Genomic DNA, 72,089 nt, shown 5'->3' on the forward strand with positions numbered 1-72,089 from the left:
CCAAAGCTCATGATTACTCAAACTGCAGAAAAATGGTGGTTTGGTGTGGCATTCAGAAATTCTTCTAGTGATTAATAACTGTTTTTCATCATGAAGGGCTTCTTTCATGGTTCCCTCTTATTGGAAGCTGACTATGAAGAAGATGAATAATTTTAATATTTTCACAAATTTTGTAACAAGAGATTCTTTCAGACTTGACACCCTATGATCATATAGAGGGGGAGGAGGTCCCACTCACTCACAGACATAGAGGAGGGGAATAGAGTGAAAGTGGGATGGAGGGAGGAACAGGATGATAGAAGGGATGGGATAACAATTGATATGTAATATGAATTAATAAAAATTTTTTAAAAGCGACTCAATTTTTTCAGATGGAGTCATTGAAAACTTGAGCAAAAACCTGATATTATGTGACTTTATTCATATTAAACTTTGATGTTTTCATAACAAGTATCAATATGATAGACTTTGGTGAATTGGACCTTTTTTTTTTTTTTTTTTTTTTTTTTTTATTCTTTTTTTTTTTTATTTTTTTTATTTTTTTATTTTTTATTAATTTATTCTTGTTACATCTCAATGTTTATCCCATCCCTTGTATCCTCCCATTCCTCCCCCCCCCCATTTTCCCATTATTCCCCTCCCCTATGACTGTTCCTGAGGGGGATTATGTCCCCCTATATATTCTCATAGGGTATCAAGTCTCTTCTTGGCTACTTGCTGTCCTTCCTCTACATTTTGTTTGTGTTTATTTTTTCCCTTTATTAAAAATAGGCCATTTTCTCAAACAATGTATCCTGATTACAGTTTCCTCTCCCTCTGCTCCTCTCAGTTCATACCATCTCTCATCCCACACAGATCTATTTTCTTTCTGTCAGTCAGTAGAATAGGACATATTTCTTGGAGATAACAGCCAAATATAACAAAATAAAATATAAGATAAAGGAAAATCTGTCACAATTGAATTTCGACCAGGCAAACAAGCAGAAGGAAAAGAGTCCAAGATAAGTTACAAGAATCAGAGACACTCCCATGAGTTCCATAAAAGTGCTAAACTGAAAGTTATATTCTTTTACATTTTTTATTTTTAATATATACTTTATTAATTTATTCATATGACATCTATATGGTTATCCCATCCTTTGTATCCTCCCATTCCTCCCTCCTTTCTGCTTTCCCCTACTCCTCTCCCATATGACTGACTGAGGGGGACCTCCTTCCCCTGTATATGCTCAAAGGGTGTCAAGCCTCTTCTCGGTAGCCTGCTATCCTTTCTCTGAGTGCCACCAGGTCTTCCCATCCATTCATTCAATTTACATCTCAATTTTATACTATCCCTTGTATCCTACCTCCCTTCACTTTCGCCTTATTCCCCTCCCCTATGACTATGACTGAGGAGGACCTCCTCCCCCTATATATGATTATAGGGTATTAAGTCTCTTCCTGGTATCCTGCTATCCTTCCCCTGAGTGCTACCAGGTGTCCGCAGCAAGGGGATGTGGTCATATATGGGGCACCAGAGTTCGTGTGAAAGTCAGTCCCCACTCTTCACTCAACTGTGGAGAATGTGCTGTCTATTGGTGAGATTTAGGTAGGGGTTCAAAATTTACTACATGTATTGTCCGTGGCTGGTGCCATAGTTTATGCAGGATCCCTGTGCCCAGATCCGCCCATCATAATGTTTTTCTTGTAGGTCTAGGACCCTCTTGATCCTTCTTTTTCCCCATTCTCCCATGCTTCTCTCATCTAGAGTCCCAATAGTATGTCCTCCCCTCTGTCCCACTTTCCTCATGAGTGAAGACTTTATTGGGACATGCCCCTTGGGCTAGTGTCCAGATATAAATGAGTATATACCTTTTGAGTCTTTCTGTTTCTGGGTTAACTCACTTATTATGATCATTTCTAGTTCAATCACACATTGGCACAGGAGACAACTTCCTGAACAGAACACCAACAACCCACTTAAAGTCAACAATTCATAGATGGGACCTCATGAGGCTGAGAAGCTTCTGTAAGGCAGGAAACACTGTCAAGAGAACAAAACAACAGCCTTCAGACTGGGAAAAGATCTTCACCAACCCTACATCTGACAATGGTCTAATATCCGAAATGATATAAAGAACTCAAGAAATTAAACACCACCAACCCAAATAACCCAATTGAGAAATGTGGCTCAGAACTAAACAAAGAACTCTCAACAGAAGAGTATCAAAAGGCTGAGAAACACTTAAAGAAATGCTCAACGTCCTTAGTCATCAGAGAAATGCAAATCAAAACAACTCTGAGATTCCATCTTACACCCATCAGAATGGCTAAGATAAAAAAAATCAAGTGACACCACATGCCTGCATGGATGTGAGAAAGAAGAACACTCCATTGCTGATGGGAATGCAAACTAGTACAGCCACTTTGGAAATCTATCTGGCACTCTCTCAGAAAACTGGGAATAAGGCTTCCTCAAGACTCAGCTATTCCACTTCTTGGAATATACCCAGAAGATACTCCAGCACACAGCAAGTACATATGCTCAACTTTGTTATAGTGGCCTTATTCATAATAGCCAGAACATGGAAACAGCCTAAGTGTCCCTCAGTAGAAGAATGGATAAAGAAACTGTGGTACATTTACATTATGGAATATTACTCAGCTATTAAAAACAAGGATTTCCCGAAATTTGTGAAAGTTATATTATATACACAGAGGACCTGGCACAAACTCATGTGGGCCCTGGGCTTGCTTCTTCAGTGTCTTTGAGTTCACCTGAGCCTTGCTCAGTTAATTCAAATTTACAGTGATATGTTCTCCTGGCATCACCTGTGCCTTCTGGCTCTTATGGTTTTTTCCTCCTTTTCTTCTGTGGCGTTCCTTGTACTTTAAAGGAAAGGATTTGAGGGAGACATGCAATATAGAGCAGTGTGGGACATTTTCCTTTATAATATATATTTTTCCTCTTCTATATTTGGTTGGTTCATGCTCCAGGTGAAAATAAGCAAAACTATCAATGTTATGATATTGGAAAGATTGAATGTTATATTGAACAACTATAGAATAAAAGTGTGATGAGAAATGCTTTGGATGTCCATTTACTGCAACCCACAATAACTGCAATATTTTCTAAATAGAAGAACAGCCAAGCATAATGTAAATAAATATTGAAGATTATAGACCTTACTTAAATACATTTTTACTAAGCCAAAGCATACTCTAAATATAGTTGAGGCTTACCAGTTGAGCTATGCAACAATGCATTAAAGAAGTAAATGATTCCTTTTACATTTAGTTAGCAAGTAGTATATCATTCCATAAATAAATCATATATACAAATTGATAGTACAATAATTTTCTGTTGAATTATTTCTGTTGAATTATTTCTAAGGTCTGAATGAATTGTACTGGATTTAACCAGACAATTTACAAAGGAAAGACAGGTGAAGTTACCATAGTCAAGTCACTTGGCTTTGATGTGTGGTATTCAGCTTGATTTACAAGCTACAGGCACTGTTAGTGAAAGCTGGAGCTGTGGCTTAGAGCACAATGGCTACTCAATTTTAAGACTATCAAATACTGAGTACTGCAAAAGCAAGAATAATGGCTGATATGGATTTTTGTATCAATAATTGTTTTCTCTCAATACAGTACTTCAATTTGAGCAAGGTTCCAAGCTATGAAACCATTCATTAAGAAGAAAATCTTCTCCTTTGAGGATACAAACTGAATTGCCATAAGAAATGCAAATCTGTGATGTTGTCCTCTCCACGTTTCCCAAAGGTTAACTATAGTAATTTACCAAAGGCACTGTCTGTTAGATAATTAGAATACTTAGATCTTAGAGGAGCAACTAATTACAAGGTAGTTTACCCTAACATCAGTGGACCCAATATACATTTACAGTGCTTATGTTTTAGAAGATATAAGTTCTTTTGACAGTGTCTCCTGCCTTTCAGAAGCTTCTCAGCCTCATGAGTTCCCATTTATTAATTGTTGACCTTAAGGCCTGGGCTGTTGGTGTACTGTTCAGGAAGTTGTCTCCTGTGCCAATATGTTCCAGGCTCTTCCCCACTTTTTCTTCTAACTGATATAGTGTCTCTGGTTTTATATTGAGGTCTTTATTCCATTTGGACTTGAGATTTGTGCATGATGACAAGTATGGGTCCAATTGCATTTTTCTACATGTACCATTTGTTGAAGATGCTATCCTTTTTCCATTGAATAGATTTGGCTTCTTTGTCAAAAATCAGGTGACTATATGTGTGTGGATTCATATATGGGTCTTCAATTTGATTCCATTGATCAACCAGCCTATTGCTGTGCCAGTACCATGCTGTTTTAATTACTATTGCTCTATAGTACAGATTGAGATCAGGTATGGAGATTCCTCCTGAGGATCTTTTATTGTATAAGATTGTGTTAGCTATTCTGGGTTTTTTGTTTTTCCATATAAAGTTTAGAATTGACCTTTCAATGTCTTTAAAAAATTGTGTAGGTATTTTGATAGGGATTGCATTGAATCTGTAAATTGCTTTTGGTAAAATGGCCATTTTTACTATGTTGATTCTCCTGATCCACGAACAAGGGAGATCCCTCCATCTTCTCAAGTCACCTTCAATCTCTTTCTTTAGGGACTTAAAGTTTTTTTCAAACAAGTCTTTCACTTGCTTGGATAGAGTTACTCCAGGGATTTTAAGTTGCTTGTGGCTAATGTGAAGTGTGTAAATTTTGTAATTTCTTCCTCTGTATGATTGTCATTTGTATATAGAAAGGCTACTGATTTTTTTGAGTTAATTTTGTAACCAGCCAGTTTGCTGATGTGCTTATCAACTGAAAGAGTTCTCTGGTGGAATTTTGGGGCTCACTTATGTACACTATCATATCATCTGCAAAGAGGGATAGTTTGACTTCTTCCTTTCCCATTTGGATCCACTTGATCTCCTACAACTTCCTGAACAGAAAACAAACAGCCCAGGCCTTAAGGTCAAGAATTAATAAATGAGACCTCATGAGGCTGAGAAGCTTCTTTAAGGCAGGAGACACTGTCAAAAGAACGAAGTGACAGCCTACAGACTGGGAAATAATCCTCACCAACCCTGCATCTGGCAAAGGTCTAATATTCAAACTTTATAAAGAACTCAAGAAATTAAACGCCACCAAACCAAATAACCCATTTAAGAAATGGGGCTCAGAATTAAACAGAGAATTCTCAACAGAGGAATATCAAATGGCTAAGACACATTTAAAGAAATGCTCAACGTCTTTAGTCATCAGAGAAATGCAAATCAAAACAACTGTGAGATTCCATCTTACACCCATCAGAATGGCTAAGATCAAACATTCAAGTGACAACACATGCTGACGAGGATGTGGAGAGAGAAGAACACTCCTTCATTGCTGGTGGGAATGCAAACTAGTCCAGCCACTTTGGAAATCTCTCTGGTGCTATCTCAGAAAACTGAGAATAGGGCTTCCTCAAGACCCAGCTATTCCACTCCTTGGAATATACCCAGATGATGCTCCAGCACACAACAAGAAAATTTGTTCAACCATGTTCATAACAGCCTTATTCATAATCGACAGAACATGGAAACAGCCTAATTGTCCCTCAGTAGAAGAATGGACAAAGAAACTGTGGTACATATACACTATGGAATACTACTCAGCTATTAAAAACAAGGAATTCCCGAAATTTGTGGACAAATGGATTCAACTAGAAACAATCATAATGAGTGAGCTAACCGAGAAGCAGAGAAACTCAAATGGTATATACTCACTTATAACTGGACACTAGCCCAAGGGGCAGGTCTCATGAAAGTCTGCACCTACCAGGAAAGTGGGATAGAGGTGAGAACATCCTATTGAGAATCTAGGTGAGAAAAATATAGGGGATAGGGAAGTAGGTGGATCCAGAGGGTCCTAGAAACCTACAAGAGGAACATTATGATGGGTGGATCTGAGCCCTGGGGTTCTGCTTGATCTAAGGCACCAACCAAGGACAATACCTGCACTTGTCATCAAACCTCTACCCAGATCTAGCCAAGGGACAGAACATTCTCTACAGTTAAGTGGAGACTGGGGACTGACTTCCACAGGATCTCTGGTGCCCCATATTTGGCCATGTCCCTTTGTTGGGGAGGCCCAATGGCACTCGGAGGAAGGATAGCGGACTACCAAGAAGAGACTTGATACCCTAGCACCATAATCTGGGGGAGGAGGTCCCCCTCAATCACAGTCATAGGGAAGGGGGGTTGGGGTGAAAGTGGGAGGGAGGGAGGAATGGGAGGATGCATGGGATGGGATAGAAAATGAGATGTAATATGAATTATTTTTCTTTTTCAATAAAAATGTGTTTTAAAAAAAGATATAAGTGAATTGCTGATTCTATCCCCAACATCTGTGATGAGTCTGGTGATTTTCATGGACCAAAGTGCCTTTTTTTGTTGAACCATCATTGTAAAGTATGGGATGTACACATAGTCACACACAGAATTCCAGCAGTGGTATCATGATTTAGATAACAAGTTTAAGACTCAGCAACTACTTGCTACTAGTCAATAGAAGCAATTCAAACACAAGAAAAGTACATAGATAATACAGCAGAAATTATTGTCATGCAAAAGAAAGCAAAAATAGTAAATCTTCATGAAGCCTTCCATAGAGATGGATATAAATCACATAAAGTTAATTTATTTCCATGATGTCATGTTTAGGGTTTGCCTAGCTTGTTATGTATGTTTCTTTCAGAAAATAAATACTCTTTTTTTTTCATCCATTAAACTGTCATTGCAAAGTATTAAGTGTATCATTGAATAGTTGAAATTATTAAATTTAGAGTTAATATTGGCAGGAATTTTCTTTCTCATGAAAATCTGTGGAGTTTTTTTTTTTTTTTACATAAACTTGAACTAAGTCATTTCCCTAACTTCCTAAATTCACATCCTTGCCTTTACACATATGACTGTGCTAGGTCCCTATCTATATTTCTGCTGAAGTGAATTAACAACACTGATGTTTGGTTGTATCTATACTATTCTGTCTATACTATACTATAAAATTACTCTAGCCTGGATTAACAAAAACATCTCATTAAGTAGAAATATGGGCCCAGAAAGATAGTTTGAAAAATATTTTAGATATTTCAATTGGTATTGAAAATTCTAGGCAGAATTCTCAATTCCTAGACTCAATAATAATATCAGATGAACAAAATGTGTTCTGAAGATACCTACCGATGGTTGCATCTTAGTAGATACAAATGTCAGAAAATGTGGACCTTACAATAACTACCATAGAGCATATCCAATTTAGTAGTTGACCATTTGTGATCATCCTGTTCCTTTGAAAATATAAATGCTCTGTACTGGGTCCAATAATACAGTGGTCATGGTGCTGCAATTAGAAACCATGCACACATAGGACAACACAATGTGTTGCTAGTCTCAGTAATGTGCTCTAACTGACTCAGTTGAAGAATGTAAAATATTGTAGCTGCAAAACCTGATTATATTTGAGGAAACTATAGAACTATCCCCCCGTAGGTAATTTGAAGCCATCAAATCTTTTCCTTTAAACGGAGTGGACTAGTGAGCAATTTTGGCAAAAACATAATAAGAACACTTGAGAAATTGAGGCAGAAAAATGGCTAGTTTGGACTATGTAGCATATTTCCTGTCTCTAAAGATTAAAAAAAATCGCTAGTTTGGTGGGCAAAGTACCCTTTTTTTTTAAACTGTGAGTTGTATTTTGGATGTGGGTTTGAACCCTCGACTTATGCATTCTGATTATGAATTTGAACACTCTGCTTAAGTGCATACTTTCCTATCTTGTTACTAATAGCTCATTATGTGTCTAATTTACTGACTTTCTAACACTAGAGTCTGAGTAAAAGTCCTTCAGCCAATACAAATTCATCATGTCCACCAAGAAATGTAGCATTGAACAGGTGCCCATTAAAGTCAACAAAATTCACACTGTTTTAAACTTCCCACCTGATAGAACCTTGTAGTGGCTATTTTAAGTGTTGTTTAAGTAGCTGTTATTATGGAAACAACTCATACTGGGTTTGACAATACCAGCTTTCAAATTTGAAATTCTCAGTGGACCAACTGCCATTACCTGATAGGAAGACCAGTTCTTCAACTAAAAAGTAAGAATAACTGCCCCCTCACCAGCACACGTAAACACTGAAAACTTTTGCTTCCTTTAACTTGTGGTTCTACAAAATTATGCATCCATTTCATAAAATCTAAAGCCATCCTTTTGGGTCACAATAAAAATCCTGTGGAAGCTGAAACCATTGCGGTTACTTGGATATATTGTGGCTGAAAGCTATGGAAATATCTTCTGTGTGCCTAGTAACTTTCAATAAAGTCCTACGTAATGAGAAAGTAAGGTCATATTAATAATGCATAGACTTCACTGGGGTATAACTTATTTCTTCCATGTATAGACTGAAGTGTGCTGATTGCTATGACAATGTTCCAATTGAAAGGCAAATAGGAGATGAATAAAGTTGGTGCTTGAGTTAAAAGCCAAATAAATCGAGAGTGGTTGATGAACGTTAGAGTTGTGCCTTCATGCTGGCCAGCTGGCACTAACATGTGTGAAGCTCTTTGTCAGATGCCTGGTACTACAAAGGAAAATGCTCATGAATTGAAGCCAGCATGCTGATGGCCATGACAAGCATGCTTCTCACAAGAAGAGTAAATATGACTCATCTTTCAAAAAGAAGAGTCTCTTTTACTTAAAATGAAAAACAATAAAATCTAATAAAAAGAATAAGGGTTAATGAATTGCAGCAAAGGATAAAGTGACCTAATTTATGGCTCCAACTGAAGCAGAAGGAAAATAAATCTTATCAGGTAAAGGACTTTTTGGTGGCATCCTTCTACTTGCAATTTTAAAGTGTCATTGACTAAAACACTGAACCTAATTTGAAAAAGATCAGATAAAGGGAAAGGAACAAATTAAGAACAATAGTTATTTCACCTTCATTGTTACTTATGCAAAATAATTCCTGTATAGCACATTGTCTTCAACTGCTTCTGCCTCAGAATGTTCTGTTTACAGATCTCTGAAAAGGAATGCAAAAAGTCATGGTAGTAAGTTCTTTCAATTTGAGACATATTTCTTTCTTTTTTGTATTGAAAACTTTGTTTTTAATTTTACAAAATTTAGTTTTACCAAGATCTTTGAGTTAGTTTTCAGTACAATTAAGTTATGAAAATTATGAATGTACTTAACTTCCCAGTTAAAGAACATTGGATTTTAATAAACTCTAATGGGGAATATGATATGTGTTAAATGCTGGGGTATCTAGATGAAAATAAGAAGCAGTTAACATGTGAGATAGAAGTCCTTAGTGGTAGAGTTTGTTCTATTTCTATAGTCTATTTTATTTTCATAGCATTTTTCTGGAATACTTCAAATGTTAGATATCAACTGTTCATTGCACCAGGCAGAGGGAAGAATGGGTGGTTTGCTTATTAACTGTAGCTCTCTGGTTTTTTGGTTTATTTGTTTGTTTGGTTTTTGGTTTTGTTTTGTTTTTTTATTTATATTACATACTGATTGTTAGCCCTCACTCCTATCTTCCAGGTCTCACCCTTGCTCCCTCTTCCACCTCATTGCCCTCCCTTAGTCCTCTGACAGGCATTGGGTGGGTGTGAGGGAGGCCTCCTCCTCTACCATCTGATCACACCCTATCAGCAATCATCCTCTTTGGTCCCTCAAGGCTGCTCAGCCAAGGAAAAGTGATTAAGTCACAGGTACCAGATGGTCTCCTTGTCGAGCTCCTGACTACTCTGGGTCCTTTCATCCCCACACTCTTCAATAAGATTCTCAATGCTCCATGAACCCATGGTCTTGCTAGGAGTCCCAGCATCTGTCCAGATCCTCCACTGGTTGGAGTCTCTCAGAGACAATCTATGTTAGGCTCATATCCACTTATAAATGAGTATGTACTACGCATATCTTTCTGGGTCTATGTTACCTCACTCAGGATGATCATTTCTAGTTTCATCCATTTGCCTGCAAATTGCATTATTTCGTTCTTTTCTATAACTGAGTAATATTTCAGTGTGTAAATGCACTAGAGCCTGAGCTATTGGTATTCTGCTCAGGAAGTTGTCTCCTATGTCAATGAGTTTAAAGCTCTTCCTCACTTTTTCCATCTAACAAATTTAGTGTGTCTGGTATTATGTTGAGGTATTTAATCCACTTGGACTTTAGTTGTGTGCAGGGTGATATACATGGGTATATTATACTTTTAATATTTTTTCAGTCACTAAGTAAAACATTTTCACTGAAAACTTTATCATCTTTGGGCCTGTCTGTGAAGAGGTGAAATTACATATTGAAAGTTAGGATCCACCCAAAAAATGACCAATAGTTGTGAGAACAATCTCATTGTTTAATTACCTAAAATCCACGGACAGATGGTGCCATAATTTTATTAGAACTATTCTTTTGGAAACCTATATATGAAAGCTCTCAGACTTTTTTTTCTTCAAAAATCAATTTAGTGAGGGCTTGAGAAGTATGCCAGTTGGTAGAGCTCCTCTCAAGTGTAGATACTTCACACTGGGGTTGAGGGGGAGCATACATGCTTCCAGCTGTTGTAGCACAAACAAAATTTTGTTATCCATTTTCACCTACTGAATATATAAAGGTGGAAGACTTAGTAATTTCCAACATATACCAATGTATCAACATGGATCACACTCTAAAGAAAATTAGAAGGATACAATGTTTTCAAAAGCTCCATTTTGGAGGATAATTCTCTCTTCCCGGAAGCAAAGGTGAGTACTGGGTTTACTCTTCCTATATTAAAAATCTGTTCTACTCTAGTTTCAGCAATTTGATCACTGCCCCTTGGTGGAAGGGTCCTGTGGGAACACAGAGTAAGGGTATGCAGGCTACCAGATGAAGTTGTGGTCAGATGGGGAGGGGAGCAGGACCCCACCTGTCAGAGGTCTAAGGGAGTGGAATAGGGCAGAAAAGGGAGGGAGGGAGGGAACAGGAAGAAAAGAGCAAAGGGATTACAATCATTGTGTAATATGAATAAATTATAATAGTAATTTTAAAAAGACAAAAAACATCTCTGTTTTCTTTTTTCCCTAGATCTCAGAATATTCACATTCCTGAGGTACTGCCTGCTTTTCTTCATGATATAAACACAGTTCATAGGTGATAGAATTACTCCTTTGCCTAGATGCTGAATCTTTCTTCTGCGTTTACATAGGTTAAGAATGGTAACTGAAAATCTTATCTTGGTTTCACAAATATAAAGTTCAAATTGATCTTATCATCTTCATCGTGTGTTCTTAGCATGATTATGCTTCAATCTCAGTCCCTCGTTCCCAGGTAGTGAGTTTCTAACGGCATACAGCGAAAATCTCCCTTTGTAATTTCCCTTCCTTATTCTCGTTCTTCTAATCTTTCTCCAGAGTTTTTTCCTTCTGTTTTCTAAATATCTTTCCCTGCTGCTTGTTATGTCTTGATTATAACGAGCCTTAGAGTTCACATGGTTTTTTTTTTTTTTTACTACCTCTAATTACTCTCAACATTTTTATCACCACTGTGACTTTATAACTTGGGGATTTAGTTGCATTCCTGTATTGGCCTAGTTTGTTCTTCCAATAATACAACCCTATGGATTTGATTAAATTATGTGGAAAAGAGAGAGACAAGAATAAAAGCAAACCCTTTCATCTTTTCCTTCCTGTCTTGGTACCTCTCCTTCTGCTTAAACAGCCAATGTTCATTTATAGCTCAGTATGTCATAGAAAGAACTGGTAACATTTCTAGTCTCCTAATTCCTAAGAATAGGGATTTTAGATGTGGGTGATGTAACATATCCAAATAGAAATCTCTCTCTGTAAACAGTTCTTCTGAATGACTAAAGTCTCAAGGAAGTTTCAAATATTTGTGTAGGATAGAAGAGGCAATCACAGACACAACAGGCACTCACCTTGTTTAACTACACCACTGGCCCCTGTTCCCTTTACAGTTTTCCTGTCCAATTTCATTGCATCATTTGCATCTGTTAATGTGCATCCACCTGGTTTCTTCTGTGTAAACCCTGAGCATCATGGGCCTTCAAGCATTTCACAAGTCTTTCCTTTGAGAGCTTGTGTCACATCAGTGTTCCATAAGTAATTGTTACTGCCTATGGCTTTCATAGCCTTTCTTTTCCTTCATGTCACTATTTGTATTACTAATTAGTTTCTCAAAAGTTTTAAGTTCATCATGTGTCCCTGATGTTCTTGGTTAAAGCTATTTTGTTGTAGAAACACAATCAACTTATTTTCTGGATATTATCTTCTATATTTATGGTAATAGAACTGCAATTTTCATTTTTCTCTTTTTGCATCTTTTTATTATATTTCTTTTTTTTATATGTACACTTGTATTATTACCCATAAATAAAAAAAACTATATACAACAAGGAGAACCACAAAACAATTAGGAATTATATAAATGTTTCATTGATAGTGTTTTGGCTATTTGTATTTGGCAACTTTGAAGAAAGCATCTTTCCTATCTTGGTGAATCTAAAATTCTGAATGAAAATAAATATCTATCATATTTCATCTCTACTAATTTAAAACATCTATCTAGACCTGACAACATTTTAACTCCTAAACAACTAACGCATCTTAGTAAGACTAAACTATCTGGTCTTCAACCATATCAGTGTCCTAAGAAGGATTAAAACTTAATTACCTGAGTAAACTGTAAGTGCAGGTTAGCAGCTTCCAAAATAAAAAATTAACAAAGACAGTTTGATGCCTGAACAGTCACCCAAAGTTCTCTATAATGGTGAACCATCATCTTCACTCTTCTGGCCCAGTATGTCTGACAGACATAATTGTGAGGCAGGAACTACTGAAGACTTGATTAACTTGTCTCTGCAGAGTTTGTTCGAGGACTCTTCCTGCATCCAGAATGCCCATATTTACAAAGAATTTTGTCTGTGGCAGAAACGAGGACATTTTTCCCAGAGGCTGGTTTACCACATTTGAAGCCATCTCCATAAGGAGGTTCTTTCATGCTCATCATCTTCTTTGAGGGAGACTGGATGTTGCCAGGAGTTAACCTGTCTTGTTGTCTAAGAATCTTTCAAATATTAGCAAAATCTATAAATGCTGTATTCTGTAAGTCTCACAGGCTTTTGAAGACCTTATATAAATTACCTTATATATCTATAAAATCATATCTATCTCTTAAACCTGGGATGTATATTCTTGAACTACATTTTCTTCATCAATTTTCATTTCAAATTATGATATATTTTAGTCATGTTTTTAAACCAGAGGTTTTTTGTTTTGTTTTTGTTTTTGTTTGTTTGTTTGTTTGTTTGTTTTTAGATACTGTTTCTCTGTGTAGCCGTGGCTGTCCTGGACTCACTTTGTAGAGCAGGATGGCCTCGAACTCACAGACATCCTCATGCCTCTGCTTCCTCCAGTGCTGGAATTACAGGCATGTGCCCCCATGCCTGGCAGAGTTGATTACTTTTTGTTTCAGAATAACAGAATCTATTAATATTTTCCACTATGTTCAAACAGAAAAGCATAAATTTTGTCATTTTCTATTCTGATCATATGGACAATTATTTCACATGAAAATAATAGGGCTACAGAAAGCTGAATGATACAAAAATAGAGTTGTTTTTTAAATAGTCAATCCTATGGAAATAACTATCCTCTGCTATTTCCTGTATCTAGAGAGAATTTCACAACACTTTTATATCTGAGCTGTCATCTGAGAAGTGGGTATAACAGATATTATGACCTTCTCAGGGGTTTTATGAAAATAAAATATAAAAATGTATTAATGCTTGAACAGGTTTGACACATAGAGCTATTTAATAAAAAATGTTATCCCTATAAATGAACTGGGGTGGACTTTTGAAAGAACTGAGTTAGTTAAAACTTAAGTAAACCATAAAGATGACAAAGAAGGCTACAAGGGCAGGGTTTTCACTCATATATAAATACTCTCAAGACTCTTTAGAAGAAAAAAGGACAATTCCAGTAGAGGGTGCAATTGTAGAAGGTAGAAAACTAATTTAAAGAGATGGAGTATCATGAATTTGTACACATAGGATCTCTTGACACTTACACCCTACAACACTGGCTATCCATTGCCAACAGAGCTTATTTAGTGCGGAACTGAAAGTAATAAAGTTAAAGTATGTTCTCTGTACTGGTATTATAAAGAACCTTGGTACATTCCTAAGTGTTAAAAGAGGAGAATAAAAATGAAAATGTAAGACTTGAATATTGGTGCTGCCTATGTCTTTAAGCAAGCAGCCACACTATTCACCCTGAATTATGAGTCCCTTTATTCTGAGTTGTGACTTTGTGCTAAAGGGCACACTGGTATGTTTCCTCCTTAACTGTGAAATTCTTCACTTTTATTGTTTCTCACTCACACTTTAAAGCCTTGCAAATGTTATATTATTACACTATTATGTAACACAATAACTGCTGTCTCCCACTTACCTATGCTGATCTATGCACACCACCTTCTGTCAAATAAGTCGGGACCCCCTGTCCGAAGAAATCAATTAATCAAAACTGCTGGGCCTTGTGCTAATCATCTTTCTCACAATGTATTACCAAGAGCATTAGCAGCCTTTAATGTTTCAGGTTGGGTGCGGCAAAACAACTTTATGTTCCACTGCTCTCTTTGCAAAGAAATCAATGGTTTTAAAACTAAACTACTCATGACAAACATGTTAGATTCATTAGCATCTGCCCTGGTTGTCTGTATGGAGGCTATACTGCAAACCTGATTTGCATTTTTATCTGTAAAGAGCACAAGGTTTGAATTGCCTAAATGTTTCCTTAATTATTACTCCCATTCTCTTTCACACCAATTCACCTCGAACCTTCCACAAGCAGAGAGCAGGACTAATTAGTATCTAATTGATATTTTTCAATACTGCAACAGAATCACTCTCAATACAAAAAGAGTAATTTCATTACGCACCATGGAGAACACTTAATCAGTCATAATAGCAAATATGGGAGTATTTGTTAGGACTTCAGCATGATGCATTTTAAATAAGAAGCACCTGGGTGTCTCTGCTAGATTTTTGTTTTATAAATAAAAAAACTTTATAATCACTCTCTTTTGCATATAACTGGGACATTGTACATTCACTCAAGTAGGCATAGCAGACACAAAAGTGAAAAAGATAAAGCTTCTCTCTAGAAACCCATCAATGTTTGGGAAATAAATTTGAGGAACATAACTCTATGCAATGGCAGATTTGTACTGAGGATTATACAGTCACAAGAAAGGGCCAGTACTGGACTAAACATGTGTGTAACAGACACCTGGAAAAGATAACCCATGACCCATAAACAATGCACAAAAGTAACCATTATCTTGAAAGAAAGATTGAAACACTCATCCAGGCTAAGCGAAAATTACTAAAAGGTAGCAACATAAGAAAGATATTCTAAGCATATTTGTTGAGTATATTTTACATTTATTGAATACATTCAAGCCATAGAATAATTTTTGTCCATACACAACTTAAAATTAACTATGTATTGTTTAAATTTTAGAACGTATTCTTTAAAAGATATAAAAGAAGAAATAAAATATTTTATAAATATTATATGTTGATTTAATTATCCAATAAAAAGTTATTGTGTTCCCTGAAGTTTAAAGAAACCCCTCTTACAACAACAAAACACACACACATACACACAGTTTGTTTCCTTGGAGTTTTGTTTTGATTAATTGATTGGTTTTTATGTTCCATTGCTTTGTTTTTTTGAAGACAGGGCTTCCTAGAACTGGGTCTTTGGATCAGGCTGGAATTTAAACTCAAGAAATTCACCTAATTCATCCTCCTGAGTATGGGGATTAAAGGTGTTTTCTATCATACCTGGGTCCCTTAAGGTATTTTGACAAAACTATAAAAGCAATAATGAATTCCACTGATCTTTTGTATTAGTTGGGGTTTCTGTTGCTGTGATTAAACACACAACCAAGGCAACTTGGAGAGGAAGGTTTATTTGAGTTAACACATCACAAAAGGAAGGTGGTCCAAAACCTCATGGCCAGAACCTGGAGGCAGGGACTAAGTAAAGAACATGGAAACGTCTATTTATAGGCTGACTTTCAAGATTTTCTCCATCTGTTTTCTTGTATCATGAAGAGTACCAAGCCAGGATAGCATGCCTTACAGGGAGATGGATCCTCCCAAATCAAACATCATCAAGAAAATGAAGCACAGGTTTTCCTGCATGTCAGTCTCGTGGGCTTATATTCTCTACTGGGGTCTCTTCTTCCAAAATGATGACTACAGATTGTTCCTAGTTTTAAACACACACACACACACACACACACACACACACACACACACACACACACACTACACTGGTAATATTTGAACAAGAATAAAATAAGCAAAGATTTTTATGCATTTTTATTGTAGATAAACATGAAAATGAACTTACGCTATTTGCATTAAGAGGATCAGTATTGGAAACTATCTTTGATATTGTTTTTATTTTGTCTTATTATCATTTCATGTACATAGTAATGAATTTCAGTATGTTCTTTTTATACATTGTTTTTATTATTCCTCCTCTTCTATTTTTCTCTCCTATGTCCTTTCACCCCTTTCCATCTTGTACACTTGCTCAATGCAGTCCCTTTTGCCTTCTCGTGCTACCTGTTTTCCAGAACAACCCTTTTGATTTTAACCCCATCATCTTTCTTAACACTTCTTTTGTTCTTGTTCCTCTTTCTAGTTCATGACCTATATCCATATCACCACACACACATATGCATATATACAAATTGAAGTACAAGGTACACATTTGAGAGAGAATATGCAATATTTGTTTGTATGAGTTTACTTCACTTAATAGAATAATATCCAGGTACATTCAGTTTCCTGATAGCTATATATACACGGTACACAATTGAGCAAAATAGCTTTGCTTTAGATTTAGAGTCCTAAACACACACACACACACACACACACACACACACACACACACACACACACTATATATACACACATATATATGTAATGTAAAATAGAGAAATGCATCTAAAGTTCACCTATAAATAAAAAGGAAATTGGAAATTGATAAAAGCATGAGGAAGGAATATTAGCACCATTTAAGAATATGTTTCTCAGTATACTGAACATTTCCCACTGCAAGGGCAAACATCCAAGAATTTGTGGTACCATGAGTTGGGATTAGTTGCTTTAAGGACAGACAGAGGATGAGGACAGGAAACTGAGTGTATAGCAAAGGGGAGTGGGCTTGGGAGGAGCTAAAGGAAGAGTGTTGCAGATGGTCAAAACACATTGTATGCAATTCTCAGATATAAAAATATGGAAGTGAAGAAAAAAGAAAAGAAAAGAAAAGAAAAAGGAAGGAAAGGGCCTAAGAGGTTGCTTGCTCCTGGAAAGTAATTGATTCAGGAATCAGAATGTGCTTCTAAAGCAGTAAACGCAGGGGAAGATCCACTCCAACCTAAAAATGGAAGTTGGCAATATTGTTCACGTGGTATTGGCTTGGAAGGGTTGAAATATGAACTTATGAATTTTCTCTGTAGTGTCCCAGGCAAATCATGGCTGGCTCAGAGTCCCTGGAAGAAACACCAAGAGGCCATGGTGCAAAGATGTAAAAGTGAAGTCCGTTTTTATTGAAGACTCCAAGATATTAAAGACACTACAGCTGTGAGACATCAGACATGGAGACCTCCATACAGCCACTAGAAAAAGCCCAAAAAATAAATATGTCTTATATGCAATAAGTCTAGATAGGTGGCAGGAATCTAAGCTCTTTGAAACTAAAGCTTCAGGTATATGGAGCTATGTAGGCTGGTGTTTGCCCTACAAAATGTTGGTCTTTCTTTAGTCCAGTCTTTCCTACTATGTCCCCATTCTCACCTCCTTCAAAGGTAATGTATAATGTGTTATTCTATGTAGGAAGTGGGTTATTTGTTATTAATTTTACAAGAGAGTTCCCAATTAACCTGAATCTGAGGAGAGGTTGGAGTTTTGAATAGTATTGAGACCTTATCAACTGTAAGTATTTTTGAAGTTGAGCTAAATTCATCTTATATCATGAGATGACTGTGACCCTGTGGGTTTTGGAAGTTGAATGTGGATTGTTTAAATGAGACATGTCTCACATAAGCTCATGAACAAGTTGGTCCCAATTTAGTATGAATGTTTGGGTAGATTATTGAATTTTCAGAAAGTCCAAACTTGATGTTTAAAGTTCATTAGTGGTATTGGACTTCACGGTTCCATTATCTCACCTCACTGCCTGTCTGTTCTCTTTATGTAGTGTATGTGGATACAGATGCGATCAGCCAGTTGCCTGATCTTACCACTATGCAGTGTCACCCATCATGATGAACTCTTTCCTTTCTTCTGGATTATTAAGTCAAAATAACTTATTCCACATTTGCCTTTGGTCTTTCTATTTTATCACAGCAACAAAAAAGTAATTAATAGTCATTTTACTCTTATCAGTATAAACGATGGAATGAGAAGATGAACACTAGTCATTGTTTCCTATTTATAAGGTGTTTATTAAATGTGTGTTTATTTTAGAATTAATAACATATTGATAGTATAAGAACACTTTCTGTTTCTTTGTGCATTTGTGAGTATTCTTTTCTTGGTCTTGCAACTTATCATGTGATCTACTGTTGTATCAGATTTGTCCATCTTGTAAGACCTAGTTCCAGCAATTTTAAAAATTCACAGTAGATGAGGCAACTTATGTGTTTGTTATTTTTCTTTTTGTGGATATTATTATTTTGTATGATTATGTGCTTTGCCATTTTGATTTATGTTGAAAAGAAATAATGGACATTCAGTGACTTTCTGAACAGATTCAACTGGTAAATTATAATACACACAGTTTCCAATGGCAAAATAATTATAAAAGCAAATAATCTCAGAAGTCCAAAGCATAGGTTAGCATAGATCAGGAAAGTGCACATCAAAAAGAACTTAAGACTTCTACAATCAGGCATTATTTGTGTTTAATTGGTCATGTATCATACTACCCAATCTCCATTGTTTATATCCTAGTACAAAGGAAGCATTTATGATAGCACAAAATGCCAAGGTGAGCTCAGAGAAGAGAAGAATCTACATGGTTATGTAGAGAACACTGTCTCATGGACCTAGATTACTTACTTCAGCCTCCAGAGAAGAACTGTACTCATTTATGACTGGAAGAATAAAATATGTAAGAAAAAATCCAAAATTTTGCTTTAGCTTCATAACCTTGTACTTGGAATTGTACATCCTATAGCATGCATATAAATGGAATTATAAAACAACTCCTTAGTGGATTTCCTCTGAGTAGCAAAGTTTCATTATTATAGAATCTTTTGGTTAAGTTTAATGTTTATAATATAGGAACAACAGATATTTCCAACAAAAACAAGGTTGAAGAAAATTCTTCCATAATAGCGCCAGCCAAATTTGTATTTTTGACACTAGAAAGGTAATCTTAATTTCCTGATTTAAAAACAAGGCAAGTTAAACCATATTTACTATTTTTACTCTCAGAAGAATAGGTATAAGGCATAAGAAATGTTTTTAATCCATCTAAATAGCATTCTAATAAAACAAGATCTTATTGATATACAGTCAAAAAAAGCATTGTTTAGCAACACAGTGGACATCAGCTAGGCATTCTACAATGACCTTTTTTTGAGGAGGGAGTCATGGCTAGGCGCGATGTCACCACACCCTTGGTGGTCGTTAACTTGCCATTCTCCTCTGGATGCTGTGAATAGCTAGAACTGTGATGTGTACCATTGTCCCTAGCTCCACACATTTTTCTGTTGTGTTGACTCCTCATGATAGAATAAATACTTAAGATTTCATTAAACATATGTGTTCCGTTTGATGAGAGAGCAATTACAAGGATATAAATATCCTACACCAAAAACATTCAAAATCATCAAGATCTCCTCATAAACTTACCTACTACTTGTTAAAGCATTTGTGTTTTTTGTACTACCTTAGCTGGAATGCATGGTTAGTAATGAAGAACTTAATTATTTTAGATGAATTAACCTCTCAACATGGATATATTAAATGGTGAACTTACATTTACAAGCACAGCTCCTTCATGACATCTGTTGGGTGTGAGCAATTAAAGCACAGTATTATATCTGAGTGCCCCAAATAAATATTTATAGAGCCTGTGGTTAGCAAAACTACTATCTTATTGAAGGTACTAAGTCCAGAGGAATACAGTAATAGATAGTGAAAAATGAGGAACCATGGTGTCAAAATTAAAAATAAAACTTTAGAAATGTTAATTTATGTTGTGAAGTATATTTTGGACATCCATAATTTTCAAGAAATGTTTTCAATTGTGATCTTCATTTAAAAATTCACTTGTGTAAAGTTATACTTAGCAGTCCATGCATAAAAATTGTGTACGCATCTTTAAAACTAAGAAATTTGCAATGTTTAAAATACATACATATTAATATATTATTTATGCATAATTAACATAGAATTACTTTACTTCCCTTTTTTTCTTTAAAATTTTTTTTTATTTTTACATATACATTTATATTATTACATATATACAATAAAGTACCTACAGCAAGAAGAACCATAACACAATCAGGACTTATATAAATGTTATATTCTTAGTGTTTTGGCTATTTGTATTTGACACTTTTGAAGAAAGCATGTTTCTCATCTTGGTACATGTAAAATTCTGAGTGTAAATCAATCTTGTCACATCTTATCATTATCAACTTGAAACATCTATCTAGACATCAAAACATCTTAGCCCCTACCAAAGAAGTTTCACTGTAAAACTATACTACCTGGTCTTCAGCCCCATCAGAGACTTGAGAAAGGATAAACTTGATTACCTGAGTATGCCAAAAGAGCTGGTTAGTAATTTTCCAAATAAGAAGATGATAGCGACAGTTTGCTACCTGAATAATCACCCAAAACTCTCTATAACGTTGAAGCATCGTCTTCAGCTTTCTGGGCCAATATATCTGACAGATATATTTGTGAGGCAGGGACTATTGAGGATTTGCTAATCCTGTCTTGGCAGAGTTTGGCCATCAACTCTGCCTGCATCCAGTTCACTCTTTTTTTTTTTATGCAGAATATTGTCTGTGGTAGAAATGTATGTGTATATTTTTAAAAGCTATCATCTTGAGAGTGGGTAAGCATGGGAGAGCTAGAAATGAGGGTAGCTGAGAGGGATTGACTGAAGAAAAAGTGTGATATAATTTAAAAAATATTTTAAATATAATTAATAATTTTTATAAAAGATAATATGAACATAACTAATGGATCATACGTATTAGGAATCATTGTAAGCAGTTATTTGTCAACACATATTTCACGTAAAATTATTACTTTCAACTTGTTGCTTCCAAAGAATCCTAAATATCTTATAAACTGCGGATCAAGTCTCAACATTAGAGCAAGAATTTATCAGTTTATGGAATATATTTTATTATTTATATTTTAACTAATTTTATGATTACTTATATTTATATATAAGTTTTTGAACATTATAAGATGATATATTCCAGATTAATTTTTTAATCACAGATAATAATACAATCTGAAAGAATGTGATACAAGTGTCACAAAAGCAATAGTTAAAATGTTAAGCATCAGATCTTAGTGTAGAGATAAATCTTAAAAGCATGATAAACTTTTAGTTGGAATAGAGCTGCATAGTAGCAAACACTATCTGTCTCAATGAACTTTAAAGTTCTCTTGCAAACTATACAGACAATATTACTATGAATATATTTATGTTTTAAACATCTTGGATTAGGTGGCTACTCAATTTTAAAAATTTAAAACGTGCCTCCAATTTTCAACAAGCAATAGTATATGAGCAAATAACATCATTTAAAAAAAAATCACATTTAAAAAAAACTGCAAAGAGACTATTATATTAACTCCAATGCCAGCTAGGCCATTTAAAATGACATATATTTTGAGTGTTAAATTTTGTCCATTATTGGTTTTAAAAAATCTTTCAATGTATTAAAAGATAAAAATGTAAATTAAGAGTTATGTTAGTATATTTAGAGTGAGCTCTTTTAAGCAATTCCCTCCCATCAAATTATTGAAGGAGATTAATTAATGACAGTCCACTTAAATAATTTATTTGAATACTGGTGGAAATCCTCATGCTTCTAAAATAAGAAATTGTAAATTTTGAATTTCATTGTTATTATTAATTTACCAGTATTTCCTAATAAGGTTTATTATCAGGCCTATAATTATTATTACAGCAGTACTTTCTAACTCACTAGCAATCAGCCAAGATACAGACACCTATTATATTTTAATAGCGTTAGTTAACCTGAGGCAGGGCAGATATTAAACCCCTAAACTATTTCTCATAGCGAGGCAAGTATACCTGCTCCAATCTCATGCCATTCATTTCTAATAACTTATTTTCAAGCTACCTCCCATCACAATCCCATATACTTGCCAATTACCATCATCAGGGCCAAGTCCTCCATGCACACCTCCCATATGTTTCCACTCCACCTAACCCATGATGGCCTTCATTTTTCTCTCTTCTTCCCCAGTCTCTTCTTGCCAAGATTCTCTCTGTCTCCCCAAGCCCCAGAGCCTTAGCATCACCTATCTCATTTTCCCTGCCCAGGTGTGATGGACTTTTATTAATTAGCATCAAAATACATCAGGCCAGCAATTCATGAAATCTACAAATTGTCTGTGTGGAAATATTCTCTTTTTAGAGGTGCAGAGATGGTCCAATGGACAAAAGTATGTGCTATTAGCAAAGTTCATGAGTTTATTTAATTCCCATTACTCACATCAAGCTATTTATAACTGCCCCTACTTCAGCTCCGGGAATACAAATGTGCAAGCCCTCATTTTCACACCACTCACATGCACACACCCTCACATAGAAACAAACACACATGCATATAATTAAAATTAATAAAAATAAATATGGAAGAAATAAATTTTCTCTTTCATATTGTGGTTGTAATAAAGTAACAACTAATTTTTAGTCAATGATAAATTATCCAGATCCTCTCATGTGATATGAACTAAAGCTGAAAAGTACAATTTCCACCCTTACTCCTTCCCAAGTGGTTGCACAGTAATGTAATTAACTTGCCACACAGGAAAGAAAAAGAATAAAAATGAGAGACATAATGGTTGGGGTATTATTTAGGCTGAAGAAAGTGTTCAGTGCCTAATTACAGTTCTCTCAAATCACTGAGAACAGGCACTCATTTTTTCATTTTCCATTACAATGTACATGTGGTATTATCCACAGAAAAAATATAAATGCACATCTACCAGATAGACATTACTCATGAACAGAATATGAAGGGTATGCTACCAGAAACATACTAGTTCATGAAATAAGCAATATTCCAAATTAGTTTAAATTTGACAATACAGACAACGAAGGAGTGGATCGAAACAAACAAACAAAAAAAAATCCTATAAAGTGCCTTTGTGGATATTAAATAAAAAATGGTGAGCCATTGAAAAATAGATTTGAAGGATTAAAAAGTGAATACACTATTTTAAGTTAAAGACATTTACACTGCATCAAGTATGTGTAGAACTTAAAAGTTGAATGTTAAAAATTATCTCAATTCTTACTGTTAATTTTTGGTTGCCGTGGCTCTGTGTCAACATTTCTCATTTGTCTTTGTTTCCACTGATATCAACATGAAGTGTCTTCACCAGCAGTCATTCCTATTTTGGTGCAAACTGCAGAGAGGTGACCATGGATAAAAAATTGAGAAAGAGAAAGTTTATTTATTCTCTACCAACATGCGCAGGTCCAATCACAGAAGAGGCACACATTATCCCAAGCATTTTTGGCTTATAATATAGATTAACAGACAGTTGAGTATAAGAAGCTCTCCAAAAGCCAGTGTAAATTATAGACAGGGATGTTTCCATAAAATCACAGAAAGAAAACTCTGTTCTAAGTCCGGGAATTGTAATATTACTTACTACTCTTTTGCTAAATTCTAGTTAATGGAAAAGATCAACAATTCAATAAATATTACAGCATAATTACAAAATTCCCATAGAACTGTAGCTGTAAAGCTTCACCCTGCTACGGCAAAAGTGTGTACCTGAAAGGTTCCTAGCAAAATATATATGAAATGGGATCTTATATCAATCTATTGAATCAAGGGAATAATAGCCACATTTCACTTGTAAATACTCCCTTCTTTTCTGCACACTGTCCTACCTGATGAATGCGAGTGAATTATGTAATCTTTTATTTTTCATTTTGATAAAGCCTGAGATTCACTATGTTATTTGCCTATGTAGCTACATGACGATATGCTATATTACTCACTCACTTAATATAAATGAAGGATGCCTTATTGATTATCCTTCCTCCATCTCTCAACTATTTCATTGGAAATATGCACCACAACTTATATGGCAGTAGGCTCAGACTAGAGCATCACCTGTGAGGCAAGCACATCACCAACTGAGCTCTGTCCCCTCGCCTGGAAATGTCTTCTTAAAATTTCAATGAATCTATTTGTTCCCATTCTTTTAGAGCTTTTTTTTTTTTTTTTTTTTCATTTGTGTCTAATTAGTTCTTTGTTTTAATTTTCACACTTTGTTCTTTTATTTTTTTCTGAGTTTTTGAGAGAGAGAGAGAGAGAGCATCAGGGGGTAGATAGAACATGAACTTGTGTCATTGGGAGGTGGGAGGGATCTGTGGCAATACGGCCATGGAAAAACCTGATCAACAATGAATAAAAATTTTAATAAAAGAATATTTAGATAGTTTTAAGCTTTGGCACATGTCACTTCATGCCCTCTAAAAGAGATAATTTTACTTTATAGAAATAATGAAAATAGACATCCTTTTCATAGTTTTTATATTTATTATTATTAATTTACATAGCTATATTTAAGTCAAAGTTTTTATATGTTTATCTGCACAGCCTGAAATTCTATGTGTAGACTGGTCCCCAGCTTCCATTCATTCTTCTGCTTCTGTCTCCCATATGTCATTATTATTAGTGTGCATGTCATGTTCATTTCTTTCATATTCTCAGGAAGTCTATCATGTTTTTAGCATTGACTTTGTTGTCATCCTTGAAATTTCATATATGACTTTGTTATGTTGAAGTATATATTTCTGGATTTAATTAATTATTGAGATTTTTCGTAGTTAAGGATGGCTATATTTTGTTAATTTTTTTCTTTCCTTATCCTTTCTTTCTTTAGTTCTTTCTTTGTTATATGTTTAATTTTGTTTTAAGACAATTTCATGAATGTACACTGACTTTTCTAATCCTTCTCGCCCTGACACTTTTCTATTCTCCAAACCGTATTAGTTTCCTTCCATGTAACTTCTTTCCTGCTATTTACTGGTGTGTTTTTTATTTAGTGTCTCATATAATTTAATTGGGCATTGTGGGACCTAAACTTGGGACTAACCATTACACCATGATGAGCTCACCAATGTTCATACTCCTGGATACTGCCCATCTACAGCTCCCAGAATCTATTAGTGGCTAATGGATAAGGAGTAAGAAGGAGAACCCTGTGAATCCATTTCCCTTTACATCTGAGTGTTAAGAGGGTCCAACTCCTGTTGACCAAGCCTATTATGCCTAACAGTGTGTGTTCTTAGGAGCCATGGTTGTGCCTATTCAAAGGATAGCATGTTCCATCTTTTTTTCTTATCTTCCAGGTCTTCTATTCTTTCTACATCTTCTCTAATTTTCCCTGTTCCTCAAAAGGTAGTGGTATAAAATATCTCAGTGTCAAAACTATCAATGACAAGTGAACTTTATTTTTCACATTGTTAATGTAGGGCATTGTTATGTACAGGTTTTTAAATATTAATCCATCCTAGCATGACTGTGCTAAGTCTGACTTGCTTGTGTTTTATATCTCACTTATTATAGTGTTGAATCAAGTTTGATAACATTTGTTGAATGATGTTATTGCATCTTTATATGCACATATTTAATTGATTTTTTATGATATACTTTCCTGGGTTTGACACTATTTTGCAGTGGGTGTAGAGAATGATTTTGTAAAGGATTGGTATTTTTAAATGTTTGTTATTTCAGTCTATGAGCCACCAAGTCTCAGGATATTTTTTTCATGGGTCATTATTTTAGCACAAATTACAATTTTCACACATTTTGTTATGTTTAGGTTAGTTTCAGCAAAACTGTACAATTTTTCCATCTTCTGATTTCTCAGGGATCAGGAGGATCAATATTGTAAAAATGGCCATCTTACTCAGAGCAATATATAGACTCAAGGCTATCCCTGTCAAAATACCTACAGAATTCTTTACAGACCTTAAAAGATCAATTCTTAAATACATATGGGGAAAAAATCCAAATAGCTAAAAACAATCCTGTACAAAAAAAGATTTTGGCAAAATATCCATTCTGGATCTCAAGCTGTACTATAGAGCAACATAACAAAAACAGCATGGTAGTGGCATGGAAATAGGCTGGCTCGTTTACCAGTGGAAGAGAATAGAGGCCCAGAAATATACCCACACCAATATGGACATTTGGTTTTTGAAAAAGAAGCCAAATCCATACAATGGTTAAAAAAAAAAAAAAAAAAAAAAAAAAAAAAAGATAGCTTATTCAACAAACAGTGTTGGTCTAACTGGATGATTACATGTAGAAAGATTGAAATAGACTCATTTATCACTGCGCACAAAACTAAAGTCCAAATAGATTAAAGACCTCAACTTAAAACCAGACACCCTAAATCTGTTAGAAAAAAAAAGCCAGGAAGAGCCGTGAAATCGTTGGCACAGGCGACAGCTTCCTGAACAAAACACCAATACTTCAGGTTCTGATATCAACAATTGATAAATGGGACCTCATGAAACTGAAAAGCTTATGTAACACAAGGACATTGCCCAGGGACAAAAATAATAGCCTATAAACTTGAAAAAGATCTTCACTAAACCTACATCTAACAGAGAGCTAATATCCAATATATATATATATATATATATATATATATATATATATATATATATATATATATATATATATATATATCAAGAAATTAAACATTATCAAATTATCCAGTTAAAAATGGGGTACAGAGGTAAACAGAATTCTCAACAGAGGAACATCGAATGGCCTAGAAATACTTAGATAAATGCTCAGTGTCCTTAGTTATCAGGAAAATGCAAATCAAAACAACTGTGAGGTTCCATCTTACACCTACCAGAATGGCAAAAATAAAATATTCTAGGGACATCACATGCTGGCGAGGATTTGGAGAAAGGGGAACACTCCTCCATTGCTGGTGGAAGTGCAAACTTGTACAAGCACTTTGAAAATCAATCTGGCTCTCTCTCATAAAATTGGGACTAGGGCTACCTCAAGACCCAGCTGTACCACTCCTGGGGTTATACCGAAAAGATGCTCCACCATACAACAAAGACATTTGCTCAACCATGTCAATAACATCTTTATTCCTAATAGCCAGAATCTGGAAACACCCGATATGTCCCTCAACCAAAGAATGGATAAAGAAACTGTGGTACATTTACACAACGAAATACTCACTTATAAGTGGACATTAGCTTAACAGAGATGTACTCTGAGAAACACCACTGAGTGTGAGGTCTGGACAGGTTCTGGGTCTCGGTGCTGGACTCTGGGTGGATCGCTGAGAGTGGTATGGAAGGATCCAGAGCGTTCAGAAACCCCACAAGAACACCATCAAGACTGGTGGAGCTGGACCGAGGGAGACCTGCACAAACTGTTGCACCAACCAAGGATAGTGCTTTCAAAGAACCTAGACCCCTGTTCAAATATATCCAGTGGATACCTCAGTCTCCATGGTTCTTGAGGGAGCAGGACTTCCTTTGACATGAATTCTGGTGGCAAGGATTTGATCATTTCCCCTTAGCAGGGAGACCATGTAGGCATACAGAGGAAGGGGATGCACACTATCCTGAGGATACATAAGAGGATGTAGGGGAGGGGAATAAGTCAGACGAAGGAGGGAGCATGGGAATGGGAAGATATGAACAAGATTTTTTTTATTAATTTATTCTTGTTACATCTCAATGTTTAACCCATCCCTTGTATCCTCCCATTCTTCTCTCCCTCCCATTTCCCATTATTCTCCTCCCCTATGACTGTTCCTGAGGGGGGTTACCTCCCCCTGTATATGCTCATAGGGTATCAAGTCTCTTCTTGGCAATCTGCTGTCCTTCCTCTGAGTGCCACAGGTCTCCCCCTCCAGGGGACATGGTCAAGTGTGAGGCAGCAGAGTATGTGAGAAAGTCATATCCCACTCTCCACTCAATCGTGGAGAATGTTCATACATACATACATATATAAATAAATGAAATGAAAAAAATTAATAACTGTACATTTACAGGGATTTAGTCAGTTCTTCTAGATCTTTCAACATGCTAATGCAAAACTCTTCCTGGTAATATATTGTGTTCCTTTGCATGTATAAATTGTGAAATATTCTTAAAGTGACCATGCCTCCCAAAATCAGCTTTAGATTCATTTCAATGCTTTTTAAAATCACAATGTCATTTTTTATTTAAAAGTGAGGGTCTAGATATGTATATTCATGTACTGAAGATGTCAGATAAGTGCAGCAAATCCCAGGCAACAGGATTTACTCACATTTTATCATATCATATGAAATTGTAAAGCATTATTAATCAAAAGGAGGATGCTACTGCCATATAGATGCACAAACACATTAGAAGCAAACAGAAATTCATGAAAAAAGCATGTATGTAAAGTCAACAATAGTTTGACACCTGAAGAATAGCATAGCATTAGGAAAAGATAGATATTTCAATACATGTTGCTAAGAATATTCTGTTACAACTACACAAAAAGAAATACATGTTAAGACCTTAGATATACGACATTAAACTATGAACCACTTACTAAAGCAAATAATAAGACACCTTGAAAAACTTTTGATAACCTTTAAAAATCTGCCTCTGTTAAGGTTGTCAGAGTAATAGAATGTATAAAAATGCTAAAATATTATATCCTGATGTACTCAGGTATCCTTAGATACTCAGTCTGAATTTAAGCAACACAATAGAATCATAGCTACCATAGAGATAAAATGTGAAAAAAGATTCTCTTAGGTCTAGATAGATTTTTTAAGGTGATAATGACAAGATGTGATGGAGACTGATTAACATTCAGAATTTCAGACACATAGAATTAGGAAAGATTTTTTTTTTCAAGTCTGTCAAATACAGAGAGCCAAAAAACTATTAATGTAACATTATATAATTCCTGATTGTGCCACGGTTCTACATGCTATAGGTAGTTTATTGTATATATATATATATTATTAATGTAATGTTAATGTATATGTAAAAATAAAAATATTTAATTATAAAAAATGACAAAAAGAAAGAAAAAGTCAGCTTCACATTAACTAATTTTTAATCATTCAATAATTTTATTTAGAATACTCAGAACCAGAGTGAAAGAGATTATTCTGAAACTAAGAGCACTTGATGCTCTTTTAGAGCATTGGAATTCAGTTTGAACAGCCAGGTCACATCCAACTATAATTTCATCTCCAGAGAATGTAACTTCTTTTTCTTGACTCCATTGACGTGTGGCATATACACATAGATGCACACATATATACATAAACAAGAATTAAAACTAAAAGAAATAAAATGAATGTTTAAAGCCATAATTTATTGCTCTGTTTATATATTCCAAATTTTAATATTTAGTATAAATACTTTAAGAATAAGATAAATAGAAGAAAATAAATTGTGGTTACTTCTATATGTTGGCTTTTTATTTCTTTAAATATTTATATGTTTCTGAAATTTTTATAGTGATGAAGTATAATTTTATATTAAAATACTAAAATAGTTATAATAGGTAAGCATGTCACTTGGGCTACTTTAAATTCAAAATGGGCATCACATGGTATTTATAATACAAAAATGTAGTTTTCCATATTCTCATTTCTAGAAAAAAAGGAACAGATTTTCCTCCCACACGTGAGAAAAAAATCACCTTGGGAAAGAGGCAAAACATGCAACACTTTAGCGCAAACCGAGACTTTTTCAGAATCATGTCAGGTTCTGCAAACAGAAGTTTATAATTGAACGTGTTTAGTAACATTAATCACAGCATTTGGTGCAGTCTTGCCCATTATGTCTAAACATTTATTCAAAGCTCTTTTAGGGTTATACAAGTACCCACATAAATGGTGCTTATTGAAGTTCAAATTAAAATATCAAAGAATTATGTCTTTTATCTGTGCAATAGCTGGTGATAAGAATACAAATATTCAGAAATATGTCAAAATTAAATCTCAAGGAAAATTTATGCATCTTGATTTTGATAATACAGTGGGCCTTAACAGTAGGGTTAATTTAATAATATTTTCTTTCCTAATCTTAAATATAGCCTGTAACATTCACAATTTCTATAGGAAATTGCTAAGAAGATATTTTAAAACAAGTGAAAACAATTTTCACCTTTAAATATTGCTGTAAAATTTCTTATCAAATTTAAATATTATGGGTTCCTTTAAAATATTTGAAAAATATTCAACATCAATAAAACCTTGGGTACACGTGTATAACAACTTGGCGGTTATGAATGTGCATATGTACATACATATTATACATGCATGCAGTCATAAGTAAGTAGGGAGGATTGCTGCCACCACCTGATCCTATTAAATCTGCTGAATGCCACATTGGTGGTGCCGCCCAATTGTTAAGAGTTACCGTAGACCTTTCTGAGTTAAATTCTGCATATGTAGTTTCTGCTACTCTTCTAAATGGAGACAGAAAAGGCCTTTAAATAGGAGTCTCCTTAAACTTAATCTTTACTCCAAAGACACAAACAAAGCCACGACCCCATAAAATCACTACCTTCTATTCTAAACAGTCAAGAAGCCCCTATAACAGTAAATCACCACTATTTTACACCTATAAATTGAAAAATAATCTATTTCCCCCATATAACAACAGTTCCTTAGTTCTCTTCCAGGACATAACAGTTTCTTAGCCTTTTCTGAGCATTAATACAAAATTTACAGATTTTCTGTTGTTTCAATAAGGCCCATTGTTTAAAGACTTCTTGGTTTGTCTTGATTATGCCTCTGGTTTTTGGTTTTTTGGTTTTTTTTTGTTGTTGTTGTTGTTGTTTTGTTTTTTGTTTTTTTTTTTGCTTATTATTTAAATGTGATCACCTATTTGATGGAACCTTACACTCTCTGGTGTGAAATTCATTTTTGTGGTATTATCAAATATAGCCCTCCCTTACTTGATTTTATATTAATGAGAAATTTGATTTTGAGGCATAGTAAGCTATGGTGAGGTCAGTAAATATTAAGACAAAGCATGATAAGACATTAAGATTGCTATATACTGGAAGTAAACTGCAAAGTAATGAGAACTTGCTGCACAGCTTGAATATTTTTCAAATGAAATATGGAATTGTGAGGAAAAGATATTGAATGCATTTTCTTCCGATTCATTTAAGCAAGGAAGCGATAATTGACTGTACAGAATGCAAGTAAACGGGATGTAAATTAGCATGGCTTTCTGTGTCCCCCTCTTTCTCTCTGGGGACATTCTCCAGGCAGGTAATGCCTTGTTAGAGCTGGAAAGGCTGCAACATTATTGTGTTTCCATAATCTTTTTATACTCCAGGTACCAGCCTTTTCCAAAATGATTTGCACTACTAATCTCTGCACTGCTCTTAACATAAATATTTATAAATATTAATGCTCCCTGGTAACTAAAGCAACACAGCAGCAAGAAGGCCATGCCCTTCCTGCAAAAGCAGCAAGTTTCCTTCCCAGGTGGCTCAAAGTAATCTCCACCATCCTAGGATTCCCAGATAGCCTATTTCTATACAGAATTTCTTCAAATCCAGGAAGAAGTGACAACATCAGACATATCTAGACTCTGTCTCTGCCCAAGATTTTTTTACTGCAAGGCTGTTGTATAGTGTTTTAAAGAACTAAATGAGACTGTGACAGATTGGCAATTAATTTACATGAAACATTAAGATGAAATTTTCTCTATAAAAGACATGGGATCAATTCTATTAGCTCCTGAAGAATAAAATGGGAAGATAATAGGCCTGACAGAAATGAAACATTTTGGCATAGGAGGCTCTTCAGAAACTCTGTTCCTTGCCTGTGCAACACGTTTATTAGGTGACAATTGAACATTCCATTCATCTCATTAAGACGTTTGAGTGAAACTCAATTTTCATTAAAATCTGATAATAGTTATAAGAATAGAATGTAGTAGCTATTAATATTTTAGTACATGAATTAAATCTATAAAAAGGCAGCAATCACCAAGTATTTAATACACACTGCATGAAATCATTAAAAAGGCACCCCTATATAAGATTCCTATTGAATTTTATCAATTTTATAAGGTGTTCTAATTTTTACAACCTTTGAAAATATAGTGTGAAAAATATCAAAACCTAGCCTTGCAATGTTATATACTCACTAGTAAATCATATGTACTCGTCATTTTAAAAACTCCAGAAATTCCTTTTACTTTACAGAACAGTGTAAAATATACATCACTGGTGAGTCTTCCCTTAAAACCAGATGTTTAATGGTACGTACTTCATATCACAGGTTAAGCAGTGATTTGCCCTAACACCTCATGTGCCTGTATTGGGTTAAAGGAGAATGATAGGAGAAAGAAATCAACATCTCATACTAGACATGATATATTTGTCATTCAGTATCATTGACAATATGCATTTATTTTTGTTTTGTAGAGAACAAATATTTTCCAGGACACTGTGTGTGTTTTACTGGAGACAGTGTTCATATCTCTTCATTCCCTCATTCTCTATGAAAGCAAAACTGCATATCTGAATCAATGACTTCTTTTCTTTCTGCTTGCTATGAAGAAAATTGACTATTCCATCTCACTCCAACTTAAGAAGCATAGATACTACCTCTTTCTTGGCTGTCAGAGGACAAAACCACTGTGAAAAATTACTGGGAAAGAAGGGGTTGAATAACCAAAGTACATTTCATCTTGTCTTTCTTTTCATATATGAAAATATATTCTTCTATGTCTTGTACATTTAGGTAGATTCCCTTCCTAAATACTTGCCAATCTGGTCAGAAGACTCTTCTTATTTCTGGTCACCCACTGCCCTCCAGCAGTGGAGACTTTTTAAAGATTGAAATAATGATGACATAATTGTGTTAGACATGTCCTGAGCAACAAATTACAGCACAGGCATAAGGTATATTTTAAAGTCTTTTGGATTCTAGTAATCTGGCTTTCTGGGTGTATTATGTAAATTCCAGTGCTTATTTACCACCCCTAGGGGACCTGATATGGCCAATGAGAATAAATTTTAACCAGGCCAGTATGGAGGGGTCTTTGCAAGACTGAGGCTGAGAAAAGGAATCAGACTTTATAATTCCTTTATCAAAAGAGAATATAATGGCAATTCTCAGAATCAATACAATTGTAGTTGTCAAGATACAATGATGTTTGAAAGCTAAAAAGGGTATAGAAGGTTAATGTCTAAGACTAACTGTCTTATCAAATGTCTATATGTTTGTTGACTTTTAAGGGATCACAGAGAATCACAAGGTAGTCTGAATGCTTCACTGTCTGAAGGGATGCTTTGGTTTCTGTGGACCAGAATGCCACACATTGTCCCAGGGGCCATGGGTTCTAACATGAAAACCCTAAGATGCGCACCTCCTAAGGCAGCTAGACTAGTTAAACTCTCATAATTCTCTGAAATATTTGTCCTTATTCTCTTTCAAATAGCAATGAATGAATAGTTGTGGATCAACAAGATTGAGTCTAGATTTTTTCTTATGGATATGGCAAATATAAGAAATCTGCCTCTGTTAAGGTTGTCAGAATAATAGAATGTATAAAAATGCTAAAATATTATATCCTGATGTACTCAGGTATCCTTAGGTACTCAGTCTGAATTTAAGCAACAAACAGAATCATAGCTACCATAGAGATAAAATGACTTGTTACTCTGCAGGATTTAAGTAACACTTTGTAGCCTAATTAAGTTACTTCAGTATCATAAGCCTGTGCTCTTCCTCATTTTTTATAAACAAATGTGTGCTCTCTATTATTTGTGATTTGTATAACCAAGAATAAGAATGACTATATATTTTTCTGTGATTTTCCCACAACTCCACTATGCTCCTATTATAACCTTCAAACATGAGGTTTACCATTTAATTGGCCTACTCTAATAAAAAAAAATACAACTTCTATTTTAAAATTCCATTATGCCTTTCCAGAAAACAGGCATAATTGTGATCCTGGGTTCATTATACTTCTTGATATGGCTTAATTTAAATTAACCCCTGGATAGTTTAATGCAACATATTTGTGCTTAATACACAGAAGGACAGCCATACAAATACATGTAAAAGTGTACCTTACCACTTAAAAGTTTGAATTTTAAAACAACAAACCTCACTTCCCAATATCCACTCTCATGGTGAAAGCTTAACTTTTGAATCATATTTTTAGCCACGAAAATATCTTAATCCCATCACATACCTGCTGAGCTCTAGAAAATCTCTGTTCTTTAAAAATCAATTTTACAAACTTAATTTCTCTTGTTTTCCCAGTTTTATTAGGCTAAATCTTATAAGCTCTGGGTCAAAATTAAACTACAAAAACTTCCTGAATCTTATTTTTATTGATTTGCTCAGATGCTGCTTTAAAGATGACTATACTATAAACACCATGGAATAATTGTGCCTCACATATGAAAGCTGAGGGATGGCTTGTATTTGGAATTGTCTACATGAGTTTGAATCAAAGAAATCTCAGTTTATTAAGTGGTATGTATTTAAGACTTTAATTCTCCTTATGCTAGATGACCCATTGATTTAGCCCAGCATAAGTTTGCATATATTCTACTTTTATTGTTATTAGTCAAAAGTATTGCTTTTCATATAAAACAATAACTCTAGAAAATGGTGTAATTTATTTAAAGGGTACCACAGAAATAGGAGCTGACCATCTTCATGTGTAAACTTATCATAAACTAACAAATTTAGTTAAATAATCAACCCCCCAGACATTTCATAAATGTCTCTATTTTAACTCACTATTGATTTATTTAATAATTATACACAGCTGCTGAATTTACTGTACATTATTGATCCCAGTCATAAAAAGTTGCCTCCAGACTCAGTTCAATACTACTGAAATGATTTCACTGACATAAGTTGGGAGAGGAATGTTTTTCTTATCCTGAGGTCTGAATACTATCTTCTAAAAATGTAAATAAGCTTATTTGGTATTTCAAGAAGCAGAGTTAAAAGCAGATTAAAATTCTAAGACCTTTGGTTCATACAGACTGTTCAGACTCCCAAAGTTGTTTTGCAAGAGTATCTCAGGGCCTTGCCTAATGCAGTTATATGAGAAAGTCAAGTGACTAATTGAAAATTTTCAGAGGCTTATTCAAAGAGTATAAATGGACTCTCTACGTCTTTGTGTACTTCACAGAATATTATACAGAGAAAAATCTGATGGATGTTCTTTTTCACAAAGATGGCATATTAAAGAATCCATTTATTTTGTATATATTTTTTAATTTTATTAATTTATTCAGATTACAACTCAATTGCCATCACATCACTTGTATTCTCCCATTCTTCCCTCCCTCCCGATTTCACCCTATTCCACTCCCCTAGATCTATGACAGAGGGGGACCTCATCCCCTACTATATGGTTATAGGTTATCAAGTCTCATCTTGGTATCCTGTTATTCTTTTTTGATTGCCACCAGGCCTCCCCACCAAGGGGAGTTGGTCAAATATGGAGCACCAGAGTTCATGTCAAAGTCAGTGCCTACTCTCCACATAACTGTGAAGAATGTCCTGTCCATTAGGTACATCTGAGTAGGGGTTCAATGTTTACAATTGTACTGTCCTTGGTTAGTGCAATAGGTTGAGCAGACTGCCCTGGGCCTGAATCCACCGATCATGATGTTGTTCTCGTAGGTTTCTAGGACCCTCTGGAAACTTCTATTTCCCCATCTCCTATATTTCTCTTACATAGAGTCTCAGTAGGATAAGTTTTTTTTTTGCAACTAGTATACCTACCAAATAAGAGCATGACCTAATATACCGTTCCCATGTATGCATTCATGTGCACAGATGAAGGCAACAGTTATTAAATTTTCATTTCTGAGTATTTCATATATGAGTACTACATTTGCTAAACTTTCCTGCTGTTTAACCATGCATCCTCACATGAACATGGCCATCCCCTCCTCCCACTCAAATTCATGGCCTCTCACTTGCAAGGCTCTTTTTTTCCAATTTTTTTTTAGATACTTTATTCAGATTACATCCTGATTGTTATCCCCTCACTTGTATCTTTTCTCGTTCCCCCCTTCCTCCCTCCTTCACCCTACTCCTTTTCCCTAGGCCTCTGACAGAAGGGGACCTCCTCGCCACCATATGATCACAGCCTATTAGGGGTCATCCAGATACCCTGCTTCCCTTTCCACTGAGAGCCACTAGGCCTCCCCACCAAGGGGAAGTGGTCAAACTGGGACCACCAGTGTTCATGTCAGAGTCAGTCCCTGCTCTCCACACAACTGTGGAGAATACGCTCACTGTCCATTGGCTAGATCTGAATAGGGGGACTAGGTTTACTGCATGCATTGTCCTTGGCTGCTGCAGGAGTTTGTGCAGGGCCCCCTGGGTTCAGATCCATGAGCCTTGGTGGTCTTCTTGTAGGGTTTCAGGACCTTCTATTTCCCCATTCACCTATACCTCTCTCACCATATACAGCAAGCCAATGGCCAATTTGCAAGACTCTTAACAGGTTCTCTGAAATTCAATTTTCTATAATAAAGGGCCCTATAAATTTAGTATGGATAGTAAACGATCAGATGACTATGGTAGATGTAAGTAAAAGCAAATATCATGACTTTTCATGGGATAGTCACACTGCTATGGACTTAGAGAAAGCTAAAGCATATTTTAAGGTAACTCACGAATGTCAATGATTACATCCTTGAAGGCATGACTCAAAGAAGGAAATGACAGCAGTGGGTGATATTAGACCCTGACTGTTTCTATAAGCTCCTCCTGAAACTAGTAAATGAATAATTTTATTTAAACATATAAGACAGAGTTCACAAAGGTAAATGATCAATCCAAGTAAGGTTATTATTACTCCTAAAGACATTTTAAAAATTAGACGCTGAAGCAAAAGTTACTTTAGAATTAAAAAGCCAACTATTATTATTTCATAAACTGTGTAGACTAATAACTTGAAGCGTATGAGTGAAAACAGAGTTTAGTGATAGAATACTTGCACAGACCATAAAAGGTCCTCAGTTCAATCTCTAGGCTCACAAATAACTATAAATAATAATATAATGCCTGAAAATAACTCATTTTAGCATGATTTTCTATTAAGTGTATGACAACAGTTTTACTTAAGTACTTAAATATCTTTGAGTGATTCAGGAGAGACAAAAATAGAAGAAAAAGAATTTTGAAAATATTTGCCCTGACAACTGAGTTCCATGACTCCTATTGGTTAGATTTAACTAGTGTAGCAGGCCTACTTTTTATGAATTAACTTATATATTTATTCAGATTGTTGTCCATTCCATACTCTCCTCCCAGTCCTGTCCTCCTTCCTCCACCCTCTACATTTTTTTTTTAGAGTTTAAAAATGTTTTTAAATTAATTTATTTACTTTATATCTCTATAGCAGCAATCCCCTCACCTGTCTCCTCCAAGTCCCCTCACCCACTCACTCTCATTCTTCTGTCCTTGGCATCTCAGAAAAGGCCAAGAAATCAACCCTCCCCAGTACATTATTTTGGGGTAGGAGTAGACACTACCTCTATGGGGACAGGGATGCCAAGGCAGACAACAGAGTTGTATACAAGTACCACTCTGCTGATAGGAGTCTCACATGAATATGAGGCTGCACAACTATTAGTTTATCTGTCAAAGTTCTAGTGCTGTCCCATGTATGCTTTTCGTTTGGTGGTTTTGTCTCCGTGGGCCCCTATGGGCCCAGGTTAATTGATTCTGTTATGTTTTCTTGTCATTTCTTTGAGCATTCTGGCACTTAAGTCCTTCCTCCCCCCTTCCATAGTATTTCCCATCTCCACCGAGTGTTTGGCTGTGGGTCTCTGAGTCTGTTTCCAGCAGCTATGGGGTGAAGCCTCCCATAAGACAGCCATGCCAGGCATCTTTCTGGAAGTACAGCAGAACGGTATTCATAGTGTCAGTGGTGGGTTCCCTCCCATGTCATTGGTCTCAAGTTGGGCCAGTCATTGGTTGGCCATTCCTTCAATCTCTGATCCATCTTTTTAGCCCTGCACATGTTGTTGGCAGGAAAATTTGTGGGTCTAAGGTTTAGTGGCTAGTCTGGTGTCCCTGTCCTTCCATTGGATGTCTTTTCTGGCCACAAGAGATGGGCATTTCAGGCTCTATATCACCCATTGCTAGGATTCCCAGCCAGGGTCATCCTCACAGGTTCCCGGTAGCCTCCACTGTCTCTAGCTTGTGCCAGACATGCCTCCTCCACACTGATTCCAGTTCTTTCTCTCAACTCTCCCATTTGATGCCTCCTGATCCCTTCCCTAATCCCTCCCGGGGTGACCCTACAGGCAGGAACTGGCAGAGAGGAGTCCAAGCTGGTTGTTCCTGTGGCCTAGTAGGCCTCCCCCTTTATGCAGCCAGGAACAGTCTTTGGACAGAATACAGCTCTCAGGGTACAGTGTGTAGCTAATCTCTGCTAGCTGTGCCCCAAGTAGACCCCCAGTAGGGCTACTTTTGTGATATATTCTTCAAGATTAGAAAAGAACTGACTAACAGTCTATTACATCTTAAGCGAACTGAATATGTGAAAGATATATCCATTCTAAAAACTATTCTCTGAAAAGAAAGGGATGAAAAATGAGTTTAAACTAAACTAAAAGTAGTGTCTTATAAAAGAGAGAATGCTCAGTTAAACATTTCTGGAAAAATAGCTTATTAAACTATATCGTGCTTCTGTGTAAACTATGAAAATGTGACAAGACTGTCATTAGGTCTATGATCAGTGTATTCCTCCAAAGGCCGTCAATATGAAATATGTTAAATATAAGTATTATTAATAGTCATCACTGGAGAAATAGCCAGTACCAAATATTATCAAATCCATTATTTTTTGTTTCTAAAATAACTTACTGTCTTCCATATGAATTCTTGGCAATATTAAACATTATATTAATAATACTACTCTCTTCTCTAAGCTTATAACTAATATCAGTTCATATCTACTATCATATATCATTCATAGTCTTTTTAATATGACTCCCATTTCTTATGTTGTCTTTGATTTCTTGTCCATATTTTTCCAAATTGAGAATGTCTGTACTGGTTTATGAGAAGCATGTTTGCTTTGGGAGACCCATTGCCATTTCTTAAGAAACATAATTGTTTTCTGAATACCTGCTATCTGTGTCTGGTACAAAGCAGACATCCAACACATAGTTCAGGGTCTAGTAGGCTTGTTGCTTAAGGCCACCCTCCCCCAGTTTTCTTCTAAGTAAATATATAGAAACATAAAAGAAAACAAAAGTAAAAACAAAATTGTTTTATTTTAAAGTCTCCACAAAGTGAAGACATTGGTAACATATTCTGAGATGAAATAATAGAATTTGCATGATTTGAGGTAACATGCATATAAGAAAATTAATTATTGCTATCAGTTTAAGCTAACTGCATGTATTTGTAATGGCTCTAACAGGTATAAAAGACAACAAATATATTCTCAAACAAAAACATATTTGTACTTCGACATCACACCCTCTCATTATACCATATTTGACCAAATAAATGTTCTTAAATACTATAAAATTGTTATAAAAGCAGAAAAGTTATTATTATGACTGTTTGCTTTTGGTTACCAAAGAATTCGCTTTCAAAGTTTGACTGTTTCATAGGCTTAAAAAGACATCAAAATAAATATCTTATGCATATGGGCATTTACTGTATTCTTTTTCTGTGCCAGGAACTGGCTAAATAGTTTACATCTCATTTAATCTGTATATTAATTCTTTATAGTAATTATGATTAGACTTCCTTATTTCCTGAAAATTATTAGAAAATAACTTTTCTACTTACTGAAAAAAATCCACATGTTCAGAAAAGAAACTATGAAGTGACATTTATCAACATAACATTGTATCACAATCTCTGTGAAACTCAAAGACACACACAAACTATGTGCACACCAGGCATTTATAAATGAATAAGCTTAAGGAAAAACAGGAGGCATTTGTATTGCTTAATAGCCTTAGATATGGTAATAGTATAGGGAAATATTCATTGATATTTTATTAAAAATACTTTGATACTTATTCTTTCGTCTATAGGAGGCCAATCTTAAGAATCCTTGAAATTGTAAAACAAGCATAGTAACTCTAACATTGGAAAAATAAAAAGAAATCATAATGGCTTTGCAAGCAATCATGTCTGGATCGATAGCAAATTTTTAATAATTTGCATTTTCACTTTAAATACAAAATATCTGTGAATTTATCACTCTAGTTTAAAAACAAGTGAGTTCAAAATACAGAGACCAAGATGACAGATTAGATGAACTTATTATTACAGTCTACAAGTTAATGAAGAAACTTATTTTCTTTAATACCACACAGAATTAAAAGAACAATATTGCAAATCACACCTTTTTAATTGGAAAAGTATAAATTAATATAATGATAGAAACAATTTCCAGCTGCTTCATATTCTCTAAAATTACATATCCGTTCCTATATGTATTTGTAGCTGGAAGTACAATTTCTGTTTATTAACATTTGTTGCCAAGTACTGTATATCATCCATAATTCTCAGTTATTAAATTCCTGAAGCATGCAATACAGCATATTTAATAGATTTTATGCAAATTGTTACATAAGACCAGATGGTGATCATCACAACAGAATTTTACCATAACAGCTTCATATTTTGTTTTAATTAAACAAAATACAAAGTTACTATTTTGGCCTTTATTTCCTTTTGACCTACTCAATAAAACAAAATATTTTAGGAATCCTTTCAACCCTAGGCACCAAGTAATGGATCTTTAATTCATCACTTGTTTGAAGTTCAGTAAACTTTATTCTACAATTGGCACTTGAAACTTCAGAAAAACTTGTGCATAACAAAAGTTTTATTAAAAACAATTATAGAGGACAAATGTCCAGAATAGAGACATAGTTCAACTATTAAAGTACAAATAATATTTAAGTGCTGGGTTAGTACTGTTATATTTAGATTTTTAATATATATACACATATACATTAAGAATATAATATACATGCATACAAACACTTAACACAGACAAATACAAACATATACATATATATAGATACACACATACAAACACATACACACACATATATTTACTGGAAAATTTTTTGCTAATATTCTCAAGAAACACAATATAGTGGAAATTGTTTTAAGAGTACTTGCGGCACCCATTCTCTTAAACTCTATAACTTAACAAGTTTATTTATGTATGTATGAATTATATAATTATATAGAACACTGATAAAATGACACTTAGAGAATAAACAAGATGATGTTTAGAATAAAAGTACTTAGAAGTTTCCATATAAAAGATTAAATAGAGAAAGTGTTTATTTGGGGAAAAGAAAAGCTTAGAAATTTTTTAAATATTTTATTAATTTATTCATACTACATCTCAATTGTTGTCCCCTCCCTTGTATCCTCCCATTCCTCCCTCCCTCCCATTTTCCCCTTACTCCCCTCCCCTATGACTGTTCCTGAGGGGGACTTCCTCCCCCTGTATATGCCCATAGGGTATCAAGTCTCTTCTTGGTAGCCTGCTATCTTTCCTGTGAGTGCCACCAGGTGTCCCCATCCAGGGGACGTGGTCAAAAATGAGGCAACAGAGTTCGTGTGAAAGTCAGTCCCCACTCTCCACTCAATGGTGGAGAATGTCCTGTCCATCAGCTAGATCTGAGTAAGGGTTCGAAGTTTACTTCCAGTATTGTCCTTGGCTGGTGTCATACTTTGAGCAGGAAGAAATTCTTTATTTAAGCCAGAAGATCTGTTTGCCTAAACTCTAGCTTTGTAAACCCCTGCTGATTCAAAGGCAGGAAAATAACCTATCGGTCACTATGAGCATATCCTGTTTTTTTGGCTTTCACATGTGATTTACATCTGAGATATAACAATAAAAGAAAGAGAAAGGAATATATAGACTTCTAAGATCCTACACAGGTGTTAAAATAATCCTATTTATTTCCTCCTTAATTGAGGCCAGCAAAGGAAGCATAGACAGGTTTTTGTCTCCAAGGCAATTCTGCAGTTAGAATATTGACACAGTAGTAATTATATTTAAATTATATGAAAAAGTATAAAATAGCTGGTAAAAGATAAGCCACACCCAACCAATTCAAAATTACTAGGCATTAGGAAATTGCAAATAAATAAATGAAACACTACTATAGATCTTCAAAAACTGAATAAAATTAAAACAATAAAGCAATTGACAATATTTAGTGTTTCAATAGTGAGAAAAATGAGGACATCTATTTTTGTTTTAAAAATGCAGTATTTCACGATTTCTCTCAAAATGTATTCAGCAGTTTCATATACTTTTAAATATACAATTCCAATATAATTTATACTACCCTTTCTTAGGTACTACTCAACAGAATGAAAACTACGGCTTATCCAGTGACTTTAAGCAAATGCTAATGCTACCTGTATTCATAACCATAGAAAATATGCAAATCTCCCAACAAGAAAATAAAACAATGGTTTTCTATACAGTCAAAGTAATAAAAAAGAATTTACTAAATATTTACATCAATAAGAATAAATCTTGGATGGATTATGTTAAGGAAAATAAACTTAAAATCTATGCAAATAAATATTCAAAGTATAATATGAGCAAATCATATCCAATAAATGTGAAAAAGAAATATATTCCATGAACAACTGGGATTTATTCCCTATTTGGAAATAGAGATCTTTGTTTGAATATTAAGGTATTGTACCATAATCAGAGGCAAAAGAAAATTACAGATCATATAAACAGAATCAGATTTTAAATGATGTAATCATTTTGACATATGAATGTGACAAATAAATATTAATTAAGAAGCAGGATGTAGTGGTGCATTGCTTTAATCCCAGCACTCATTAAGGCAGAGGCATTCGGATTGTTGTGAGTTCCAGGCCAGCCTAGTCTATGGAGTGAGTCCAGGATAGCCAAATCTACACAGAGAAACCATATCTGTAAAATTTTTTAGTTTTTAAAAATTAACTTATTTATTCACTTTACATCCTGGTCATAGCACTCATCCCCTCTCCCCTATTCCTCAGAAAAGGTGAGTCCCATTTCCATCCATCACAGCTAATTATGTCTTATCAGAACTGAGCAAATTCTCTTCCCTTGTGGCATGGCAAGGCAGCTCAACCAGGGTGAAGTGATCAAAAATATGGCAACAGAGTTCATGTAAGGTCAGGTCCCACTCATATTACTAGAGGACCCGCAGGAAGCCTGAGCTACCCAACAGCTATATCTGTGTAGGAGGCCTCGATGCCATCCGTGCATGGTCCTTGGTTGATGCTTTAGTCCATAAAACCCGTCTTGTCCTGGTTACTTGGCTCTGTTCGTCTTGTGGAGCTCATGTCACCCCCAGGTCCTTTTCTCCTTTTCCATAAGACTCCCTATGCATTGCCCAATGTGAGTCTCACCATTTGTTTCAAAGTGCTTCTGGGTGGATCTTCTCAGAGAATAACATTGAAAGGCTCCTGTCTGCAAGCATAACAGAGTATCATTAATAGTGTCAATGGTTGGCTCTCTCTTGTGGGGTGGATCTTGGGTTGGACCAGGCATTGGTTGGACATTCCCTCACTCTCTTCTCTTTATCTATGCACATCTTTTAAGCCAAGTAAATTTTGGTTCAACAATTTTGTGGGTGCTTTGGGTTTCTCTCCTCTCTCTACCAGGAGTCTTATCTAGTTAGAGAGTGTCCTCTTTAGTCTCCATGGCCCCTGATACTAAGAGTCTTTGCTAGCGTCCCCCTCATAATCCTCCCAGAAGCCTACGCTGACTTAGGCCTCCAGCTTATCACAGAGATGCCCCCTTCCACAGTTTCTATTTTCTTTACAGGCCATCTGTCTTCTTATCCCCACTCTCACCAGTTCTGATCCCCACTCTCATATTTCTCTGTGCTCCCTCTCCTACCTCATTCCTTTTCTTCAACCATTACTGATGTCTATTCTATTTCCCCTTCTGTGGGAGAGCTTTCTTTGCTTGACAAAGTGTACATAGTTAAAAACCATTCATGTACTGTTTGCTTAACAATTAAGATGAGAGAAAACAAATTAAGACAAAAAAATTCTGTGGCCCTGGGTGGACACATCATGCCTGAACTGATCCCCACAAGGCTGGTCCATATGAGAAAAGCAGAAGGATGTGTGCATAACAAAAAGAGTCAGAACTGGAGACTTGAGGGTAGTGTAGAACTTGAGAGTAGCCAGTGATGCCACCTAAGGCCATGTTGATATCCTGACTCCTACTGTTACAGAAAGACAAGTGTGGGTCTATGGCCCTTCAAGAAAGGTGTTCTTTAACAACATAAAGCCAGGCAGATGTCCTTCATCTGGCTGCCACCTGGGGTCACGTTGTTGTCTGGGGGTTGTGCATTGTTGAGGAGGTGGCCCAGAGGGCCCTTCATCTCACCCAGGAAGAACAGTTGTCCCTGACCTGGGGGTGGGAATTACAAGTAAGTTGGCACATAGAACATGAACATGGAATTGCTGCCCTTGTCATTCCTCTGCCTTATGGTAACCTAGGCAAGAGAAAGGTGCCGTATCCTTCATCACCTACGTTAGGGGGAATGGTCATCCTTACATCATGAGAGCACAAGAGCTAACCTTGCCCCTCACCAGCTGCAGTACTCAGGAGAACAGGCCCTGTAACTTGACTACACAGCACAGTGGAGCTGGTCCTGACTTATAGGTAAGCTGGACGCAAGGTTGTAATAGCAAGAGAGAGTGGGCTCTGCACCTCACCAGGGCAGCACAAGAGAGCTGCACCTGCTGCCATGGGTTCAGCCACTCCCTAGGATGACGTTTGAGAGTTGGAGTCTTGGCTCTTCCTTTTCCTTGCTGCTTCATTGGATGAGCTATCAGGGGCAGTGCTGGGGAGGTCATCCTAGTGGTGTGGGTGTGTGGAATCTGACAGGCCAACCAGCTCACATACCCCCCAGGCCCATATCCAGGACTTTGAGTTCGTGCACCCCAATAGCAACCTCATCTATTAACTGTGCTGACATGCAAAGGGGCCAGTGCGATAGATTCAAACCTGTGGGACCTTTTTGACACAGGGCAACAACAGGATATCCAAGAAGAGTCCTAGTGAGGATACAGTATTGATAATATAGCAGAAACCAGAGGCTTCAAGCCAGACCAATGGCTCATTGCAATGAACATTTGCAAGGAAAGAAGAGTGGACAAAAGGGTATACTGTGGGACACACTGTGACTATTACAGCTTATAGGGTTAGGGTTAGGGTTAGGGTTTTTTTTTTACTTTTAGGGGAGTTGCAAGGGCAGAGGGCAGGTATGAATAGATGAAGAGATGACTGGTATTGAGGTGTGTGATGTGAAATTTACAATGAATCAATAAAAGTTAAATAAGAAATAAAAATATGGGTTAAAAATGAAATGAGTAAGCCAGATTCAAACTTTCATTTACATTGTACAAAAATAAAATTCTTACATATAAATTTAACAAAGCATGAAAAACATTTTCCTTAAAAGTAAATATTAAAATGAAGAATGGATTTGATACTTTCAACTTATTTCATGCAGCCAGCATCAAGTACATTTTTTTTCAAAAGTTCACATTTTATTTGGTTTTTAAAGCGTAGAGCTTAACAAGCCTAGAAAGACAGATACTGGGTACTTCTTGTCTTATTATATAGATTCTAACTTTTAATTATTGTAATATGTGCATGTGTGAATATGAGTGGAGATATTAACCATTAATATAGAAGAGGGACAAGGAGAAGAAAAGAAGATATTTTATAGAGGATACTTAATAAATTCCATGTGACATGAGAGCCAAACAGGACTACCTGTGATACTGGTGAGTAAGATAAAAGGCAGGAGGAACGGAGAGAAGAGCAGAGAGGAGATTTTACAAATTATGTAGATGCAGAGGACCTAGCTCAGAGCCATACAGGGTGTGTGTTTGTCTCTTCAGTCTCTGGGAACCCCTTGAGCCTTGCTTAGTTCAGTCTGTGGGCTATGTTTTATGGTGTCTTAACTCCTCTGGTTTCTACTACAGTCTTTCCTCCCCCTCTTCAAAGGGTCTCTCCTGGCTAGACCTAGTGTGGGACTGTGGGTCTCTCCATCTTCTCCCATGAGTTGTTACATGATGCTCCTCAGATGATGATTGGACTTGGGACCAATCTATGAGTATAGCATTATCATTAGGAATCAGCAATTATTTTAATGATTTTTATTCCTAGTTGTTTCTAGTTCTATTCTGGGTCTATAGACTGTCTTGATTTTGGTCCCTGGCCATCCAAGCAGTGTAAGCTGGACCAGTCATTGAATGGCAAATCCTGTAGTGGGCAAAAAAAGACTCGTGGACATAAGCATTGGAGAAGCTAGGAAAGTTAAACACACAACTTACCTCCTCAATGGAATTGAGGTGCATATATGATCTTTTTGGAATGATAGGAATGATGAAACTCTTAAAACCTAGTGATCTTTTGCTGTCTGATGAGACAGGCTCTGTTGTATCTCCAAAAAATTTTGGTTTTAGTTATCCCTGGCCCCTTTCACTTAAAAACTTGAGTGTTGATTTTAGATCATAAAATCCATTCTTATAATGATGTCACTTGTGCTTTGCAGTAGCCCAAATGACTTCTATGTTGTCATAGGACCATGACTATCCTTACACCCACAAGCATTGTTTACCTCAATCCTGCTCCCTGGACCCTAAATTCTGGACACTATCTCTGAATCAAGAGTACCTATTCTTGTGAATGAACCCAGATGTACTTTCAAAAAATCTCAGTTTAAACATGTCTTAAATTTTGTGCACTAGGGACTGAATTGTTATCAAAGCACTTTTTTCCCTAAATTGTGCTGTGCTTAAATATGACTAAAGCAAAACTACCTGGGCCAGAACCTAAGATGATATTTTTTAGTTCCATCCATTTATCTGCCAATTTCATGATGTCTTCATTTTTAACAAATGAGTAATACTACACTGTGAACTACATTTTCTTTATATAATTTAAGTTGAAGGGACATATGGCTGTTGACCGTTTCTGGCTATTATGAATAAAGCTGAAATGAATACTATTAAGAAATTGTTCTTGTGATAGGACAGAGCATCTTTTGGCTATATGCCCAAAAGTCATATAGCTCAGTCTTCATTTAGATCAATACCCATTTTTCTGATGAACCATTTTGATTTTCATAATGGGTATATAAAATTGCACACTCACAATCATTGGAAAACTATTTGCCATTCTCACCAGCATGATATATCACTTGTAGATTCAAACACACTACCATACATACGTGCTTATATGTGAACCATGGCACACATACTTTTCCATGGATTTTTTAAAAATATTAATAATTTAAAATCAACAACACATTTTATTATATTTCTTAAATAATGAAGTACATTTATGAAAAACAAACATTTGTAAAACGCCACTGCAGGAATCTGTGAGGATGAATCATAGGCTGAGAAAGAGAGGTTGCCTGAACCACATACACTTAATACGTAAAGCTTTAGACATCGAGTGGAACTATTCCAAGAGAAGAGCTACCTATGCTTCAGATAAGGAAGGCAAGGATTATCCAAGACTTTTGGAGTATGAACCCCAGATGCATGATATGTAATTGTAAGGCTTGGTGTCAGATCTACTTGATTTTAGTTTTGTTTTCAGCTGGTCTTTTTCTTGCTACTTCTACAGTATTTCATTTTGATTAAGAATGTCCATCCTGCACTATTGCATTGAGTAGCTGATAGGCACTGGAGAGAGCTTACTGTTTTCATTTTGACAGATGTACATAGTATTAAGCTTCCTTCTAAATACTTTATCTGTGCATAGAGCAGTGTACCTTTAAATCCTGATCAGAGAAGCTTCTTATACAGTACACTGTGATTAACACAAGGACCCATAGCTAGTCAATATGCAGAGAATGAGAGCATACGGATTGTTCAGCTCTACAAAGGACACTTAGACAACAGTTTCTTAGCCCCTAAGTCTCAGGGATGGCTAGGAACTGAGATCAGGATCAGAAGCATTGTAAAAGCCAGAAGGTGATGCCATCTGCAGTCAAGCAATATTTGCTGGAAATTATGTGGTCATTGCCCATATTAACTCACAATGGCAATAACATGTACAAGATCTGTACAAACTCAAGCCAGCCAAATCCACAACACTTACAGGGAAGGGATTATAGACTTCCAACTCTAATTAAGGGAATAATAGCAATCAATGGGTCCAGTAGAAAGGGCAGAGATGTGTACCCTGAATGACTATCTAGGCTCCAGGAGACAATCCTACACCCATACATACATTGATATCACTAAGTGAAACCAGCAGATTTAATGGAGAGTAATCAGATAAGGTTGTGGGGCAGATAGGAATCTATGAGGAGAGAATGAATATGTGTTTGATTAAATAAATTATATATATATATATGTATATATATAATTACTTTATTGTCTAGACTAATATCTTATATGATGAGACACTATATCCATAGCAAGCTGCTGCATGAAGTTAATCATTGCAACCTTGGTCTATTAATGCAGGCTCATGATTACCACTACTCCTGAAGCCAAGCAAGAAAATTACAGCATCCCAACAGAATATACTGTACAACAGTTGAATGGCAACCTATGATGTGCAAGATCCAAGGTTCATTAATCATAAAAGCGTAAGTAAATAAATAATATGATTCAAACAACTTAAATTACCAAAATGTATGTATGTATGTATGTATAAATTGAAAAACATTTGACATATATTGTGCTTTTGCACAAGCAAAATTCTCTCTCTCACTTTCTCTCTCTCTCTCTCTCTCTCTCTCTCTCTCTCTCTATATATATATATATATATATATATATATATATATATTTGTGTGTGTGTGTTCTATCTTCAAATTGACTATTTATAATAGCAGAGTGTGACTAGCCTGTCCTATGTTAGAAACTATGAAAGGTGATATATCTCAAGGCAAAATAAAGATTAAACAAAAGATATTAACAGTATATAAAAATTGATTACCTCTAATTTAAAGCAGTTTTGAAAGCAGCACTCATTTTAATAAAGGAAAGGAGAGAACAGAAACAAATTAAAGTACCACATGCTGCGGAACTAGAGAAAAATAACTAAAATAAAAATGTACTTACATTTTCTCTAAGAAGTAGAGGGATGATTAGGACATATAGCAAATATAAATATGATCAAAATTGCTTTCTACTAAGAAGATTTGACTACTCTGTATACAATGAATAAATCTTGACCTTTCTCTAGAATGTTCTATATTTAAGATTGCCCTATATATGATTTATTTAAGACAACTTTCTCCTAAGTATGTTGATTTCATGTTTTCTCATTTGTATGCAAATATTATGTTTTGCATTGTTCTCACTTCCTGAGATATAATCATTTTTATTAAATAATTATTCCTCCAAGGAAGAAAAGTCCCAAGGCTAAAACAAAGCAGCAATTTAAAGTGAAAAAAAAATTATGAATTCAAAGTGTTATTTAAAAGTTATTTACATGAAATTTTTCTTGGTTTTTTATTAATAGCTAGTGAGGCCATGATAAAATCTTACTCTTCTTTTTTAACAAGTTCAATCTTTTTAAATTAATTAATTAATTAAAAAATATTAAATCCAATTTCAGTTTCTCTCTTTCCTATTCTCCCAGTTCCTCCATAACAACCTCCCCACCCCAACTGGCTCAGCCTCCTTTGCTTTCTGAAAGGGGTTGGCCTCCTATGGATAGCAACCAGTCCTAGAATATCAAGTTGCAGTAATACTAGGCACCTCTCCTCCTATTAAGGCTAGAGAAGGCAAGCCAGTAGGAAGAACGAATCCCAAATTGATGGTTTGGCCAACCAATGACCTTTCCAAGTTGAGAACCATGCCATGAGAGTGACCCCAGAGGGCCAAAAACTAGAGCCTGGATAACCCAAAAACTAGAATAGACCCGAATACAAATTATTTTAAGTCAATGATTCCTAATGACATACTCAGAATTTGGTGTCTAGTCCAATTGTCATTGGAAAAGCTTCACCCAACAACTGATGGAAACAGATGCAGAGACCCACAGCTAAACATTAGGCAGAGCTTGGGGAACCCTGTGCAAGAACAGGAAGATTGTAGTAAACAGGGAGTTAAGAACACCACAAGAAAACCAATAGAATCTACTAACCTGGCCCCATAGTGGGTCACAGAGGCTGGACTGCCAATCAGTTCATGGAGTCTGCATGGGATTGACCTAAGACCTCCACACAAATATTACAGTTGGGTAGCTTGCTTTTCATGTGGGACTCTTAACAGCAAGCATTGGGCTCTCTCTGACTCTGCTTGCCTAGCACATTTTTGTTATAAATAAATCTTACTATTTAAAAAATGTAGCTATTCTTACATAGGAGGGCAATAATTCCTCAAACTGATTTTAATTCGTATTCTGTAACTGATCTAAAATATTTTTATCAACATTATTTGATTAGAAAACAGAAAGCTAATGGTTTCTCAATGACATTGGACGTTGGTTTGTTGCTAACTTTTATGCATGGAACTAGGTTATTTTAGTAATTTTGTGGATCACCCACACAGAATCATTTTCACTCAGTTGTCTGGGCAATCTTTTTGATCCTGACCAAGAATAGACAGGTCCTCAGCTGACTGGTAGTCACAGGTCTAAGTGACTATCTGTCAAGTCTGGAGATAAAAGTGCTTGATAGTTGAACTTTCTTAAATTTTTTTATTTTTCTTAACGTCAGAATTTTCTAATGAATGCATATCTGAATTCTTAGGAAATGCTTTGCATTATTTACAAAGGCAAGTAGTGTTTTAGGCTCAATGTTTGCAAATATTGAATAAAAATAAAAAGGCTCTAGTAAAAATACAATAAAGAGGCTTGCTACACTGAGGAATCACTTAAAACTCTAATTGTATTGGTTTTAACAAATAGTTAAAATCTCAGGTGTGAGCTGCCATTCCAAACAAACAATTTTATAACAGCATTCACAATGATTTTAAGTGATATTTGGATAAGTTTTAAATGTTGTATGTATCATTTCTGTTGAATTTTAAAATCCTAAGAAAATTTCTAACATTACAACTATATCTCGTTAACACAAATTTAAGAGTTAAAGTAGTTTCTTATTGATTGGCATGATCCAAATTTGTTTTTTTTTCAATTCTGCTTTTTCATGGATCTCAAGAGTTAATATGACTATAACTATCTTGTAGTGTATGGAATCAATAGCTATAGGTAGGAAATATTGGTCTAAGATCAGCTCAAATGGCCAAGGATTCATCTCCGTATGAGCCCTTTTTGTAATATTTCCTGAGAACGACTACTTGTGGTATTATAAATAGAAAATTGCCCTTTGCTTTCAAAGTAAAGGGAAATTGATTTTACTACATAATTATGGACATTAGTGACTAAAAATTCACGTAGCTATATCTATGATACGGCATTCAAATAATTTATTCAGATCCTTTGAGTTATTCAAACTACATGTTGTTTACAATGCTCAAATAAGCTAATGCTTATGCCAAAGTATTTTAAAATTTTATAAAAAATGTTTTTGGTAATACTTTATGTATGCAACTCGTTTTAAAATTACTTATATTGTCAAGCTAGGAAATTTTCTAAAATTTGCTTATTATACAAAAATCTCCTCACTAATAAATCGCAACATAAACTAAATATTAATGCATATCAACTATATCCTCCTATTTATATAACAAATGAAAACATATTCACAAATAACAGATATGACATTGCACCGAAAATTTATTTTTAATAAACTCAACCCCGAATATTTTTTTTCTCTAAGGTCTGTTAGAGAATATTTTTGCCACAGTGAATCATCTCTTCTATTGGGCAATTTACTGTTTTGTAACATCTTCCATAAACATTATATAAAGAATAAGTAGGTGGGAGATGGCTTAGTGAATATAGTGATTGCCATGCACTAGACTTCACAAGTGTGAAGATCTAAGTCTGGATCTCTAGAACTTAGACAATGCTCCACACAGTGAAAACATCTGTGAAGAGAGCATTCCTGCTGCGTAGTGGAAGGCAGAGACAGGAGAATCCCATGAAGGTTATGGACCAGCTAGCCTGGCATACACAGCTGTGAACAACAAAGAAACCCTGTTTCAAATGAGATGGGCTGTGAAGACCAACATTTAGACTTGTGTTAAACCCTGCACACATGTGCCTGTCTACATGACCCTCCTCAAGAATAGGTGTGTATAAAATAAATGAATGAATGAATAAATAAACTGTGCATTTTATTCCTGTTTAAAGTTCATTTATGTTAACAATTCTCCCATCTAGCCTGCAGCTGGCCTGAGCTGGTATTCTTAATTATATTTAGAAAACACTGTAGTTTGTTTTAATTCAAAAATACTTCTATGAATAGTTTATCTGCTGTTCATTAACACAACGAACTCTCACTTGACAATACCAGTATATCATTGCCACAATTTTATGTATCTTCTGTTTATCTGTACTTACTTGTTTCTATAAAATGCTACCTAATTTATTCCAATTAGTTGAACTTCAATGAAAAAATAATAGTTTTCAAATGCTTATTTCAATATTTAAGCTTAGATAGATGGCAACAAGTTTTAACCAATAAAATGAAAATTTGATAATGAGTTTTAAAACTAGTTGACAACAACAACAAAACACAGTGGCACTGCAACAATTAGAATCTAGGCTTAATATCTTTAATTGCTTGGAACTTGGAACTCAGATATTATCTCTTTTCTGTTAGGTACTTTGAACAAACTGTGCTATAACCAATACTAAAGTTAATTATCAACCTCTCCTATGTACAATTACTTGAGAGTCTATATTAGCACATTTTCTTCCAAACTTTGTGTAGCTTTATTGAGAAGTCACAATAAACGAATTTCTTGTATATAATCTCTGACTGTTTTCGTACCACAAGGAATTTGTGAGTCACTGTTTCTTCTTTCAAACAGTAAGAAAAACAGCAGTTGCACAATTGATCGGATAAGTGCTTAAAAGGTTAAAAAAGAGGTACATAACAATAAGAACGGTCTGAAAACTAAAAGAAAAGAAAAACTAAATAAAATAGGACTTTACCAACTGAGCCACTGGCCTGACTACCTTGCCAGGCCACTGGGTAATCGGACAGGCTGGACCCTGATAGACCTTGATGAGCTGGGTTAGGTAGGAAGGGGAGGGGAAGGGAGGAGGGGTGGGGCTACCACTAAGGTGTAAAGTGAAGAAAGAAAGACAGACAGACAGACAGAAAGAAAGAAAGAAAGAAAGAAAGAAAGAAAGAAAGAAGAAAGGAATGAATGAATTAAGAAAATGAAAGAAAGGTAGAAATCATGACTTATATACAAAAATGTGAACTAGACATTAGAGCACACACTAGAAAAGCATCATAAAAAATAAAAATCTATATCTTATAAAAACAGCTTTATTTTCATGCAACTTAAAAGTGTTGCATGTAAAAGATTACTGTAAGATTTACTTTGGATTCTCCTTTATCCTGTATTTTGATTTATGATAACTAGGAGAACAGAAGAATTCATCTCAGAAAACTTATTTTACAGATACTAGTAGGAAATTGCAAACTCTCAAGGCTAACTTACTTGAGTGCTGTTAGGGAATCATGAAAACCAACTGAGATAAAGAGGGTAAGAAAACCTTGGTCCTCAGTACATAACACAAAGGAAAGTGTTTAGAGCAGAAAATATGATACAGATATCTAAACCTGTTTCACAAGTAGGTATGTAGCTGGTGATGCAGAGGTACCTACCTCAGGCACAACCATTTTAAGGTGGGTTTGAGGTGAACTCAATCATTGATATAGTATCAAAGTACCAATATAAGGCAGATAGGCCAAAGAGAACACTTTTTATTCAATAGCTAGGTAATAAGGTGCTGGCATGATGGCCCCTTGGAAAAAGTCCTAGCTCTGGAGGCACAAGACCCTAAGTTTGAAAATCCACAAACAAGATAAAGCCAGACTGTAGGGACCAGGCCGGACTGGGCTGCCTGCCTGTCTTGCTGTTTCATGTCCTGTTTCTAGCAGCTTCCATGTCTGTGTTTATCTTGGTTAGTTAGTCGTGTTTACTGCTCTGAGAACGCGCCCCTCCCTTCCTCGAGACTTTTCCTCCTGTGTACAATTACCTCTTGAGGGATTTCACCTGAGTGGAGGATTCCTGTTTGGCTGCCTATAAGAAGGCTCTTTGGAACTCTGGGAGAAGAAGAATAAACTACTGCCATGGCTGCTGCTGCAGCTGCTGCTCTCTTAGCACGAAGACCCGTTGTGTTACTGTGTGTGTGTGTGTGTGTGTGTGTGTGTGTGTGTGTGTGTGTGTGTACATGTGTGTGTGCATGAGCTAAATCCGCAGCCCCTCGCCCTGGACTCGGTACTGTGGTGGCCCGGGCGCCACACCAGACATGGTAGCTTGCATTTATAATCCCAGGGCTACTATATTGAAATAGAAGTCAAAGACAGTAAAATCTATAGCATCTCATTGGGCCAGTTAGAACGGAATATAAAACAGTGAACACACAGAAACTCAGAATCTGTGGAAGACAAGGAACAGTAATTAAAATGTCCTCCAAATTGCACAAATGGGCCAAATCATACATGTGGTCACATTTACATACAAAGATGCATGCATACACGTATACATGTACATTTATCATACATACTATGCTTAACGATTTCTGTGGAGACAAGAATACATACCTTGTCATTCCAGGTGGGGAATTCTCAGTAGATAAAATTATAGATACCACCATATTCCTACTCCTTGAATCAATAAGATTTATTGGGCTTACTTACAAGAATATGGGTAAAGACCCAAAATGACTCAAAGTCAGCTGCATCACCAAATCGACCCCATCACGTGGGACAGCTTACAAAAGCTGGATACTGGTAGGCAGCAGGCAGCTCAAAAAGTTGGAGAATGGTGTTGTTTCCAGGTGGTTTTGTTGTTCTGGGCCTCTTCCATGCAGATAAACTGCTCTTTGCTTCTTCTAGGCAGGTCACCCAATCTGAGAGACACTCTGCAAAATGTTTACCGCTTTTCTACTTTTAGGGATGGACAAGCTTAGTGAATCTGGTCAGTTCCAGGAACTTCCTTAAGCTATTTTGAGTTGTTTACTTCCTGAGTTGAGATTCCTTAAAAGGTGACATAATTCAGCTTCTCTTAGAATATCCTAATGTTTCACCTTCATAAACATCCTGTCTTATAATATAGTGTTCCTCAAATACAAAGAACCACAGCAAGATCATACACACAGAGTGAGAGACTTTGAACACTCAGCCCTAAGTGGGATGTCTTCATCAAATATCTTTCAGGGATCAGGGAACTCTGATGAAGAGGAGGCAGAAGTAGTCTAAGGGTCGTAGGAGACGGAGGACTCCAAGACTACAATGCCCTCTAACTCAACATGAGTAAAGATCATTTGAATTTACAGAACAGATGGAAAATGCCCAGGTCCTGTATGGATCAGCACCAGGTCATCTGTGTATATTGTGATTCCAGGTTGGTGTTTTTGTAGGATTGCTGTGTGTGAATGGATGTTCCTCTGACACTTGTGCTTTCACTTGGGATCTTTTCCTTTTGTTTGTTTTATCCAATGATGATGTGTTAGCTTTTCTTTACTTTTCTTTTATTCTCTTATTACCGTTCAGAAGAATATTTGTTTTCTATTCAGAGACAAAAATGGAGAGGATCTGGTTGGGGAGAGAGATGGGACAGAGTAGCAGGAGAAAACAATAATTAAAATATATTCTGTGAGGGAGAAAACATAAAAGAATCTTGCCTTTAGTTCCTCTCCTAAAGGAAAGGTTTTACTCTCGCAACACACTGACAGAAATGTGCATTTGTAAACTAGATGGTCGCCAGACAGTTATTTCATCATTGGAGCTGAGATTGGTGTCTACTTATGGTTTCACAAAATCCTATTTGGTGTCATAGAACTGCTATATCCAGCAATCCTATAAGGCAAAGCAAGCCCAAAATAACTTTAAATGGTGACAGATTTTTCTAAAGGATAGTTTGTAGCTATTTTCAAAATTCAGGATTTGATTTTATTTCATGTTTCTTCAATCTTAGGTTGTATTTATCCTTTGAAAATATTTCTTGCCAAAACATTGTGGAAAGGCTGCAGTCCCTGATCAGAACAATATTAGAACGTTTGACCTCACTCTTATTGATATTAATTTTTATCATCTCATTGATGTATTGTTTTTGAAAGTGCTCTGTTTGAAGTTATTATCTTATATTTGCCAACAATAAATATCTACAAGAATTAATTTGGCAAAATGTTAATATCTATATCTCATAATACTTTTAAGACCTCTTAATTATATTAGAATCATATATTATATATTCTATAGGTGACAAGTATAACTTCCTATTTCTACATTGACACATAAATTTTGACTAAAAAGTATATTAAGTGACGTTTTCTCTATATTGCCATGTTTGGTTATCTATATCACTAGAATGTCATGCATTTCAGTTTCATTTGTGTGTTATAATTCAATAACAGATGTATTTGCATCGGGTGTCCAGTTTGACTGCCAGCAGTACTCCATGAGGAGATTTATTTGCATTTTCAGCACTTTCTCCTCTTTTATCACCTCCTTTTTCTTTTTACCATACTTATCCTTTTATTTTAGCTATATTAGTGCTTTGTCTGTGTGCATTAATTACACTACATGCATATCTGTTGCCCACAGAGTCGAGAAGAGGTTTTTCCTACAACTGCTTGGAATTAAACTTATGAATGATTGTGAGTCACCATGCAAGTTCCAGGAACTGAACCAAGGTCCTATACAAGATCAACAAAAGCTCCTAATTGCTGAGCTACCTCTGAAGCCCTCTTATCTAGTTCTTTAATGGTCAAACTGGAGATTTTCAACATAATGAAATTAAAAGAAAGAAGTAAAGCCCACTAGAGATTAATGTTAAGACAAAAGGTAAGTGATGGCGAATTGATTAGACAAGGCTTCTTTGGTTTGTGATAATTTAGGTAATTAATAATTAACAGAATTTAAATACATGTTTACAAAAAGTCAGCCATGTGTAATAGTTAACATTTATAATCGTAGCATTTGGGAAGTTGAAGCAAGAGAACTTCCTCACTGAGATTAGGCCTAACCTTGGCTACATAGTATATTTACAGTCCCTCTGAGCCACAAAATCTTCATCTAAAAAATACAACAAATAGAGGAAGACTAACAGGCTACCAAGAAGAGACTTGATACCCTATGAGCATATAAAGGGGGAGGAAGTCCCCCTCAGGAACAGTCATAGGGGAGGGGAGTAAGGGGAAAATGGGAGGGAGGGAAAAATGGGAGGATACAAGGGATGGGATAACCATTGAGATGTAACAAGAATAAATTAATAAAAAATACTAAAAGTAAATAAAAATAAAAAATACAACAAATAATAATACTATATTGATACGTCATGAATTTCATAATCAAAATATATTTCTTTACTGAAATGTTATTTTTCATGGGCTGGAGGGATGGCTCAGCTGTTAAAGGCTAGACCCACAACCAAAAATTATATATAGTATAATACATCAAAGTTAGTGGGATTTCATGTGTACACTCCCTTTTAGTTATTTCAATATTTCTAAGAAACACAAAGGGAAGAAGCAAATATTTAGTAATCATATGAGAATGCCAGAAGGTGAAAATTTGTACTACATATGAAAAATTTTCAAAACAAGGTGTTAATCATAATGTATTGAGAATCTAGTGGGATGGCTGATATCACCAGCTTAGATCAGGAAATACTCAGGGAATTATTAGCTCACACTTCAGGGAGTGTCTATGAGAGTGTTTTAAGAAGCGGTTGGTATATGGATAGCAACTGATGAGTGAAGATGTGACTGAAATGTGGGCTGTAGACTCGGAGGTGACAAATAGCAAGAAGGAGAAACGACTCAGTCTGATCCTTCCTAAGTGATCCCATCTGCGGTGGAAGTCACTATAGACCTCAGACAGACGGTCCTTCCATCACCAGACTCCCGCCCTCTATTCTGCATATAGCTTACAGGATTCAGTCTTGAACATTGGCTTCACTCTCAATCTTTCTGTTATTAGGCGTTCCACCCTCTTTATTTCACCATGTCCTCATATCTATGGTTCTCCAGAATTCAAATTACATTTTACCTAATAAGCCACTCATTCTTTTTCTTTTTTTTTTTTTATTCCATGTATTCTGGTTTTATCCTTTGGAAATCTTTGACAAACAACTAGATTATGAAGAAGGAGATCTATGTGTACACATGTAGACTTGCACATGTTCCTGAAGAGCACAAAAGCCACACTACAGGTGCTAGATTACCATTTTAGAGTAGATTCATTCCTTGTTAAAGAACTTGTTCCTTAATGTTTGATTTATTATTTATTATATGCTGGCTTGCTTGCTTTCTTATCTATTATTTTGGCTGTTATTAGGCTTTAACCAAAAATATTATTTTCATCACTAATTCTGTTTAGGAAAAAAATATAAATGTTAGTAAAAGTTCAATCATTAGCCTAGAGCTACCACCAATAAATTATTTTAACAGCTCCCAATATCAAATTCTGTACACTGTATTAAGATGTAATATTCTGAATTCTTCATGAATAATGCAAATATAAGAGGAAATAACGTATCTCCTATTCTAATAAGGAGACAATTAATATATTTCAAGTGATAGTTGTTTGAAAGTAAAAAGTAAACATAAGAACAGATTGTGTTCAATTATAAATTAATTTTAATTTTAAATTATTGAACACAATTCTGTTCCGAAATAATTTTGTGTCTCTGAACTTACTTATTTCTTAAATTAGTCATTTTCCCTAGACAAAATTTTGACACATGAAATTTACTAATGTCATTAATAAAGATATTTTTCAAAAAGTATATGTTGCTTAGCAACTACTTCATTGTATTTTAACGGCTTTCTGACAGAATTATTCCATTGTTTTAAAAACAAAGCAAAATCATTCAGCCTGGATAGCATAAAGATAGACATATAAATTATATAGAAAAATGAAACCAATTTCTCAAATTTGAACTGGAGTTAAACCAATGGTAATTGTAGGATATTAAATGTGTTCTTATGTAGAATATTAAAATCTGCAATTTACTTATGCCCTTAGGAAGTATGGTGAAATTTTTGGCTTCTTTTAAAACCCAGTTATGTTTTAAACAATTTTTAATTCTTTACTTATACTATTATACATATATACAATAAACTACCTATAGCAAGAAGAATGTGACATAATCAGATATATATATATATATATATATATATATATATATATATATATATATATATATATATATATATATATATATACTGCCTAGTGGCATGTTTGCCGCTTTTGAAGCCATCTCCATAAGGAGATTCTTTGATGCTCATCATCCTCTTTGAGATCAAATGGGTTTTGTCAGGAGTTAATCTGCCTCATTGTCAGTGACTCTTTAAAATAATAAAAACATTTTAAAATGTCATATTCTGTATGTGCCTGAGGGTTTTGAAGACCTTGTGTATTTTACCTTACCTTTCTATAGAATCTTTCTGTTGTGCCTAAGAGTTATATTCTTGTGATAAAAATAGCCTATTAATTGATAAGATCCATGATTTTACTAACTAACAATTCTCTTGTCGAACTAAACAGCCTGCAATAATACTTTCAAAGTATTGGAAGTAAACATTGGGTTTTTTAACCTCATGTGAGATATGTGGCTGCTTCAGATTTTCCACAGCCACTAACTATGATCTGTTTCATGCTCTAGGAGGGGTGTGATTTTTTTGCCCTCTACAGATAGTTCAACTCTGGAGTTCCGGGGCTTCTTAAGAGGATATAAATATAATAACCCTGAGAGGGCTTGTTACTCACCCTGCTGCTGCTCTTGCTGCTGTTGTTTCCTGTCGCTGCTGCTTTCTGCTTCTTGGTTTGCTGTGTTTAGTTTTCTGAATTTCTGTCTTGCTGTTTGCTGAGTTGCTGTTTGGAGATGTTATTTGATGACAAAGATGTGCGTTTCCCCAAGAAACTTGGTGCCCCTAATAAGCAGGAATGAGTCTAAGAAGAGCTATCCCCCATTTTCCCTTTATACTCCATTCTCACCTACCCTATGCTGGGGGCTCGGAAGAGAATGAGGTGGAGATAGATGCTACGTATAAGAACCCAATAAAGTAGCCAAAAATTCTAGCTACAAGAAAGGATAGATTTTATTGTGGTCTTCCATGGGATTGTGACAAAGATTCATATTACATGATCAATTTATATTTCAGGGTAATATATTCCTGAAAGCACCTCTCTGAATGATGCCACATTAAAGTTGATTGCATTGTCTCTTAAGAAAAAAAAGCTATTGAAATTTCTTCCTTAATCAATAAGCTAATAATTGGCAAATTTTGCATTCATACCCATGTTCAGTCTGTCATAAAATTGTAGATTTAGTGTTCATGACATTCTCTACATTTTATGTTTTACAAATGATGTTCCAGAGAAAATAAATGTAGAATTCCTAAGACCATGATATAAAATGTTCAGATTGCCTTAAAAGCTAATTGGAGTGCAATGGTAAATTGCCTAAGGCATATTATAACTCTAGTTAATATACTGTTCTGTAAGTAAACTCTGGGTATGACCAAAAGGTATAGATATGAACCCTGTGGTAAGTAGGCAAAGTATTTTGTGTTATAGATGGGATGAAATAGGTGACAATTTAGTTTCTGGAAATTAAGCAAATATTGAAGTGGTAACAGCAAGAAGAAATGAAGTTTGGACCTTCAAAAGAGTACGAGATTGCAACCCACTGGCTGCATAAGAGCAAGGACTACAGAATTATGTTAACGTGCAATAAAGCTTTTGTGCAGTGACTGACCTGGGTCTGTTTCTTCAGGACTGACTCAGAGACAAAATCCTAAGAGAGACGTTTTCCCCACAAGGGTGTCACCTACTGAGAGAAAAAACAAGGAACCAAGTAATTAAAAGCAAAGAAAACTCTTTGAGACAGAGGAAGTCACGTCTAAATGAATGGAGAAGACAAATCCCTTGGACACCTTTGGCCTGATACCATAGCAAATAAACAAACGTTAAAAAAAAAAAAAAAAAAAAAAAAAAAAAAAAAAAAAAAAAGAAACACACAAATCATTCCAGGTCTGCTACTTATAGAATTTGTAGTTTTTAAATATCTTTTCACATAGAAAATTATTGGCTCAGAGAAAACAGAGAATTGTAAATCACTTACACACAATGTGCTCTTCTGTCTTGATCACTTTGTTCTACTTACAAAATCATGTATTTTTCCCTAAAAAGGTCTTCTGAAAAGGTATCTGTAAATGATCCTTAATAGTTAAATGACTGTATTTTCTCCTAAAAAGAAAAATCAGTCTATTTTTCAAAGCATTGGTGTATGTACGTTTGTATGTATGTGTGTATGTGTGTGTATGTATGTATAATTCATGTGACCATGATATAAGACGTGCATATTGCCTTAAAAGGCAATAGTTTCCCTTTCTATCCACGGAAGTTTGTTTAATTCCTAAATATGAGTGAAATATTTTATGATACCCTGATTTTGACATACAGATTATTTTTTTCTAAATACAAATATAGCCTCAATTTATATTTTGTAATTCTTTTGATTCTCCCAAAAACTTTAAAATTTTATTCATGAGTGTTTTTGTATGTACATACACATATAAATTATTGTCTTTTCTCTAAACATTTATATTTCTATATTACCATATATACAAGAACTGGTTTTTAACTTGTGTTATTGAAGCAAACAGAATTTAATTTATATACACTGTCCAAATATTGCATAATGAGTATTCGACAGGAAGTAAACTGACAGAAGGACCCTTTATATAATGTTATGACCACTCGAATTTTCCTTCATATTACTCTATATTTCTGTAGATGCTTATACTATCATTCTGTTCAATATGTTTCAGTATCTAGGACACCACATCATCATACTTTGAATTTATATATTTCAGAATTATTCTGTCTATTCTCAGTTATTTAATTTTTCAATTAATGTTTGAGTACATTCATTTCCTATGTTTATAGTGCTTTTTGTATTCCTTCTTTCAATACTAAGTTTTATATGTGCTTTCTATTTTGTTTTATTCTTTTTCTGGAGATAATTGATTTTAGCAAAAAGAAAAAAAGATAAAGGAAGTATAAGAGTAATAATAGACATGGATGGTTGAGCTTTTTATTGTTTATCAATAGTTTATTCAGGCTTTCTTAGAATAAAAAATACATATTTACAGCTACGAATGATTATGTTTTTACCTAAGTAATCCTTAAAATTCTGAGCACAGTACGCCGTACACTAGTTGAAACTCTCAATATATTTTGAAAAAGGCAAAGAAAACTATACGTTTTCTCTCATGAATGTGCAGGTATGCACATGTTTGTGTGTGTGTGTGTGTGTGTGTGTGTGTTAGAAGGATGTGTCACTTGTAAGTGGACATATGTTATAAAACTAAAAGATATTTGAAATTTTTCTTACCTAAACATATTAATTTTAATAGAGAACTTGAACCTAAAACTCGAGTGTCTTGGGATTTGTCCTGCTGGTATATAGAGAACATAATATTTTTCCAGTACCAGAAGCTCTCAGAGGTAGGAAACAAATAGCTGAGTATTTAAAGTAGGCTGTGATTGACTAATACAAGATGGAAATTCACACACCAATTTTCTTCACACAATTTTGTAGGACCTAAAAAATTTAGCCTATAAATAGATGTTTTGCAAAGTTCTAGTATACTATAAAACATATTGGAAACATTATTTATTTTTATTCTTTTTAAAAACTTAGGTATATTTATTTAATACATGTGGATGTTTTGTCTGCATGTACACCTATCAGTATGCCAGAAGAGATCATCTGATCTCATGAGAGCACAGTTATAGATGGTTGTGAGCTACCATGTGGATTATGGAAACTGAAGTTAGGACCTCTGGAAGAGCAGCTAGTGCTCTTAACCACTGAGCCAGCTTTCTAGCCCTTATTTTTAATTATTTTATTTTATTGATAACAATTTTCTTTAGTGATCTTTTTGGACATTTGTAGTTCAATTATATGGCACAAAGTAATGTAATATTTTAGCATATATATTAGTACCATTCAAATGTCTAAAGAATGTCTATAACCATTGTAAATTCATTAGATTCTTTTCTACTGTCAATATTTACTTGACTTATTATTTGTTTTATATGACATTAACTGATGACTTAAAACTTTTTCCTTTTCTGTTTCCCATTCTTTAACTCAAGCATTTATGCTAATTTGTTGCTTTCAAGTTTTCATACTGTCTATCTCTATTTTATCAACAGTTTTCCTTATTATAAATACCATCTACATTTTATACAACTTATCAGCAGTAATAAGAAACCTCAAATAATATTATATTATATTTTCTAATCATTAAATTTTGTATTTTTAATGGAATTTGTTTCTAAGTAAAATGGATTTTGTTGTAGTTTTAATAATTTGGGGAACATTTAAAACATTATTGCAACCAAAGAAAACCACTGCTATTAATTCTGAGTTAATATATGGCTAATATTTAAAATTGAAATGTGTGATAAATATTTGCTTGTTATTTTTTATTTGACTTTCTTTTGTAAGGACAAGAGAAATAATTCTGTCAGTAAATAATTCTGTCAGTGAAAATGTTCGCTTTGCAAGTAGTAGGATCTATGTTACATTCTGAGAAACTATGAGGAGAGAAAAGACAGCTCTGGTGGCTTATGTCTGCAGACATAGAGGCAGTCAAGTCCATGAGACTCACAGGGCAGCTGGCCTGGAACCGCTGTGTGTGGTGTGTGTGTGTGTGTGTGTGTGTGTGTGTGTGTGTGTGTGTGTGTGTGTGTGTGTGTCTACACCAAAAGTTTTCCTTTGACCTTCACAGAAATGTACTATCATGCACAAGAAAAGCATGCACACGTACACAACTAAATATAAATGAAATAGATAGAAGTAATACATTATCAGTATATCTCAAGTGTTGCATTAGGATATAATATAAATAAATTATAATAATCAAATAAAGAAAGAAAAAAAGAAATATTGCAATAATGCAGGAGTAATAATTTTAAACGTTCTGACCTAAAATTTAAAAATTGTAGGAAGATTTTTATTAATATATGTATAGCAAACTAAAATTTTATCAGAAAAAGACAGTTGAAACCAGCTCCAACTCCAACTACTGTTTCTTTATTAACTTAAAATGTTCTAAATTCTACTTTTCATATCAATGTTTGTCTAAGTAAAAATGAAAGATTTACTGTGGTTTTTATGGTGTGCATTTATATGTGTGAAACATATTATTGTGAAATGTATAATATGTGTAAAATAATTCTAAATAGAGGAATTAAAATAAAATTGAACTATACATAAATATTAGCAAAAGAATAGAAAATATATTAAGGTAAAAAGAAAGCTGTTGCCTAAGATTAGAAGAGAGCCACTCATTCCCTCTTAGACATGTTGTATATATGCTTGTGATAATGGAAGAAATTGGAAAAGCAATATTTATCACTATTACTAAAGGTATTATGTGACCAGTAATTTTTTTGGTTTTAGTTCTTTCCATATTTATTTTGTCATTTTAAATTTCTTTATTTAGCACTAGTATTCAAAGGAATTTTAACAGAAAATAATCTACGCTGTTATTTGTGAGTGAATTGGTCTAAAATAAATTAATATTTTTTAATCAGGAGTATATGAACACCAAGTAATGCTCTTTCTTTTTTTATTAACCCCTTTCTTTTTAGTAACAGCTAAAGTTATATTTTTCTAAAAATTTTTCTGCTAACAATATTTTCATTTAGAATATTTCCTCTCAAACATAATTTATTCCTACATTCAGAAGCCAGGTGTAATATTCTTTTTTTCTACATTATTATATTTATTTGATGTAATGAAAGTATAAGCTGGGAAGTCATTTGAGGCAACCTTACCAAATATTTTTATTTTCTTATCATTTTGACACTGCTAATAATGTGTATATTATAAATAATTTATAAAAGGTATTATAACCAAGTTTTTTTTTGTTACTTTTCATGTAGCATAACAATATCTACTGCAGCTGCAATTTATATAAACATTCTTAGCATTTGCATGAATTTTTAATATATTTTTAAACCTCAATACCTTTAAAATTTGAATTTTCTCTTGTAAAACATTTAGTGGTATTCAAATTATCATTTTAGTACTATTAAATAATTTACTAAAGACCAAATTTTCACTGACTTAAAGCGTTTCCCTTAGTATGAATACCCATATATTCTTGGATATGTTTTTGATCACTTCAATTTCATTACTTAATTTTGTCTATTTTCAATACAATTATATTTTCTAAGTATATTAGCCTTATAATACAAATATTGGGTAGAGCTGATTATTTACTACTATATTTTTTTTCAAATTCTCAAATTTTTGCTGTAACTATATCATGATCTTCCTTTATGGAATGCTTACTTATATGATGACAGTATTTATAAAACAAATATAGAAAAAAACAATGTACTGCAATTCTAAACGTATTGTATTATAATAATAAATATATTATTAAATATATTTTCTTTATAGTGTATTCTTAAATCACCTGATATGTATTTAAGCAATACATACCCATTAGAATTTTCACCTATTCATCTTATACATTTGTTCTCCGTTTCCATTAATGATATTTGTTATCATACAAGAAATACTTATCATATATCCACCAACATTTGCATGTGTACATTAAAATATGTTAATTATTTTAGCCAGGTTTAATTTTTAGATATAAAATAGCATCCTCAAAAGTAATTTTCCTCATTATTCCAATTGTAGTGTTTATTGAGATTTTTTTAAGCATAATGTGTCAGGTCTTAATCTCTATAACACAGTTTAATTGTGATGTAGTTGTCATTAGTCAAATGATGTTGCTTTGTTCCTCTCCACATTTTTCTGTGTTTTGTCATTCCCAAATTAAATGGGAACTTTTTCTTCTATCTAATTACTATAACTACCATTATTATATGTCTGCCTTGGCAATTAACCCATATGGTCATTTTTGCCAGCTGTAGGCCTTTATTAGTTTTTCTGTTTTTAACAAAGGCAAATAGCCCTTACTTAGGCACTGTGAAACTGCCATGGAAATCTTCCTCTAAAATGCAAGAATCCCTATGTGGACCTTTAGATTTGTCCTATGAAGTTTTGTATGGTCTTACTACCACGGTCTACTACCCTGAATGACATTAGACAGAAGTGCCACTGCAGCAAGACAGTAGGACATCATCACATTGCGATGGTCTGTTAAATGACAAGGGGACAATCTTTTCTATTTTCTGCTGTATCTAAAGTCACTGCTCTTTAATTAGCATAGGTAATTTTCAGTGTCTACCGTGTCAATATGACAATAGTTAGGGTAGTAGTCAGAGAGTAAAAAAAAAAAAAAAAAAAAAAAAAAAAAAACAAATGTGTATTACCAAAGCATGTCTGCTATACCACAGTTGAGTTTCTCAGTTGTTCATCTTACCAACTCCTTGACCTTTGACATACTCCTTGTTTTGTTTTCGGTGTCTCTTAAATACAGGAATGCAAGTGAATACTTCAGTATTGTGTTAGTGTTACAATGAAATTCTTTTTTAAAAAGAGGAATGATTCACAGTCCTATGCAAAAGGTATAAAAGATATTAATAGAAAACTCACAAATTTTAAGTAAGAGTAAAGGTTCAAGGACTGTGCCACATTACATCATAAACTCGAGCATACTCTTTCTGCAATTCAGCAATCTCACTTTTTTTTGCATATATCTGAAAGAAGGAGCTTGTGTCCTCCAGAAGGCAACCATGTGTTTTCTCATCTACACTATGAGCATGCACATAGCAATTTTATTCACATAATGAAACACTGAAAATAAATCTAGTATCCAACAATAATAGAATGGATAAATTAAATGTGTAATATAAAAGTAATAAAAAGAACAAAGTGCAATAACATGGATACATTTCACAGGCAATTGGCTGAATGGGAGAAGTTTCTTACAAAAGAGAACATCCTGTATTACTTATCTGTATGACAAAAATGTAGCCAGTCCTGAAGTGACAGGACTGGGGTGTTTGTACGCATTGGAAAGGACAGTAGAAAGGATACAGAGGACAGAGTTATTCAGAGAAGTTCTACAAAAACTGTTAGTAGCATTACATATTCTAAATATCTTCTACACAGTGTGATTGTGTGTTATTTATAGCTAAAAGATGTTGAATAGTTTCGTCAATGTTCTGCGTGCACTAGTAATGCACTTTATACTGATGATCTTCAGTATAAACACAAATTCATAGGCTATGCACAGCTCAAATAAATTATGAAGGGCATTGACTCTACACCTAAAGGTCGTGTTCTTTCTTGCTTAGACACAGACAATGGTGAAGATGCTGTTACCAGAGAATCTGCTCCTCCCCACAGCAAGGCCAATGTAAGCTTTTCTGTAAAGAGAAGCCTGAGGAGGCCACTAAGTGATTATAGTAAAGATCTGGGAAAAAGACACTAGCATAGAAGTACATGAAACTCTTTATCTTTAACTATTGTTTAGTGATTATGGAGTAAATAGCAGAGATGCTTCAGTGATTACTATAGTTTTAAACAAATCCCTGTGCCCATTATAGCATACATGGAGTTACTGATAATTATCCTTGTAAACATAACAGAATGTATGGACATTCAGAAAACAGCAAATGCTGTGTCTTAACACCTACCCACAGGAGACAACAGAAATTTGACTGGTTTCCATCAGGAAAGAAACAATCCTGTAAAATCTTGTAAGGAGAGGGGTGTCTTCCAAGGTGGCAACCTCTTATCCACAGTTTCTTAAAAATAATAGGACAGCAAGTAGCCAAGAAGAGACTTGATACCCTATGAGAATATATAGGGGGACGTAATCCCCCTCAAGAACAGTCATAGGGGAGGGGAATAATGGGAAAATGGGGGGGGGGAGGAATGGGAGGATACAAGGGATGGGATAAACATTGAGATGTAACAAGAATAAATTAATAAAAAAAAAAAGAAAAAAATTAAAAAAGAAAAAAAAATAATATTTATTATTGATTGTTGTTGTTATTATTATTATTATTATGATGATGATGATGATGGCAGCAACAATGATGATGACAAAAATGATGATGATGATGATGATGTTGTGGATGCAATTGCCACAGTACACGTGTAGAGGTCAGAGGACAACTTTGCAGAGTTGGGTCTTAGTCTACCTTTATACAAGTTCTGGGGATCTCTCCCCAGGCTTTTATTTTTCTTCTGTTTTTGGTAATTTTTTTATTGTTTTACTAAATATATGTGTAATTTTCACTTGTTTTGATTTAATCATCAATAAGAATCACCTTTGTTTTAAATAGCTCTTTGACTCTTTAAGCTTTTATTTCTGATTTTAAAAAGATTAATTATTATCTATACAATGGTCTCCCTGCATGTGTACCTGTCTGCCAGAAGAGGGCACCATATCTCAATATACTTGGTTATGAGCCACTATGTGGTTGTTGGGAATTGAACTCAGGACCTCTGGAAGAGCATCCAGTGCTCTTAACCTCTGAGCCATCTCTCCAACCAAATTTTATTTCTATTTTCAAATATTCCTGATTTTCTTGAATCTGTTCCTTTATCATTAACCCATTCTTTCTTTGTTCTTTGTGCTAACAGTGTCATTGAGATGAGTTGTGATAATGCTTTAATCTCCCTTGTTTTCCAAATTGTTTGTTATTTCCTCAGATTCACTGGGTAAATGTGGGTGTTAAGAAACATCTTTTCTTCCTTCCTTCCTTTCTTTCTTTCTTTCATTCTTCTTTTTCCTTTTTTCTTTTTCACCCATATCACTGGAAAATTTCCTGTTTCTTCACAACACAGATTCTTCCTTTTGCAGTGCTATGATTTCTGTTTGCTTTCTTTTGCTTTACCATCTAATGTCTATTGTGCATATCTTCATGCCTAAACCATTCTAATATTTATATTATGGTACCTTGGGACTTCTATAAATTATTATGATTCTTATTTGCCACAGGATGTTGATTCTTTTCCTTGTATGAAATAAATCTCATCTGCTTGATATTTGTTACGGTTTTAATATATATATATAGTTTGCAGAGTCAGTGCTCAATGTGTCTGTGGACAGTGTATACTCCTATTCTTTATATTTTCTCTGCTTCTTCCACATACTTCAACAGGGCATACAGGTTCAAGGTACATAACATCTTCAGTGAGCACGACAGGGCAATTTACTTGTGTCCAAATGACTGGCTGTGCACTTTATTTCTTTTCCTCCTGCATCTCTTAATGACCAAGAAGACTGCATCTCTTTTCCTCCCAGCCCTACCCTAGTGGACCATGCAGAGTGTTCCCATTTGCTGACCTCTTTCTGGTTACATGGCTGTCAAGCAGAATTTCATGGATCCTGAGGATTAATGGTAAGGGTGTTGAAGCATAGGAAACTTTTAAAGCTTCACTCAGTTACCTACTCTGTGCCAGAGGTTTTTTTTTTTTCAATTATTCATAAAATATTTCAAGAATCATGGCACCAAAGCAATCCTTTTCCTTATTCTTTTGATATGAGTGAACCTGTGGCCTGGGTTTTAATATACTTTTTAAATTTTTTATTGTGGTTTTTATGGTGTGTCTATAGCTTCACTTATTTTGATATAATAATCCAATTCTAATTCATGAATAATACATAATTCTAATTGCTTTCCTGTGTAAAGAGATAAAATTAATAGATGTTTCTTTGATATCATGGGACTATTTTCGTAACAAAAATATGAATTACTTTTCTTAGATTCTAAATAAATTTGAAACAAATCAGGTTTTTTTTATATCACTTACATTTTTTTTTCTGGTCATGGAAAGTATTAAAACGATTTCTGTACAACACATAGGTTCAACATTTTACATATAGATGGTGTGTGTGTGTTTGTGTGTGTGTGTGTGTGTGTGTGTGTGTGTGTGTGTGCAGGTCTAATGTAGGCACTAGGTACCTTTCTCTGTCACTCTTCATCTTCTTTTTTAGACAATTTCTCTTACTGAACCGTAACTCACTCACATTTAGGCTACTCAGCAAGCCTTTATGATTGGTCTGTCTCTGATCTCCAGTTTTGTTGGAGCCCAAGGCCAGCTCAGGTCTTATCGGTGCTGGTGAACTAAAGCCATGTCTCTATGGCTGTGCAGTGAGCAGTTTACTCATTCATCCTTCTCTCCAGACATACTAGAGGATCTTTATATATAACAATTATAGATTAAAATTTAGAGCGATTCCAGCTAATGCCATAAAATAATAAAGAAATAAAGCAACAAGATTCATTCATTTGTAAGTAAAAGACAACCGTATTTACCAGTGTTAATTAAAATACTCTCATAGTTCCTGGTGAGTCATATTTGGTAAAACATGTTCTGTTGAATGTGATAAAATAATTGATAATGTAGTAAGAACTCTTAAACATACCATGAAGCATTTCACAACACTGACCCAATTGGGAACTGTATATATTTAGGTGCATAAACAACAATATTTCTGTTTTTCTGTCATGGATGGAATAGTAATTCAAGAATACAATGTTTACAAACTATGTTAATGGTATAGAATGTACCCAAGATATTTACTAAATTCCAAGAATGAACACTGTGAAATAAAGTGATACCACTATTTTAATGTAAAATAATTGCCAACAAGTAAAGTTTGATACATACTATATTAGTAATTTCTAGACAATCTTACATGTCCAGATAATGGCAGATTCTTAGAATGAAAATTAGAAGTCATTTCATAATACAAATAGTAAAATCGTTAAAAATAGCACATCATATATTTATGAAATACATAGTATTTGGTGGACAGAAATCTGTTACAATTTCTTCATATCAAATGGGTTTTCTTCTCTTGCAATATGCATTCCAAAGATCGTACTTTCTAAGACTTTAGACTACTTTCTCAATAACAAGGCAGTCTGACATTTCATCCTACTAGAAACTCATGCCTTTAGAATTAAAGAGAGCCTCATTCTTCTTCGTGAATCATGAGTCATTTAGGAAGCAAATCTTACTTTGAGCAACCAAGATATTTTAAGATGCAATTGCCGAGATGATGAGGTGGAACAACAGCAACAAAAAAAATCTGTCTGTATTTCCATATCCTGAATTTCCTTAAGTATATTACGTACTGAAACAACTACAATTTACCGTAATTCTTTAAATTTGTGAGAATTGTGTTAGTATTAAATCTTACATTATTTGCCTTTTTCATTGTAGCTGTTTCCTGAGGATATATTGCTTCTTTTTATACCACAGTAGTTTGGGTTTTTTTTTTTTTCAGTTGGAAGCCAAATATCAAAGTGGATCAATAGAAGATTGATGTCAGGAACTAGTGAAAATTAATTTCTGTTGATTTATTTTACATATGATGGAACAGAAGGTAATACTGAATATAAAAAGCAAATGATTAATACATATGAAGGTCATTGCAAATCAGTGTTTTTTTGTTAATTTGTAATAAAGTTTTTATTCTGTGAGTGTATTTATCGAGTATATGTGATTATATTATAGTTTATTTAGCAATCTCACATAATTCTAACATGGAAATATCTCCATATAAAAAAGTTCAGTTTTTGGTATAAATTGAAATTGTACCAAGTTTTACATTGAAAATTTTAAATAATTATATTAA

The sequence above is a fragment of the Acomys russatus genome, chromosome 9 (assembly GCF_903995435.1).
Source record: "Acomys russatus chromosome 9, mAcoRus1.1, whole genome shotgun sequence".
NCBI lineage: Eukaryota > Metazoa > Chordata > Mammalia > Rodentia > Muridae > Acomys > Acomys russatus.